Source organism: Sinohyriopsis cumingii, chromosome 5, assembly GCF_028554795.1.
Source record: "Sinohyriopsis cumingii isolate HCF-2022 chromosome 5, ASM2855479v2, whole genome shotgun sequence".
Classification (NCBI taxonomy): domain Eukaryota; kingdom Metazoa; phylum Mollusca; class Bivalvia; order Unionida; family Unionidae; genus Sinohyriopsis; species Sinohyriopsis cumingii.
In genome coordinates, this window is record NC_142965.1 from 21,479,193 (window position 1) to 21,551,281 (window position 72,089).

The 72,089-nt window shown below is 35.9% G+C and overlaps 1 protein-coding gene across 1 annotated transcript; it reads left to right on the top strand.

Moving 5' to 3' along the window:
* The first annotated feature begins 1,092 nt into the window (after positions 1–1,092).
* On the top strand, positions 1,093–50,486 carry LOC149798760 (uncharacterized). Its single transcript, XM_089957635.1, has 6 exons — positions 1,093–1,252; positions 3,653–3,682; positions 6,571–6,709; positions 14,612–14,769; positions 34,391–34,493; positions 45,132–50,486. Exons 3-6 carry the CDS (start codon positions 6,696–6,698, stop codon positions 45,337–45,339), a joined length of 483 nt encoding a protein of 160 aa, XP_089813761.1. The 5' UTR covers positions 1,093–1,252; positions 3,653–3,682; positions 6,571–6,695; the 3' UTR covers positions 45,340–50,486.
* Positions 50,487–72,089: the final 21,603 nt, after the last annotated feature.

The following is a 72,089-nucleotide window of genomic DNA, read 5'->3' on the forward strand; positions in this document are numbered from 1 at the left end:
TCTTTCTGATTGAATTTTGTACAAAGCACGATTTTATAATGCGAATACATTCATTATGTTCCTTTAATTATTTTTTTAAAAAAAATGTTTCAATCAAATCATTTAAACGGAAAAAGTAAGCAATTATGTGTGTCGGTTTATAGTAATAAGTTATATACTGTCCCATTCCTAGGGCTGGAAGACTTTCCCCATACAGACATACTTATACAATGATATGTGCTGTTGCAGACATTGATTAAGTTAGGATAGCACTAACATAAAATCTCTTGGACATGCTATTTGATAAAAATAAAATTAATCTACGATTTGTGCAACGTTTAAAAAAAAGAAGACAAGAAGGTCAATGTACATGTTCAGCAGTTATTTTTAGGGTTAGTGTCAATTGTTTGGTGATAGAGGTTTGCTCTGTTTAGAGTTACAGATTGCTGGTTTTATTTGTGTTTCTTCTTTCAATAGTACGGACAGACTGGAAAGGAAAACAAATACATGTATGTGGTAGAAACATGACACTTTGTCTAATATTATGCAAGAAGTATTATGCTTTCATCAAAGTGTTGTGATGTAGGTATTTGTTTAATGACGTTTTTATATTTACTTGGATGACACTTCACGTGATATATGATATTTATTCATGGGGCATGATCATTCTGCATGCCATATATTTATATATTAATACTAAGCTCTTTGTGTTATGCAGTTGAAATGACATTTGTTCAGTTCTAGAGAATGATATTTCTTTTAAATAAAAATGTATTTCGTATCCTTAACACTCGTAACAATCCCAGTATAGACCGTTGTTTTGACAGATACGAAGTTTGATGAAGCAATATACCAATTGAATTACACTATGGTAAGCCTCGACCAAAATGATGTTACTGATTCGAAATGATGTATTACACTTCAAGTAAGTTTTATAATTTTTATTAACTAAAGATCACTTTTTTAAGTTTTGGATTCCATTTGAATAAATGCCAGTGTATATAATTCTGAGCCATGCAATTGATAACGACATATAATTACTGTTTAATTGATTTTACTCTTTGAACTTGCAAAGATCATCTAAAATATGCTAATTAATTTCTTTGTAGCACGAGTTACACTAAGGCATTCGGAGAAACCCGCTTTCCTACGAGGAATGCCTTGTTATTCAATGTAACTTGTTCTGGTACTGAGCAATCAATCGATAGATGCATACACAGCGGCTGGGGATCACGGCAATGTTACTCGAGTCATGAACTTTGGGTCAAGTGTGGTAAGGCACTTCAGAAGAGACCTTCGGCACGTGACTTCAGTCTAAATAGATTGCATTTAATAAGCTTTTATAGTTGAATTTAGTGCATATAGATTTCAGATCCTTTTGCAGCATAAAACAGTTTTAGTGTTTTGATTCTCATATCAACACAAATTGAAATTTTATTATGTTTTTAGCTAATCTGCTAATTTGTCTTATAGCTTTCTCTTTGTCAAATGTAAAGCAAAATAACTGAAATAAAGCAAGACTAAGTTCTGAATACATAATTACTGCATTTCGTCACTTGCCATGTTTGTATGACACTGCTTTATCATATAAGAAGCCACCATTAACAATGTTGTGTGGGGGCTTTTTTGTGGGGGTGGGGAGGGAGAAAGAAAAGAAAGTACACAGGTAAATCTAGGGTCGAATTCTTAGTCCCAACCCAATGCAAGACATCTCCCAACAGGTCTCATGAGATTTATTTACTGGCAACGAATGCTACATTCCTGCCAAGCAAATCAAGAGGGACGTGCAAGAAAATAATTGATTTTGAAAATGGCAGATAATAAAAATGAATAAAGTAATTTATGATGTACATAAAAAACGAATTATGTGATTCGGTTTCCGAAATTGTCACTCAGATAGTACAATACAGAACCAGAGTTTAAATGAGAATTGGAACAAGAAATTAAAAGAAAATGGTATAAGTTTTGAAGATATGCTACATTCACAAATTCTTAACAAATGAATAATTAAAAACAACTCTAGACATAACACAAAACTGAACATGTGATTTTAAAATCAGGACTCAAAACCACCAGAATAATGGACAAATAACACAGCGACTCTAGACAAAACTCTATGATCCAAATTTGCTCAGTGAAGGATGTTATAGAAAAAACACGGATCAGAGATACATTTGCCTTCAACATAATTGCCAGTCTCACTGGTGTAAAAAAGCCAGTAATTATTGGAACTTTACAATTCCTACTGACATACAATTGTTTTGAGAAATCAGACAAAAACTTAGTGTACTCAACCTGCTGTTCTTTACTTACGGGAAACAGTAAACGCTAAGGTGATAATTAGTACTTATGATTTTAGTTATTCTTTCTGATGTCACTCTTTAACTGAATAATACGAGAACACTGCTGAGTATTTAACTGCTATGTTTCCTGTGATACTATTTATCCTACTCAGATATGGATGGTTTAATAGTTATAAAGTTAAATCACTTTAATCCACCTGAGAATATTGCAGCTATAGTTAATAACTATAAATTACAGTGGGCAGCTATTCAGACAATGATTTGATTTGAGAGAAGCCTTGCTCAATGTATAATGTATAAATCTGTAATCTATCACTAATTAACTATGCGTTGGCTCTTACAGACAGAAAATAGAGATGGTCATAGTGATGGTGTCGATGGTGGCAGTAATAAGAACTAATAATTTTGGCTATTTTTGCTATTATGATTATTGTGATCATTATTATTTATAGAGTAATATTGAAAACTGTCTTCCTTTTATTTTCTCTCTTTATTACCAGAGAGTGATGACTAGCCAAAAGTATATAAATTCTAGGAAGAATAATCAAATCTGGTTCCCAAATTTTTTCTTTCTCAGCTGTACTGTGTGCTTCTTGTAAATATTAAATGCATGTATCTATTCTTTACTTTATTTTACCGACTAGATGTTATTTTTCCTTTATAAACTTGCATTGTGCAGTCCGCTTGTGTTCATTGATAAAGTCTTAATCTGATCTTTCATAATTTAACATTTTAGCCGTATTTTCAAGACAATTGTAATGTGAAATTTCAAAACCTTTTAACTGCACGTGAATCAGCGAGGCACATGATATAAGCGTGCATATTCAAAACACACACATTCACACACGCACACATATATACTCACTCAATGTAGAAAAATGATTCCATGCGAAGCAAATGCAAATAACTGCACATACATATATTAAACGGTGGAAGATTATCCTTCCTGGAATTAATAAGGTGTCCTGGTACATATTAGAGAATACAAAAGAAGAGACAAAATAAAACAATTTGTAGTTATTTTATAATACTGAATTTGAGAGAATCATAAATATATTCGCTGAAACTATCACTGTTTGTATTACAGCTTAATACAGGGGTTCAAACGGCAATGTTGTCTTTGTGTCTTGAATGATACTGTCTATCTTATTACTGAGATACAATGAATATTATCATTTACGTTTCTATGTATGATTACATATATCATATAGACTTATAAACATGTCAAGCATATGTAATTTCGCAATATATAACTACTAAGGTGAAGTCTTACAAAATCTGTATGAACATCAATATCACGATTTGTTAGCATCATGGCAATTTGCATCAATTAATCTTATTTTATTTTCCCTCCAAATGATCTCTTACAGGATGGAACATTACAAATACGAGTTCATCAGGTAATTTGAAACTTTATTATTTTCTGATTGACCTTACAATAGCAGAAGACGTTGCTTACTATACCTCTTTATATCAAAACGTCGGTGACTGTGAACCATCTTAAACTTGACCGGAATGTGTAAGCGAAATTCATGTGTATTGTGTCTCTTTTATATTCATCCTCTCAAAAAGAAACGCTTGAACTGCAGTGCTCTTAATGACACTTGTTTCGAGTGTATTAACTTATTTGATGTAACTGTTGAAAAGGAATAGATCAGTGAAAAATGACTCGTCTCTTTGACCCTTAATGAATACCTTCCATATATTTGTACTTATATCTATTGATATCTCCTTAGCATATATTCAAAATGCAATCTTTCGGTATCTGGATCAATTCTACATTGTTAGTTGGTGACATACTAAAACGAAAGCCGCAAGTCGTCAGATTCAATAAATAAAAGCGAATGCTCATTTCTAAATTATTCAAACAGAAGTAACTACAAACAAACTGAATGCCAATGTTTGTTAGCAGCCAATGGTAAGTCATTCTGGCCTCACTTTTAAATATGTTACTTTGCCCTTTTCAACACTGTACACAGATAATTTTGTAATTTAAGTTCGCTTTGATTAAGCTGTGCTTCCTGTTAAGTCAGCACAGTGTAATAGACTTGGGTTTTGATAAAATGCACTTATGTTTCATTTGTTTTCGGATAAGGTCAATACATATCAAATGGGCAGATTAATCGGTTATGTATCGTTCCATGGTAACATTGGATACGTGTTGTTGTAGAGGACAGCTGACATTATCATACGAATATCTAGAAGTGTAATGTTATCACTCTTCACTCTGTGTTTTTTTTAGATGGTACTTACAAAAGAGCTTGCAACTCGAAGGACTGTTTGTGAAGCGTTCTGGCAGTGTTGTGACAAATACATTATTGTGTCTATTAAAATTCGATAGAAACTTCTTCCCAGCAGTTGCTAAAAGGCAAATTCATATGCCTATCAATTTTGGACCTTTTCTGTGACTACTCGTTTTCGGAATCATTACTTTATGTTTTAAAAAGCACGTGAGCTGAGAAATAGATGTATAGCATCAATAAATAAGTACTAAACAAGGAGGCACAGGCTACGAAATTCTCATATGATAAATCTTTATGGATTTGCTGATTATTGTCCAGACCATATGTATGCTGGACATAAGTTATAAACGAATTTTCATTGCTTTAGCGCGATATATAGAATATTAGTTTATATTCATTTATGTCTGAGTCAACTTTACATGGTCAGAATTGTGCAGCATTTTACGATCTTGAACACTTTGATATGGCACGCACGTGCACGACACGTGTTGCTAAAATTAGCATTGTGTATTAGGAACTACTTTGTAAACAAAGCATGTACATTCCTGTAGCAACCGTTTTAGGTTTTGGTTGATTAGATTTGTGTGAACGAACTAAACCAACTCGTTAGTCCATTTGAAAGAGTAGATGATAAAATTAACGACGTGGATGAGTTCAACGACTCAGAAAACGACATTTGAAACAAGCAAACGAATGCACGTGACATTCTCAATGTCAACGATAAACGTGAGAGGCGTAGTAATTGAAAATACTATTCTTAGCATTGAAACAGTTATTTAGGAGAACATTCGTATCTTTAGAACATAAAATGGTTCAGACTATGATCAGTGTTCACTAGGATCTAAAAATTTGTCACTGAAAAGCTTTTTGAGGCCAAAGGCTGTTGCATACATATATCAGAGACGTACCATTTTACTAGTCTGTCAAAATACTAGATTCGAGAACATGCAATTGAAGGTTTTGATATGAAACTTAAAGCCTCAGAGCAAATAGGTCAAGACGACGAAAAGGTATTATTTCCGCAGGCTCAATGAGCTGTCACACAACAGCTGCATTGCAAGTTTCCTCTATTTTGTTACAGTGTTAGGCTAGCGATAGAAGACACATACTGTATGATACAGGTCATAGCTGGGAGCGAGATGCAAGTAATAGGGGATACATATGTATTCTTTAGCTGGTAATATGAATAGTAATAAATATACTTACATTCATACATCTTAATTTCCTCAAAATGAACTTTCTTGGTTAGTTCTGCAAATCTGAATGACGTGTCCTGTGAAACGTGATACATACCTAAACTGTACTGGAATTTCGAGTACATTTTCAGCTGAAATTCATTCTCCTTACTGTACTGAATTCATTCAATAATACACTTCATCAACACCAGAAAAGCAAAATTAATTTGAATCAACACAGACATAAAATACAATCGCATTCATTCAAAATACAACTCTAAATTTCAATTTGATGCAGACCAAACGATAAATCTTTTTGAACCTATGTTGAGCGCGCGGCTAATTTCAAAGGTAGCCTTGCGGTTGTATGTGCACATTAATATTGATTTTGTGTGTTGATGAATCTGCGGTTGTGAATTTATTTTTTTAATACTGCATAAATTCGATTACTTTGTTTCTTATAGTGTATTCTTTTATAATTATGCTGTAGGCAGAATAAGCAAATAAGTAAATAATACAATGTTTACTGCATTTATATGGGAAATGTCAACTCGTTTTCTCGGAAAAATAATGCACTCTTAAAGGTCGTGCAGCATTAATCCGGAAAAACGAGTGAATATTTCCCATACAAATACCGTAATCTATAATTCCCGGATAAATATGTGTGTGTGTGTCTGTGTGTCTCTGTGTCTGTGTGTGTCTGTGTGTCTCTGTGTCTGTGTGTGTCTTTGTGTGTCCGTCTCTCGCTGTCATGTGTCTACCAAACAAGTTGGATTCATATGATAACAAAGAAATATATTTGCAGCCTGTTTGGGAGGAGTCTATCCATTCCTGTTCAAAATAATCGCATATTTTTGTTGTTATTGGAAGGTATTGCGGTACGTCTGGTTGGAGGTTCAATACGCACTGAAGGAAGGGTTGAAGTTCTTTATAATGGCACTTGGGGAACAATATGTAACTCCAGGAGTATTGGTGTAGCTGAAGTAGTATGCAGAATGCTTGGATATGGGTAAATATTGCAATTCAATTTAATTGTGAAGTATAGAAAAGTATGTGATGAAAAATATGTATCAACATTAGAATATTAATTTCCCATCAAGGCATGAGACGCTTGATTGCATGTGCCCACATTTAGTTTTTCCTTACCCAAAAATATCGAGCACTTTATTAGATAAATCAAGCAGTAGGAACCTTTTTTACGTTTCAGACATGGACCTTATTCTTTTTTCGAACGTTTCTTTTTACTTTCTAACATTTACGTCTCTGTAAAGTTATGTCCCTTGTACTTAGCTGAGCACCATTTCAGAAATACTGCTTCTCTCAATAGGACATGCTTGGTGGTAGTGCAGGGTAAAAAAGTTTTCCAAAATGAGTTCTATACGATATTTAATTAGAGTCTCATTCATCCGTATGACATGCGCGAATGAATTATTGCAACAAAGTGGGATAATGATTTGGTCATGAGAGGTTGTGGGAAGAGAGCAACACCTCTCATGCGGATGTGCACACAAAGTGGGCTAATTAGTTAACAGTTGATTCGACAAAAGCCCCATCTGATTCGCTTGTTTGCAAAATGAATGTAAATAGAACCAGCACACACACATTATTATTTTATATATTGCGTTGCAAAATAAGACGCTTGGTGTGTTTGGATACTACCAAAATTGTGCCACCCCGGTTCCGTGAACACACACACACACACACACACACACATGCTCATCGGTTCAACTGTTTACTAGACAAGTGGTAATCGGCCTACACACTCGTCTTTGATTGTCCGAGAGTTCAAAGGTGTAAACGTGCTCGGCTGGAGGCCCCAAAACCTCAGCTGGTACGTTCTTGAAGCGCCTAGGTGTACTGGAGATCAAATTCTGCCCAGTTAAGAATTGTGACTTGTTTCCGAACGTCAATTTTGTGTTTGTTACCATTATAATTAGAGTCCGACATTATAGTTGCAAAGTTTCATACTTACACAACTAATAATTTAGAATTTCGATTGCAAAGTGTATATCTAGGTTCTAATAATCTTTCCAAATAAGAGGTCTAAGTGATCGATCGATCATGTCGGCAACTATTGCATTCATTTGGTCGCCGAAATGCCAGTAGTCCTTGAGGCCTTCAAAGCCGTTAGCCCGTACCAATCTGAAGCATATTAGTGATGCCAGCGTAACCAGACATTCTGCATAGCCCTCTCCTAATTGTCTAACATTGCTGACTGCGTTACGCCAAATTTGGTTTGCTGCTTTGCCTTCCCTTGTTTCATCGTTGAAGATCCCTGCCATCATCTACGAAATTCTTCGCAGAATGTTCGTTGGATGATGTTCATTTCAGTCTCAACCTGCATCCGTCGTCTATAAGATATTGAAAGGCTACTTGGCATAATGCAGCTGATGGTTTGTTTGACTGCTCAGCCTCTGATTCTTTCTCCCTTTTATTGGGGTTTATGGTGATGGGGTGGTGGCTTGGCAGCTCTGATTCTTTGCCCAGATAGTGTTGTCTATTGTTTTCCTTAACCCGTTTCCTTGCTGCCAGACAACTTGCAATCATGTATTGATCTCCCTGCTTAGATAAAAGTGGAGGGATAGGAGCTGGGATCAATGGAGTTGTTGCTGATGTCATTTCCGAAGGTGGTGTAGTAGACGGCGTCCCTTCCTATATGATAGGTCTGCTAGTAGGGATTTTTGCGTCTCAGGTTCGCTCAATGTCGATGTGGTTTGTGTTGAGCTAACTCAGCGATCTTCTCCCTTTCTTTCCCTGTCTTTATGTTCAAGTCTCTTTAGTTGTTGTTTTCTCCCAGATCAGGTGAAGGTAGTTCCCTTCTCCTGATCTCGTAAAATTCAGCTCGAAGCTATTAAAAGCCCATTACATTTCAGGGCGCTAAGGACTAGATTGGGCATTAATTCCGTCACGGTCTAGTTAGCTACCTCTTTATTGCTACTATGTTCGCAATGAACACTCATGGCCGTAGGAACACAACTTTCCGGCCATACGACAGGTCAGTATATATCTCATATAATGTCTGGAAAATCATTCATGAAGGCTTAAGGGATTTATCAAAACTGTTATATCCAGAGTGTGTTTCAGAATAATTGTACGGCTAGACAATGAAAGCTTGATTTTATTTGCACTGACCGAGTGAAAGCAAGGGGCCTCGCTGGAATGGATTTGAGTGTCTTAGTAGTAGACAATGAATGGAAGCCTACTTGTGCAAACATGGTTCACGACTTTTAAATTCCTTCTCTGAGGACGGCGACGGAGTCCCGTGAAAAACGTCTGAACGCTGCTATGCAAATAACACCGTCATCATTCACATATAGGCCAGTCAGCCCAATCGTTTCAGAGCCCTAACAATGGTTGACTCTAGTTTGAGATTTCATGCAACACAGAAGGCCTTTGACCCTGGTTCTTATAAATTAACCTAATGGCGTTCTCAAAATCAGTAACTAATGGTTTGATGCACCTGCCCTGCCACTCTCTCATTCCCACCTGATTTTTAAAACTGTCTCAAAGGTGGGCACCAATCTTCTATTTCTTGTTTACGATATATTAACCAATGTTGAACGAATATTATTGCTTATGAAAAAAGCAAGGAGAGGCCATAATATTTGACAAAGAAACCGTTGATGCTCAACCATTGGCAGGTTTATTCTGGGTCAAACACAGATATAAAGAGACAGATCCTCCACCGCCCCTTCCCCCAACAACCGCCCTTGGCCTGAGGACTTTCCCGCTGAGGTGAACTTTATATTGCTCGACAGCCGCAAAAAGTAAAATAATGGTCATTTTGTGGCAATGATTATAAAGCGGTCAGAGCAGTAAAAGCCCGTGCATATAAGCAAGAAAATATACTTAAATATTATTTGAGATAAAATCTCCACTGTACCCTGGGCCAATCATCGCACGAATACACAGAGAAGGCAAGCGGTAAAGTTATTTAAATGCGTCGACAATGACCAGCCCCTCCCTATCTCAAATGAAAGTCCACATGTGCTGTTTTGGGAATACATCGAGCACCATGCAGCGGTGACAACATAATATTGTCATAAAGATGTTCTTCTGAAAGACCCTACGAAGAGCGCGCGGTAACAGTCTTAACAACATTCCCTTGCAGCAGCTGAAAAACTCTATACTGTGACTTAAAAATAGATAACATTCTCAGTCCAAATAAAACCCATAACTAAAGAATAAATCGGTGCCCTGCGTGGAACATTGAGATGCCTTGCATATATTCAGAATATAGTTAGCAATGTAGCGCCACACAGGAATGACAGCAGCCACGGGCATCTCAATGGCAACGTGGGCCTTTCCTGTATATAGTGTACTTGAAATTAGTTTATTTATTTATTTATGATGCCCACAATCGATAAAAAAGTATGGCCTCCATATGATCTTGTATATGCTTTCAGTGGAGAGCTTTTGTGCTCGCTTGATTGTAAATGTTATAATAATAGAGAGCATGTTGCCCATAAGTGATATTATATTACTATTCAAGGATAACATAACAATGGGTAGAATGGGTATCTTTAAGAGGGATAGTCCTGCATAAGAAATTCTCATCTCCTGGGCATTCTGTTGGCCAATGAACCACCTCGTCAGGTATGATCTTCACGCCATATATGACCAAGAATTTCAATACAGTGCCACTTCATATGTTCCTTCTTATATATGCGAATCAAGACCTGTGCCTCATTTGAGACTAGAAATTCGGCTTATTTTATAACATCTGGCAGCATTGACCACATTGAGCGCGTACTGATGTATTGTGGCCGAGCTTAACGTGATAGACGTCTTCGGGTGGTGAAACGGCAAATCGTGGCCTTGAGACATGTATTGGGGCGGGAAAGCTAGATTTTCCAGATGGTGTATATTGGAAGCCGTGCCCTGGCAACATTTGAATAGACCTTGATCGCGTCTGAGACGTTTTATGTTAGTACTGAGCCTGTAGCCTTTTCGACTGCAGTAGGTTGAAGATGGGTCACCCGCTAGCTAGTGTCCATCACGCAAATATTCCAGCTAACTGGTTGGACACAAACATCAAAATAATTCATTTACATTTTACCCTTTTGCAAAATGAACTCAGTTTTGGACACGGTCAAGTCAAACATATAATGTAACACTGCATAAGCATAAAACGAAACAAAACATTAAAAGCTAAAAAGTATGCAAATTAAATATACATAGCAGTAAGAGTCAGATATGATGCATTCGGGCTCTCGTGGCTTTATATTTGTACCGGTAACAAAATTTTGATGCCTCATTGTTTCATCGACGTCTTGAAACTTGCGGCACTATGTTGTTGAAGGCAGAGGTCATCACTGACATCCCAGGAGATATATTCTTTTGCGGGACCAAATTCCTGGACAGACTGTAATTTTTAAACATCCTGCATACGCTCTTCCTTGCTTTTCTGCGTTCAAAATAACTTGAACATGGAGAAGGTTTGCCCGTTGACTATTGCTCACCAACCATCATTGCTACAGCTATCAATGGTTAACAAATAGCGCTTCTGTTCTCATCTTCTGCTGCAGTGGCGGAGATATCATCGCTACAACGTATATCACGCCATAGGTCGTACTTGGATATGAGGTTCTTTCGTACAGTAACGTCAGGCTGATTCAGGTGTTTAGCACCATGACAACCTCAGACTTTCAAAGCTTGCCACTGTTGATGTACTCTGAGATTTTGTCTGTACAGTTTGATAGGAATGTCCTCGATAGTAACTTCGACCTTCTGCATAAGTGGATTGTGTAACATTTCCGTGTCCCGCTCAAATTATGTTGCGGATTTTACAAAGATCACCATAATGCATTATATACTCCTAATTGATGGATGTTTAGACTGATGCTCCACATGGTCTGACTTTTGTCAAATATTCCCGTGCTATGGTGGAGCACGCTTTTGTGTTGAATGGCCAGCCTCTTCAAGCATTGCTTCTTGATCGTGCGTGCTAGGTCGGACCGCGTCACCATTCTGTATTCCCATAAAATGTTATAGATCGTATAGCTGGTGTTTGGACTTCGATTTTGCGGAAGTGTTCGTTGAAGGTGAGATCGTACTATAACCTGTAACCCGTGCCTATCTGGTAGTATGTCATGTGCAACTCAAATAGCATGAAGTCCAAATTCACACGTAATCTGTTGTCATAGGCATCTGCTATGGCTTTATCTTCTGCCAGGTCGTCATTGTCGCTCTCAGCACTTACCCTAAGCACAAGTATGTTTTCATGCGGATTCATCTAGAAACATATCCAAACACGTAATTGACTTTGGAGCTGGACTATTGGTGCATATTTTCGCAGTGCCGATACTGCTTGGTGTGCTTGGCATGAATATTGTTCTACTAACAGATTCTTCTGCGCCACAGTTGCTCATGTAAGTCGGTCACTGATGCCTGGGTCTGCAATTGCGAGCCATGAATGTACTAAAGACAAGTTCGCTCAACCCCGTGGTAGATTAACCCTTGTGACATGACAGAGGTAAAAGTCGGAGCTCTTACGTCGGAGGTTTCCCTTGCGTTACGTTCATCAGCCGGTAATTTCCTCCAGTATCAGAGTGTACCTACTTCATAATTATACTGGCTCTTGTCTGTATGTCAGACAACATTAGCGTAGGCGATGCAAACATATGTTGTGCATTTTCATTTTGTCATCGGGAGTCATTATAACAAGTCTCCCCCACAGCCACACTCTTACTGCATTTCTTCCTCTAGTACGATTTGCATAGAAACGTTCAAATGGTTTCTTAATCGGGACAATGACGTATAACACCCTTGATAATAATAGACTGTATATCACGGTAGTCGTTTGCATCAGATTTTAGACCTGTAGTAGCAAAACATTAACACTCTGAATGATTTCAAGACAATCCTGAAATGTCATATGTTACCAAGAGTCATGCTGTCAAGATGTGACGGCATTACAGGTGGACACCTGGCGGAAACAGAGTGTGAAGCATGCTGTATTCCCTGTGGATAATAATGATCCCGCTTTTTGCCATTAAGGTAAAGCGTGTATCTGAAGAAGCGGCTATCCTCGCAACGATTCGTAGACAATTATTAAGTTATACATGCAACTTATTTTGTTGTGAAAAAGGGATAGTTCATGCTTTGTTTGCCTTATTTAATTTGCAGAAATGTATCAAATAACATAAACACCTCAACAACTAGATTCAATTCCATTTCGATATGTTTTATCTCATTCACCAGTTGACATATTTGTTGAAAACCAATGAAACAGCTACAGCTATTACTGCGACTACTAAAAGTAATGAAACTACTACTTCTAATACGATTATTATTATTATTATTATTATTATTATTATTATAGGTTACTGCATTTGTTTTGGAAAATATGAATGAGTTGTTCTGAGCAATACTGCACAACTTTAGGAATACAATAATACTCGAAAAAAAAAGAGTTCATTTTCCCATACTAGTGTAGTAACCATTTAATTATATACTCATATCACGTTTCTACATACTGCTGAGTAATACATAAACAGAACACACTACAAGAAATAAAGTAATTGAATGTATACACAGCTGTAGGTTCAACAACACACAATAACATTATTAATGCGCAAAAGCACCGCCAGAGACTTGTGAACCTGGTATGTTATCACATGCTCAGTCGTTCATTTCAAATATAAATGTCGTCTTGTAAGTCATATTGCAGAGGAAGTTGCTTTGGAATGTAGGATTTTGTCTGACGGTCACACTTAAGTCTGCATTTCCATTTGTGTGGGTCAGAATTTAGTACCTCAATCAATTCCGTACGAAGTAAATGTCAGTGTAGGGACTGGCCTTGATGCAGCTGCACGTGCGTTCATGTTGTGACATCGATAGCATGGAATCATAAGGTGGACAAACATAAAATTACTGTAATTGAAATACTCAGGAAGAATAAGGATTAAATGTTGTTTGTTAGGAAATATTAAATTGATTTCGTTTTCGAGTGTAGTGGTTCTGTGTTTGCCATATTTTATGAATTCCAGACCAATTTCGCGAAGTGTATCATTTTTTTGGAACCAGTGTAATTCTCATTATCAGCACTAACTGATAAAGAACAGTCTGAGAAAATTTAAGATGCAAAAGCATATGTATATTTGTTGCCATTGTTCTTACCAGCAATGTATTACATATTGTTCTGCCCTTTCACATTCATGCTCTTTTGTTGGAGAGATCCCATCTATTTGTAAGACCGGTATGACTTTTATCGCTCCTATAAATCCAAACATTTTATCGAAAATGTAAATGGGGGAAAGTTGCAAACAGCTACGGTGTCCATTTCGCCAGCGGAAATACGTGGTCTTGGCTTACCGGTTCTGAGGCTCTTGCTTTTCTCCCAGAACCCGCCATCTTCAGTTGCTTTTCTTTTCCAATTTAGCGTTTTGACTGACTTGCAACATATAACGCGTCTGAGTGTGACGTGATGTCTTTAATATGCTTTCTATGCTATTTTCATTGAGAGCACGGGTCATAATCTGTACCATTTGATTTGAAACTTAACGGGAAAAAACATTGAACATAATAATAATAATAATAATAATAATAATAATTAATATTATTATTATTATTATTATTATTATTATTATTATTATTTAAAACTATGAGTCATCACCATGATCGTCATCTTCGTCGACGTTATCATCATCAGCAATATCCTTGGCAGATTAAACTACTATTGGCAGAATAGTGAGCCATCAATTCTGATGAATTTATTTGATATTAATAATCTCAGATTATTAGAAAACTATTGGAGAGCCATATCTGAAATCCCTTTCGTGAGGACTTTAATATATGCCTTGAAGATATTTTCAGATCTCTTTATCTACATGCAGTTTGTATACCAATACGTTCATTTACAGTTTATATCATTCTATGAAGTGCATGTAATCCGTTTGCCTATTTTTAGAATTGAAAGTGCAAGCATTCCCTGCTGCTATCCACCACAAACGTTTCTAATGAACGATGTTAATTGTACTGGTTTGGAGACATCCATTGAACAGTGCTCATTTCCAGGATGGCATCGTCACAACTGTAGGGATAATGAAGTTGCCGCTGTAAGATGTGGTGAGCAATTTACTGATTAAATCTGAATCAGAGTAAATTTATACATTTTCAAGATTTGTGCACAGATATTTCCATACAAAATATGCTTTTACGAAGCCGGAAATGCATTTATTTATTCACACTTTGCCTTTTGTCATAGTTACATGATAGCATTGCATGTCCTCTGGCCCATTATTATTATTATTACTATTATATATATATATATATATATATATATATATATATATATATATATATATATATATATATATATATATATATATATATATATATATATATATATAAGCTATTGATATTTAGTTTTATTTCAAACATCATCGTATAACGTTGTTTTACGAGGCTCCGAGTGGCCGAGTGGTCTAAATCGCTCTCCATTACGGATCACTGCCATCTCACCTCTGTCTGCGTGGGTTCAAATCTCGGATTAGGCTAATGTGGGTATGTGAGAAAGCTTGCCAGTAGCTTCTCGTGGATCGGTGGTTCTTTCCGGGGTTTTCCTGGGTTCCGCCCCCACCATTAATACTGGCCGCCATGTATAGCATATCGTGTGCTGAAAAATGGCGTTAAACCCTCTAACAACAACAACGTTTTACATACCAGACAACATTTTCCTAATCAGGAAATTCACGTACAATTTGCACAATATTTTGTTAATTCTGACCACAAACACTTTGAACTATCCAATGCAGCCAGTAAAACCCAACCTCCAGTTATTGGCAACCACATTGTCCGGTCTTAGTCGATGCCAATAATATTTAATGTCAGACTTTAATCGGTCTGTTTTCATTTACCGTTAATTATCAATGTCGAATTTTAAAGAGCAATTTTTAGAACTGTTTAATGGCCTGTATGTGAATACATATTTTTTTTCTGGCAAAGTTAAAGGTCATCATTAGACATGTGTTAAATGTCAGGACAGCACTTGAACATTGAACTGACATACATGTCAAGGATAGGATTTTATACTTCTTAGATTACGAATATGAAGTTTGAATATGAATTTGTCGTCTTTGCATTCCTATAAATGTTATTGACTATCTTATATTAACTTGGGCTTTCTTACGAGAACACAGGCAACCTATTAGCTATTCTTTAAAATTTTGTTCGATGACATAATACTCTCGCGTGATTCAGTAATTCTATATCTGCTCAAGCATTCTAGTTTTACTTTTTAATGTTTTCATATTACCTCATTGTGATGTGAGTAGTGATGGGTATACTTTAGCGACCATGGAAATCCCACTCAAAATTGTCGTGGAAACGTTTGGCGACAAGGGGAATTTAACAGGGCGAAAGTTAACATGGGTGGGACTAGAGATCGACAAAAATATTGGGACAGTATTGCGACAAGGGTATTGGCCTGTTTAGTGACAATTGGAATTGACGTCATGGTACTGGCACTGGCAACAATGTTGCAAGGGCCTGACCTCAATAGGACCAAACAGCGGGACAAAAGCTTGAAAGCTTGGCGGTACTTGACAAAGAACTGGATAGACATAGACATAAACATAGACAAAGAAAGATACAAATATATATGGCAAAGAGAATAAATATATCTTTTCGAGGCAAGGGAGTGGCCCTGAAAAGTGCCGTTGGGTTTCTTCTTCTTCTTCTTCTTCTTCTTCTAATTTGTTCTTTTCTCCACAATCTTCTTAGTTTTGTTATTGCTGTTGTCTTTTGTTATTTTTTCCTCCTGTTTTTCCTTCTATTCTTAATTCTTCCTTTCAATTTCTTCTTCGATTTTATTTTATTATTCTTTCCCCTCATCCTCTTTTTGTCCTCTTCATCTTCCTTCTCCTCCTTTTCTTCTTTTATCATCACCCTCAACATTTCCTCACCTTTCCTCAAGTTGTTGATCGCCATCTTAAATCGATAGGGACTGTAATAATAATCACCGTCCAGTTTTGTTAACACTTTCTCAATCATTCCCAAATTTTCTAGAACGTCTTGTAACTTCAGTATCTTTTCAATGTGGCTAGTTGCCATTTTGGCTTATTCAATTTTGAATTGCGCGAATGACTAATGCACGACTTTCTATATGTTAAGCACGGGCTTGAACGAAAACATCCCTTACAATAACTTCACGTATTATCTACTATCAGCACACGAGAAGGAGAAAGAAACCACAATATATACTATCCACACAAAGTATCCGAAAGCATACAAACCACAAAATATACTATACACACACGGGAAGGGAAGAAAACAATATCTAATATCCACACAAACGTACGCGAAGGCATACAAACCCCAAATCTGCTATCCACTTAACGTACACGCAGGCATACAAACCCCAAATCCACAAACGGGATGGAGAAAAAAAACACAATATCTACTATTCACACGAACGTGCGCGAATGCAAACAAACCCAAAATCTACTATCCACACAGAAGGAAAGGGGGGAAAAGACCAAAATAACTACCATCCACACAAACGTACTCGAACTTATACAAACATACACTCTACTATCCACTCACGGGAAGAGAAAAAAAAAACAAATCTAATATCCACACACGTGAAGGAGAAAATACATACCCCAAATCTACTATCCGCACAACGTACGCTCACGCATACAAACGCAAAATCTAATATCCACACACAGTAAGAGGAAAAAAATCAAAATACACTATCCACACACGGGAAGATGAAAAGACAAACCCAAATCTACTATCCACACACCGGAATGAGCAAACGCAAAGCCCAAATCTACTATCCACACAGCGTACGTGCACGTATACATATCCCAAATCTACTATCCACACACGGGAAGATGAAAGAAAAACGAATCTCAAATCTACTATCCACACACGGGCAGGAGAAAAAAACAAACCCCAAATATATTATCCACACATGGGAAGAGAAACAAAACAAACCCCAAATCTACTATCCACAAACGGGAAGGATAAAAAACAAACCCCAAATATACTATCAACACAGAAGGGAGGGAAAACAAACTCCATCTATACTATCTGCACAGTGAAGAGAAAGAAAAAATCCCATATCTACTATCCACACAGAAGGCAGAAGAAACAACAATCCAATATACACTATCAACACAGAGGGAAGAAGAAAAACACAATATGCTAACCACACAGAGGGATGGAAAAAAACATTATATTATTATATTATTATAATAGCATTAACACAGAGTGAAGAAATAACCCATTATAGACTATCAACGCAGAGTGAGAAAAATAACCCGTTATATACTATCAACACAGAGTGAAGAAAATAAACCCATTATGTAATATCAACACAGAGTGAAGAAAAAAAGTTTTGAAAGCAACTAGGCCATCACCTACAGTGACCAACACTACCAACTGCCCCACACACATCCTAGACACACACTCCAAAACAAATTTAGCCCGTTATTCTATGGCGTCAGTGTGTGATTTTCGAAACAATCAACACACAAAATGATGGATGAATAGACTGACTATATTTTATCCGCTTGCATGCCTAAAGTGCGTACGTGAAGGAAACTATCCCTTCCATTTCAATTCTACCTAAAAAAAATGACTATGATTTCCATTTTCGCTAACGTATCCCCTATCACTACTGATTTTTTAGCTCAAACATTGCAAGTGTTGTTGTTGTGGGGTTTAACGCCATTTTTCAGCACATGATAGGCTATGCATGGCAGACAGTATTAATGGTGGAGGAAAAACCCGGTTAAACCCCGGGAAGAACCATCGACCCACGATAACTACTAGTAAGCTTTCTCACTTACCCACATTGGCCGAATCCTAGACTCGAACCCACGCAGACAGATGTGAGATGGCAGTGACTGTAACTGAGAACGCTTTAGGCCACTCGGCCACTCGAGGCCCCCATTACAAGTGCAACAGAGCGGTTGTTATACCTAAACGGATTAGGAACAGTTTGTTATTGATAGTTATGGAATTTTAACTTATTAGTGGACCATTGCACATATTATCGGTACTAATACTTATTTCGTTCTATCACATTTGTCTTTGAAAATACGGTGTTAATATAGGATATTTTCATTAGCATTATTTTCCTATTCGGTGATACCTCGCGATATTTTTTGTCGCATCATTTTATGTCATTAACATAATGATAAACGGAAAGAATAAAGTATTGAACGAGTATTAAAAGGGACAAAGTTCAGTGTTGCAGGAAATAAGACTTTGCAAACATTCAGTGCATTATGACTACTTTAAGCAAAATTAGTTCAACATATATTATATTCAGAATTATATAGTGGAATATATTTGATATTTATAATCTCGTGAAACATGGAAACCAATACGTAAAGTGAATGTAAAAATATGTTCCAACTGAGGAAGGTTTCAACGCAAACAATCATATCAAATATGACTCAATTTAACAAAAATTGTAATGTGTTGATGTTTCGCTTCCTCTTGACGTTATGTTCATTTCCGGAAAGGTATATATGTTATTCCTTATGTAGCTGTTGAATAAATATTATATTCTTCACCGTTTTGTTTATTCAAAACCACTTTGAATACTATATACTCCAAAATACCTAAACATTATGACAATTACAAAACTAACATTTATATTTTACTGAAATGACCAAAACAGCGAGTAAAGTTAAACAAATGTATGAACTTATGTTCTATAAAAAAATAGTAATGGATGAAGCTATTAGATGGGTTATTAAGCTTGTAATTTGCATTCTAGTGGCTCAGGTTACAAGTGGAATTGGACTTATATTATTGATACCTTATCAGATTATTTTTCTCTACCAATACGGGCTTACATTCCATAAAAGGACATTAACAAGATAATTATTGATAATAGTTTCTAGTTTCATTGACAGGCATACGTTCTGCGATGTAAAACTATATATCTCTATATAGAAAGTGTTCATATGGAACATGTTTGTTCCTTTAACAGGTTATAGTAGGCAACATTTTTGCGCGATCAACGTAAATGTTAAATGAAGGCAACAAAGCTATCATTGCAACTATTAATTAACACTTTAATCGCTAAGAAAGAGACAAAACTCCCTGAAGTTTTAAACAGTTATCCTATGACTGAACTTATGTTTCCTGACCCAGTTTTATGGGCTAATACAAGTAAATCGTTTTCTTAATTTTCACTGTTTAACATTGATAGTTATCTAATTTACCTTCGTTTTGAGTTGTTTCCCCTTCCTGTATTCATCCTGTTGATAGACTTTGCAACTGTGCTTTCTATCATAGCAATTTCAATATCACATTAAGGCCATAAGAGTTGGGAAATCAGTATCACAACATAGGAATTCTGATAACATTGTGAACTGGGTATGCAAAATAGTATTATTATAATATTAAAATTATACGGACTTTGAAAATTTCTGCGAATAAATAATCTGCCAAATACATGAAATCTTGTTTAGCACTACAGGTGATTAATTATCTAATCGAAGAGCCACAAGTATGCGTACAGAAACCTTCCTGGCGGGTAACTATCTTCCCTTTAAGTATCAAGAAGAGTTGCCGACGTAGATAAACTTGTCACCTATCTATGAATAGCATTATGTTCTTCACATATCTTTTAAGTTATTTATCAGATTACTATAGCTCTAGCTTTATAAATTAATAACACTTAAATACCTTAGTGTGAAGCATCAGGATGACGAAGGAGCCCCCGGAGACAAAGATTTTTATGTTCTTCGCCATGGGGTTTGTTACGAGTATGTAGTTCCCACTGGAACTTAGTTGACAGCCGTTACAAATGCTTGTCCACACGAAGTTGGAACCGGTTTAAGACTCCACCAGCAACTGTAAAATCAGCTGCCTTCTTATAAGTAGCCTTATTAATTCTTTTGAGCACAACGGGGCTGGTGTCCTATTTTGCACAAATCACGTTTCATTAAACGTTGCCAGGATGTCATTTTTAAACCAGTCAATCCATTGCATTTCATCCAATTATTGATCTGTAGATATGCTCACTAAAAAGCAATTCATTGACTAAACTAGCAAACCGCCATCCTGTGCCTAACAATTAAGAATTATGTAATAGACCTGTTAGCAATACAGCTCTGGTAAATATCTAAACATTATATTTGCTAAAGTGCCAAAACGCGCACGCAAAACAGCTACCTTGCACTTTATCTTCTGGGATAAATGTAAATATACAGTCTGAATTACTTTTTTAACCTTAGCTTTCGTTTCTCCTTAATACTACCAATGGGGGCTCCGTTCGAACTTGCAATTGTATCCATAGTTTAAATATCTTTCCGCTGTATCAAATCAATATGCGCTGAATTCTGAGATACAGCAACCCACGCAATAAGCCGTAAGAGAAATCGACAAATTCAGTCCATAAGGGTGTATGTGAATTAAACAATAGAGAAGTGACATCTGATTGACAGGTCAGCGCAGTCCGATGACCGCTTTTATTTTAATGTTAATGAAGCAATTTTACATGTTATTGTTTAAAGTTGCCGTCTTGTATCCATTAGCTAAAATTTACCACAGTGACTGGGTTTGCCATGTATGCATCAAATGCAGCACGTCGGAAGAAAAGTGATATAGCGGCACTGGAAGTCAAGGACCTTCTGCTTCAGGCATGAAGTCCATTTCAGCAAGGGCGATAAGGCATGAGGCAATAACGCTGATGTATATGCCATGAGAGTGATATTTTTCATGGTCGTAGATTTATCGGCTTCGCCAAGGATATGCTTGTATCTTCTTTGGATAAAGCGTTGTCGTGGAGCGCTTTACATAAGTCATCAACGATCTTATCAAGCGTGGCTTCGTCCAAAACGCGCATTTCATCATTCTTGTTGGCGCTCATTGTGAGGCCAGGGCAAATAAAATTACCTGCGATTTAAACGGGACCATAGCTTATCATATTTACGTCAAAGACAATCTCAACGGGTGGCACTGGTGATGGACAGAATCTTTTTCCAATGCCATCCAGCATATTTACAGCGTGCCGTTCAGTCGTAGCCTGCAGGGCATTTTCAAGGTGAGAGACTTTGTTTATTTTCAGGTGGAAATTGTCGATGTCATAGAGCTTCGAGTATAGACATGATATTTCCTATACAAGAAGCGTGATATGAAAATCTGATTCATATGGATGAGTGAGAGTTAGCTCCCTTGCAGAAACGCATCTCTAGCGTGTCGTCGTAGTATATTGGTAAGAAGGCGACAAAGTCAAAGAAAATATAATTTTCTTTAGTATCATTAGACCATGAAATGGCGCACTTTTAAATTGGCACGCCAATACTCTCTCGATTCACTGGGATATATATACTGCTCTAACTGCTGGCATGTTTTCCTACGGTTTATATTTTAAATTATTTTGTAATATAACCTTTCTTTTCTTTATGATAAAGCGGGCAATATATGATGATTCATGCCCCATATGAAAGGTTATTTCTGTGGCCGTATCGCTAACTATTACGTCGACATTATTGTAATAGGGCAGTGTTTCTGGCTTTTGTTCCTACAGCGAGATCGCAATTACTCCTAATTTTCAGGATGTCCGTCTACTTTGCATCCTCATTTCATCGCTATTTAAATTGGTACTTGCTAATACAAAATTAGTGCAGATACTATTCCACAAGTAGTTTTTCAATGTGCAGTGCTTATTTTGCGGGTTGTACCAATACTCCGTCGTCGATTTCATCTAAGTATAAGCATATGGCACCAATGATTTGTGTTAGTTATCCGGTTGCTGCCGTATGAATCGCTTTTGATTAAGTTGTAACCTAGTGCTCAAGTTGCAAATACCAAACATGTTTAGAGTGATTTCTGTATATTTATGTTTAGACTTTGGTACTCAATTGTGTCTCCCGTAGCAAACATACGCGGAAAGCGAGTTGTAAGGTTTTCAAGTAAAGCGTTGGCCAAAACGGCAAAACGGCTTTTATGTATCATTAAGACTGCATTTTAACTGATTAAATAAAAACGACACCCTCATTCCATCACCACGACTCTCTTGGAGGTTAGTGAAGTAAAAGCCGCCACACGGTATGGTGATGGCATCGTTGGCGTTGATGAATATAAAACCACTAAAGTTGTGCAAGTAATCCGTTGAATCTCAGCGATAATACCCATACACAATTACTGCCGCATCCACACCAACTGACGAGATTATGTCTGCCATTAATAACAGAGCATTCAAGGGGGCACAGACCATACTAATGGCAAATAACTCGCGTTTGAGAATTTCCGCCTGTATTAACGTGTCGTGTTGTGGTTTATTTTGTGTGCGTGGTCACCTGAGCCATAACGCTAATGGCCTTAGGCCAGGTGCTAACGAGTGTAATGCATCAGTGAATCATACGCAAAAGTTAATAAGACCCATTGCAGAGGTACTGAGTGATGACATTCAGTGGTTACTAGATTGGTTAGCGGTCAAGCAGGAAGGAACAAGGAGGACTTCTATAGCAGCGAAAATATTTATGGGCCTGAGCGTGTTGCTATGCTGTAGCTTGATATGATTGAGTGTGTGTGTGTGTGTGGGGGGGGGGGTGATCTTAACGCAGCTTTAATACTTTGAGTCGCATCGCTACGATGTCTGCAGTGTGGCAGTTTATATTGAGGTCTAGCACGGGGGCATCATGCCGTAGACATGGAGCATCCTGTCCGACACAGCCACGTTATCATAACACAAGCCCTATCAGTCCTAGCACTAACCTCTTAATGCTGAGCAAGAAGAGAGGCAACTGTTAGTACCATTTTTTTATAAGTGTTTTGTATGACTTGGCCTGGGTTTGAACCGTAATAGAGTGACTGTGTTTCTTATGTTGTACCTTAGCCAGTACTCAGTTGAGGTGTTTCCTAACTCGCTCTAGGCTACAGCAGAATAGATCCGACAACAGCTCTAATCGCCCCGAGACACAATAATAACAAATGATGATATACGCGAGTTTTCCAGGTAGGCTCATTGCTGGATCTGTGACGTTACTTTCAGCTCCATGAATGAAAAAGTACGCGATCACTGTCATATCACTAGCACGTACAGAGGAGCTGCAAGGAACGCATACAATCTACACCTGCGAATTTATCCGAACAAATAAGCGTGTTCCGGTAGTGCTTATAACCTGAATATAGTGGCCTTTTGAGTATGAAGGCAGTAATAACAAATGCAAAAATAAATGTCATCCAGTACACAATGGAAAAATACATGACGTTTAGGCTCGACCAGCCACAATACATCTATTCTTTAAAGTTATTAAATTCCTCTCTCTACAAACTTTTGAGGAACTTCGCAACAAATGGTGATGATCGTTTTACAATCACTAGTGGTTACGGTGGTGCTGTTGGTGATGGAAAGTTTACCTTGCTTAATCTCCACCAGCAACTACGTGCATGCAAACTAAGTCTGGTCCGTGTTTTTCTGCAGAAGAAACCATGGCATTTATCATGATTAATATTTTGTGCTACAGTTATGCGTGTGTAAAAGTTCTGCCCGCGCATTCTTTCACCGGAAATGCTGTCTAAATCCAGAGTGGATTTGGAACTGCTCATCATCATTGACCGCATCTCTTAGTGGAACGTGGCATCCGTATTGAGACTGGCATGCCACTGATACGCGCGCTCCAGCAAACCTAACATTGACGATTTTAATCCTGGCCAACCAACCACCTACAGTATGTATGACAGCGCCAATCATCTTTGAGAGTTGGCAATGATGCATCCAAAGTCTCCTGGAGGGTCTGAATGGGTCGATCCCACAACTGTAGATGTACAACAGAGGCATCAAATACTTCTATGAAATTGACCTGGAGTATCCTGGTGATCTTCACCACAAGCTAAACATCTATTCATTAACACAAGAAGCATTGCACCAAGCTTTTTTCGACCCTGAGAACTAAAAGCAGTTACGTAGTGCACGTACGTACTTTGTAGTTATATTTGCAGTTATGTATGCGCATAAAACGATTCCCTTGGATGTTCAGGTTTCGTCAACGTGCGTGGATGGCTCCATATACCAACATGAACACGCGACTGGGTACAGTCGCAACTAATGAGTTTGAAAAGTACTTCTTTAAACTCATGAACAACGCTTTGTTTGGAAATGCAATGGAGAACCTCAACAACTGTACCCGTGTCGTGCTTGTCAGTGAAAGTCATGAAGACAGGTTAATTGCTGCCAACGCCTTGAGTCACGAAAGTTATTGAACAGTTATCTCTCAAATATGATATGCACATAACAATGGAATTGATACTTTAGCATACGGACGCCTCGCAACTGTCAATCAACTTACGATTAATGCGTTAACGTATTTAAATAACTCCTCGTGGTATTTCTATGTCCGCGGAAACAATTTGCAATTTATTTCGGTGTTTGGACAGGGGAGCGCTGATCAGCAGGTGCTAAATTGTCGTGTCATCGCTGCAGCTAAGTATTAGTCTGGTCCGAAATTATAAATACATCAACAGTCCATACCAGGCCAGAAACACGACGTTGTACGCATTCCAACTCCCACGGTGCATACAGCTGCACAAGCATATTACTTCAAAGTGAGTCTAATACCGGCGGTTGTGTTTTAATAATTTTCTTGTATCTTCCGGCTACATTTACAACGGTTAACGCATACTTGCATGTGTGTCCACGCACCTGATCATGTGGGAATGAAAGAAAAGATCAGCCTGATTAACTTCGGTTTACGTTTTCACATGAAACAATCAACGGAAATCCTTACCTCTTTCTGGTTGAGTGTTACACAACGCCTGTTTAGTTAAGTATGCTCGAGTAATCCGTGGTTGAAATTTGCCGTGCTCACTAACCTTCTAACTGCTGCTTCTGCTTTCCACGCAGACTGTGGTAACTGATGAACAAAACCCACTCGCAATCTAGGCTTTTCGTATTTATTTTTGTTTCGTTACTATATCAATATGATTTACCTCGGATAAGTACCCTTGCCTTGTTAGCTACCTTTTAAGATCCATCTGACAATTCGTTATCCTATTTGTAGGACTGATCACGTTCAAATCATGGTTATTAAATATATTAGCACGTTGACATACTCGGTTGATCGGTAAGCGACATCATATCGGTAACATACGACATCAACATGATTTACATATGCTTCTCCAGCCTTTGGTTTATTTTTAGAATCAATTCGTATATTCACTTATGTTCCCGGACCACAGTGATCCTCTCCAAGGATGTGCTTTTCACCAGAATGTTTACTCCCGGGTAGCTTGTTTAGCAGAGCAGAGACATCACTGACGATATTGGTTTAAAATAAACTTGTTTGTTTCGCACCGAATGTATCTCCCGGCAATCGAGCATTACGTCTTTGATATCGAATTATATTTCAGTACGAATTTTCATGCGGCATTGCAAACATGAAGATATGAGTATAGTATAAAACAAGTCAGATTCACACATTCAGCACATCATCACGAAAAAGGAAAAGCTCTACTTTTACCGTCAAATATTTATCCGGGTAAGCAAAGCCCATACCACCTAAGCATGGTGACATGTTTCCAAACTCATTTCGCTCGTAAATCTTTAGTAGGGCTTGATGCGGGAAAGCCTACTATTTAATCTGAGTATGCAATAGTTAAATGGGATCGCTTGTACATGATTGTACTCTCAGTCGGCAGACGAACCGTAGTGCGATTATGTGATTAGATTTTTTTGGAAGTGCTTCAGTCTTTGCACCGTTGACCTTTTAATCAAAGATGATGAAACTCCTACCACTGACGACCTTGATTCGAGTGAGAATGATATAGACGTGTCAGCCGATGTAGTGTTTGAATACCATGACAGCTGGCCGCGCGTGATCAAATGCAACTTCTACTCAAGTACGTGTACAATTTAACACAATTGTATCAATATGCACAGAAAGGCATCACAGAGGGCTTGGAACAAATGTTTGTACCGCTGATCACACCAAGGAAAAAATCGTGTTCAAGACCACGTAAACTGCGGAACAAACAAAATAGGTCACGGCAATAACCACACCTGTGCTGGAACATAAAGAGAACCTCATCCGATCAGGCTTCCCTCAACACAATTAACACACATTCAGAAAATGTTAGAAGACCAACAAGAGGATGTAGGATATATATTGTATTATCTCCCATAATAACAACATCCCTAGTTCAAACTAAGACACGCGCATTTGAAGATCTCATACAGGATTTCTTTAGCCATCCAGCAAGGTTTATTTCTAATATTCCTGATACAAAACAATTAAAAGAGTACTTGCTGGAGTCTGAACTACCCACGTAGATGCGCTCGAGTGCCAACGAACTGGATTGAGACGCATATATATTCAAGGCTTGGACTGGATATAAAATAGAATACGGTAATATTATATTTTAATGGATTTTATTTAAATCCTTGGCTTCTATAAAATTCTTGGTCCAGAAAAAAGTTAAAGACTAAATCGCTTCTATAACATTCGTTGGGAGACTATATAAAAGAATGTGCCTCCCAAAAAGAAAAAGAAGCATATATCTCCCCATTGGAGTAGGAAGATCTTTACCAGAAACCATTTCCACTTTGAAAATGTCTTGGTTGTCGTAAACGCTAGCTTTGGAAAACCATATATTCTATGACAACAAAAAATTTCACAGTAAAGTTCAAATGCGTGTCCATGGAACAACAACAGGTAAATGAACTCTAGTGTCGGTTGGAGTTGCTAGTGGTTTAAATTCGCGCTCGCAACAACGCACCAGGTTGTTAATAAGGCCGCACTGATTTCTCAGCGGCTACCCACGAACGATATTATCGATCTATCGACTTTTCACTTGTTGATGCACAAATTCATTGAAGACGTTGACGGCTAGTCCCAAAGTATATTCCTTTGAAATATTTCATGTCTTACACGAAAGGCAGCGTGTCATTTTAAATACAACCTCGAGAGTTACCTACATCATTACAATCTCATCAACATCATTATTTTATGCGACTTTCTATGCACCAGTCCCACGTACAGTTGATTTTACACTAGCCACAATGTCTAATATCCGAGCAAAATTATTTGGCGGTCGCATCGCATATAACATGAGGAAAAGCACAAAGCACAAATTGCAAGCGAAAGCATTTATCATACTAAAAATTAAACTAGTCAATTATTATATAATTAAGAAACGAGAAATAAATATCAAATTCAATCGATCAACTAGAAACAAATTATTAAATATTCATTACAAAGCCATTTATCTTAAGAAAACCCGAACTGACCAAGAAAGAAAATTCTTGCGTCAGATTTTCTATTCCTATGGTACTGGTGGAAAAGGCGCTAATGATAGACACGGCGTTTAATCTGGGCAACGCAAGACAATATAATATGCAAAAAAGTGCAGCATATACATACTTGTAGCTGTATATACATACATATATATATATATATATATATATATATATATATATATATATATATATATATATATATATATATATATATATATAATGACAGTGTAATGCTAATCTCTTATGTAATCTCTTATGACAGTGGTTTGATTTAAAGATGAATCATGCATCCAAGGTTAAATTGTACTAGAATCACAAGTAAACATCATGTGACCTAATTCCAAGACATGAGATCTGAAAGGCCAAGATGACATAATCTATGATTAGTCGCTGTTAAAACAACTTATCTGTTTACTGATAAGCGATTTCGAAATACCAAGTTGATTCATTCGACGACTCGCATTGCATTCTTTCTATTGCGTATTGGCATTCTATATCAGAGAATGAATACTTAGAATTATGTATTCTTAGTAGTGATGTCTTTCTTGGAAGAGTGATATCAAGATGAGTGATCCCTATATTTAATGTTATTATTCATTAGAATTACAGTTTTCTAACATAAACATAAAGACTATTTGGGTACACAATAGCTGAATGGAATTGTTGTGAATTCATTTAGATGACATTTGGATATATTTTAGCTGTCACCGGATTACTGTGAATTCATTTAATGACAAGTTCTGTAATATAGATTCTTCTATATTGCTGATAAGCCAAGACAATATAGACTACGATCTGAAATACGTTTGGAACTCATTTAGATTTATCGATACAATTCGAATAGAGAGAACATGTAGAACTTTAGACATTCATTCACCATATCAGCTTCGCAAAACACTTGAAAAGCCGTTTATCACGCCCAGAAATATGAAACCTTAATGCTCTGAAGCACTCTGAAAAGAATGGTTTATGTTCAGTGCAGGTGAAAAATGAAGAGGAATGTACCCCCAAAATCCTATGCTTTACAGCCTGCATAAATAAAACATGCCTCTAGTTCGTGAACATTTTAAATATGAAAATGATTTTACTTTGCCAGTTTTAAAATTTAGAAAACTAAATAGAATATAAATAAAGAATCATAGTTCAGAGGCATTATATACATGCAGTTTGCAGTTTATGTCCAATCGGTACCAACCAAACCAAAACAGGTCAAAGTGAATGCATTTTATGTCCAATCGGTACCTACCAAAACATAACAGGTCAAAGTGCTTGCACTTTATGTCCAATCGGTACCTACCAAACCAAAACAGGTCAAAGTGCTTGTAGTTTATGTCCAATTGGTACCTACCAAAACACAACAGGTCAAAGTGCTTGCAGTTTATGTCCAATTGGTACCTACCAAAACATAACAGGTCAAAATGTTTGCAGTGTATTTCCAATCGGTACCTGCCAAAACATAACCGGTCAAAGTGCTTGCACTTTATGTTCAGTCGGTACCTACCAAAACATTACAGGTCAAAGTGCTTGCAGTTTATCTTCAGTCGGTACCTACCATACCAAAACAGGTCAAAGTGCTTGCAGCTTATGTCCAATCGGTACCTACCAAAACATAACTGGTCAAAGTGCTTGCAGTTTATATCCAGTCGGTACCTACCAAACCAGAACAGGTCAAAGTACTTGCAGTTTATGTCCAATCGGTACCTACCAAAACATTTCAGGTCAAAGTGCTTGCAGTTTATGTGCAGTCGGTACCTACCAAACCAAAACAGGTCAAAGTGCTTGCATTTTATGTCCAATCGGTACCTACCAAAACATAACAGGTCAAAGTGCTTGCAGTTTATGTCCAATCGGTACCTACCAGAACATAACAGGTCAAAATGTTTGCAGTGTATGTCCAATCGGTACCTACCAAAACATAACCGGTCAAAGTGCTTCCAGTTTATGTTCAGTCGGTACCTACCAAAACATAACAGGTCAAAGTGCTTGCAGTTTATGTTCAGTCGGTACCTACCAAAACATTACAGGTCAAAGTGCTTGCAGTTTTTGTGCAGTCGGTACCTACCAAACCAAAACAGGTCAAAGTGAATGCAGTCTATGTCCAATAGGTACTTACCAAAACATTACAGGTCAAAGTACTTGTAGTTTATGTGCAGTCGGTACCTACCAGACCAAAACAGGTCAAAGTGCTTGCAGTTTATGTTCAGTCGGTACCTACCAAAACATTACAGGTCAAAGTGCTTGCAGTTTATGTCCAATCGGTACCTACCAAAACATAACAAGTCAAAGTGAATGCAGTCTATGTCCAATCGGTACTTACCAAAACATTACAGGTCAAAGTGCTTGTAGTTTATGTGCAGTCGGTACCTACCAGACCAAAACAGGTCAAAGTGCTTGCAGTTTGTGTCCAATCGGTACCTACCAAAACATAACAGGTCAAAGTGCTTGCACTTTATGTTCAATTGGTACCTACCAAACTAAAACAGGTCAAAGTGCTTGCAGCTTATGTCCAATCGGTACCTACCAAAACATAACTGGTCAAAGTGCTTGCATTTTATGTCCAGTCGGTACCTACCAAAACATAACAGGTCAAAGTGCTTGCACTTTATGTTCAGTCGGTACCTACCAGACCAAAACAGGTCAAAGTGCTTGCAGCTTATGTCCAATCGGTACCTACCAAAACATAACTGGTCAAAGTGCTTGCATTTTATGTCCAGTCGGTACCTACCAAACCAGAACAGGTCAAAGTACTTGTAGTTTATGTCCAATCGGTACCTACCAAAACATTTCAGGTCAAAGTGTTTGCAGTTTATGTCCAATCGGTACCAACCAAACCAAAACAGGTCAAAGTGAATGCATTTTATGTCCAATCGGTACCTACTAAAACATAACAGGTCAAAGTGCTTGCACTTTATGTCCAATCGGTACCTACCAAACCAAAACAGGTCAAAGTGCTTGCAGTTTATGTCCAATTGGTACCTACCAAAACATAACAGGTCTCAGTTATTGTACCTTATGTCCAATCGGTACCTACCAAAACATAACAGGTCAAAGTGCTTGCAGTTTATGTCCAATCGGTACCTACCAAAGCATAACTGGTCAAAGTGCTTGCAGTTTGTTTCCAGTTGGTACCTACCAAAACTTAACAGGTCAAAGCTCTTGCAGTTTCTGTCCCATTGGTGCCTACCAAAACATAACCGGTCAAAGTTCTTGCGGTTTCTGTCCAATCGGTACCTACCAGTTCAGAAGTAGTCAATATATGTGTGAGACATGCAATCCTGGTACTTATCAAAACAGTCCTGGTCAACCTTATTGTCATCATTGCGGACTAGGAACATACCAAAATGCGACTGGTGAATCTTCCTGCGAATTGTGTCCTATTGGCTATTTCCAAAACCTGACTGGTCAGATTTCCTGTACACCTTGCCACAAGGGTAGCTTTAGTAATCAGACAGGTGCCACAATATGCAATCCATGTGAAGTTGGGACGTATCAGGGATTAAGTGGACAAACGGCATGTTTAGTATGCAGGAGAAATAAGACTACAAGCTCTGAAGGATCGGAATCTGAATCTGCGTGTTATACAGGTAACTACCAGCAGTCTAGAGACACATAGGTGTTTGTCGGTGTGTTGGCGTGCATATGGGTGTGACATATAGATAATTATATGAACCATTTCATAGCATACATATTTTACGTATGGCGGTTATGTTAAGTTAATTATACCTTCATTATATCCTAGACCGTCCAAATTCGTACAAGACTGTAACCAAAGTAAATATGAAGAAAGTTTATTATGACATTTACTCGCATAGACATGTAATATTTCACGTTATAAAACACATTTAATTCTTTCATGGTGTATAACGGTTGAGTCTACGAAAATTTATTGACAACATAAAAAATAGAATACAACGTGTATTTAAATGTTTCAGAACACTAAAGTACTTTGATAAAGGAAATCATGGTATTCCTCACTTCCATTTATTGGCACCATCGAGGAATCTATAGTCTGATGATACTTTCTGGAACTGAGAAAGTGCATGAGACATCAGCTTGACCTAGGCATTTATGTAATTTAGAGTTGAACTTGATTTGGCTCATCTGAAATTTCCCGTTGTTAGATATTTTAGAACACTATGATCAAACACTTTGCATTCATTCAGTGGTATTAGTTGGAAATTTAAGATATTCTGTCTGTGAATAAAATTAGTTCTACAGTTTGTAAACTTTACATTAAAAAGTATGAGCAATTTTCAGTATCTCAATCAGTTTACAAACATTATTCCCTCAGCTTGTCTTACCAGTAGTTATGATACATTTTTTGTTTCTTATTAACAGTGATTTATTACATTTAAAGTTGTGCACTAAAACCTTTGATCCAAAGGGTACATCGCGTACAGATAGTGTCAAAAGCACCATCATAAAAATAATGTCACTCACTATATAAAGAGAAAACGCTTTTAATTAAAGGGGATACTATGAATAAAACTCTGTTTTAATTTTTCCATTAATTTAGCTTTTGGCTGTTATGTGCAAGGGCATAAAAGTTACTTTATAGCATATTTGTCAACAAAGTATGATTATATTTGTAGAATATTGTAGTACGATGTTGTAAAGAATTCAAATATAAACTTTGCGAATTAATTTCTATCCCATGTACTGGTCATTTTTGTAGCCTAACAAGTAATGGTACTGCGTAATTCAACCGGCAAAGTATTTTGGAACAGAGCAATGAATATATCACCAGATGACATAATTTTTCATGTTTTCAATTTAAAGATAATACCTCTTGTTTCCAGCAGAAGATTTCCACTATATATACTTGCTTGCAATCAGTAATGTGAACATTTGTAGTGTAGAAGTTATCGGGTTATAGGCCATTTTTCTCCGTATCACAAGAACATTCCACTGAATATCCCATCCAGCGAACAATGCTGAAAACAGTTTTACTGTTTGAGTCGAAAAGCTAAAGGCAATTTTTATTGTTGATTGTCAAAGTTCCACTGCAGAGGCTATCGTTTATGCATTTAATTATAAGTCAGTTTAATGTATATATTTTATTCTTGCTCTCGTTTTAAGATGAAACTGAGAGAAAGACTACATTAATTATTTCATAGTTATATATAATTAACTTGCATTGTTTATTTGTTAGCTGTTTTCATTTTCGCATTTCGTGTTTTGCTGGGATTTATGTAAAGTTGAAATCTGTAATTGACCTTGTCCGAAATCAAGTTGTGTACCTGACCAAGATCATTTATCTTCTTTATTGTTCATTGAAGATCTAATACATAGCTTATATTTTTATATGAGTATAGGTTTAATATTAGGATCATTATCAATAGAAGTTGTTGTTGTTGTTCTAGGGTTTAACGCCATTTTTCAGCACAAGATAGGCTATACATGGCGGCCAGTATATCTGGTGGAGGAAGAACCCTGGAAAACCCAGGGAAGAACCACCGACCCACGAAAAGCTACTGGCAGGCATCAATAGAAGTACACATGTGTTTGGATCTGTGTTTAGGTTATTGGAATTCCCCTATAACTATATCTGGCTTACCTTATGTATTCTTCATTCCACATTAAACTTTTAGTAACAGACCTTCTAATTATAACTAATATTGTAATATTGTAAATATATGGAACCTTCCAGAATAAATGTTTCCATTAGGTAATAGTTTTTACAGAGAAAGCAAATGCTAATTGTAACCTGAGATCAAGCAGAGGACAATATAATCTTGCTTTGCTAGAAATTTTGAATACGTACTGTAAGATCTGAGTAGAACCAGTTGTATTGATTTTGTGTCCAGTATTTCATTGGGCTGGAATATATTTATACAGATTATTTACTCACTTGAAATAAAAAGTGCTCATCATAAGACATTTTTGGACAGATACATTAAGTGGGTATTATGTTAAATTCAAATATGGATATATTATTGCATATTAATTTTGTGATTCAACAAAAGACTGTTGACACATCAGTACAGCATAGGCCATCACAGGCATATCAACACTCACAGCATTGGATTATTTTAGGACCACCACTGTTAGGACGTATGTTAGCAGTTCTGTGAGATAAATACAGTGTAAATCTCCTTAAGGAGACCTGAGTCTCATAATATCCATACAACTTATAAAAGGTATTTTTGCCTGATACAGGTGAAACATATAGTTCAAAATTTACGTCACCTTTGGAATATTTTGTCTTGTTTTGTTCAACCGGAGACGCTTTCCCTATTATGTAAGTTTCCTCGAGGTGCCTTCATAAAGTTTGGGCAGCAAAGCTGGGGGTTTCAGTATATAGCATTATATGTTGTTAGGACACGTGGAGCTGGAAAGCAGAAGTTGTTGCACAGTAGCCAGAATAAAAACGAAAAATAATAATTATATGTGTGTGTGTGTGTGTGTGTGTGTGTGTGTGTGTGTGTGTGTGTGTGTACTTATTTAGTAATCATTAATGTGCTGATTATTATTATACAGCTGATGTGATTCCGCCGATATCCCATTATCTTATTGGAGGTCTAGCTGGGACAGGGTTCATCATCATCGTGGCTGTTTGTCTGACTACATATTTTTGCTCCAGGTACGTGAACAGCATAAACACTGCAAACAATTTATTCTCGGCTGATCTACAGTTAACATCATAACTATATTTAGGATGTAAACATATAGTTTTATATACTTTGTGATCATGAAGTTCCTCATGGGTCAGATTAAAGCAAGTGATAAAAATAAAAATGCAACGGTAAAATGTATAATATTCATACTATTTACAAGTGAACATTTAACTAATATTTACTTTACAATATGGAGGATTATATTGTCCGGATTTCAATATACAAATTTTAAACAGTGAGTGTCACTCCCAATGCACCAACAGTGCTAATCCCAAAATAATCTAATAAATGAGATCTAGTTGGCCAATGCGTTTACATCAATACATAAGACATTCATTTATCAAAATGTTGCACTTAGTTATTTTACTAAATGCATATCACAGAAAAATATTTCTAAATGTCGTAGTCACAAAGCATCAATACAAAATAACATTTTAAATTATTTAGTCTTAATGACAAACCAAACAAAGTCAACTATATACAGATTAGCTTAACTGGAATTTTGTACTCAAAGATCTAGGTACAATTATTTATATCTATTTTTATGATAAATGAATTGATATTCCCGCCAGTAATATTGTTTATACCGACTTATAATGGTAAGGGATGAAACAACAGCAAAAATAAAAATACACAAAATAGACAAATCAGACTGAAGTAAAATTTATAAAATGTCATCTGAAAGGATTATACTGGTAAAATACTCAGCAATAAAGAGACATAAAGGTTCGTTTGAAATTAGTGTATATGAGTACAGATTTTACAGTGGCAACAATATGGTTTGTGGCAGTGGTCGGGTCCATCGGATCCGAACGGGATGGAACAAGACTCTCCATCCCGCAAGAGTCTCCCAACTATGGGGGACAAAATGCAATGATAGCACGGCGTATCTGGGCGGATGTCTTCCTAGGCCAGGGCGAAGGGCTCTAAAATGAGCTCAACGACCATGTGCTCAGGATCAGAGCGTGATTCAGCTGTGGTCATCCGCTCTGGAGAGGGATAGGATTTGCCAGGATCTATCTTGTCCTTCACACAGCACATGAAGATAACTAGAAATTCTTTCATACCGGATTGATCGCATCCAGAGTCAACAATGGCCGCACCTTCCGCTGCTGAACGGACGGAGGTGACAAGAATACTACAGTTGCTCCGACTACCAAGATCCGTGGGAGAGCCAACATCATTATCGGTACAATGAATATAAGAACACTGAGGGCTCTGGAAAAGTTTAAAGGACTCACACAAGAGAGTTGGTGAGATACGACTGGAAAATTATTTTCTCTATGAAGTGCGCCGGAAACTTCTTGTCGAAATAACAATATATAAAGTGCAGGAGCTCTACGTCAGTGGAAAAGGTGACAATCAAAATCATGTGCTTGGGTTTCTTGTCCAGAAGGGGATTGTAAACAGCATTATGGGTTGCTGCCCAATCCCAGGCAGGCTTATTACCATCCGCCTGAGGGCGAACCCTTTCAACATCACAATCATACGGGCCTATGCACTCATATCTAACCAAATTGATAACGAACGCGAGAATATCTATGATCAACTGCAAGATGTCATTGAAACTCACCCGAGAGGGACATTTGCTTTTACAAGAAGACTGGAATGCAAAGTTGGGAGCTGACTCACAGACAAACTGGCAAGGCACTTGCGGACTCATCTGCAATACAGAAACAAATGACTCATGCTTTTGGTGATTGCTGCTAACAAAACTCTTGTGCCAGACATCACGTTCGGCCAGCACAAAACATCTAGAAATTAGACCTGGCACAGTCCAGATGGACAAATCACAACCAGATTGACTATACCTTAGTGAAAAGACGATTCAGCACATGACTGAATATCGCCGAAACACAAAGGTTTCCAAGAGCAGATATTGGAAGTGATTTATTAACGACAACGCTTCGCCTCCACCTGAAAATGATTATAAAGCCGAACCAACCAAAAATTAGATTTGACCCTGAAAACTTGAAAGAGCCAAAAGTCGCAGAAGCCTTCCAAGCAATGATTGGTGTTAACTTTGTGCCTCTCATAACGATGGGCAACCAAGACACCGAACTAGAGTCTTTAATAACCATGTTCAACACAACTGTGACTGGCTCAGCCATCAAGATCATTGTCAAATATCGTCGACTTCTTTGGGTGATATCATATGTCCTTAAGCTATATGAACAAAGAAGAGAACTGAAAAAGGAAATGAAGGAGTTAAAAAAATGCAGATAGATAAGAAAAAAAAATATTTAGAGTCCTAACCACAGTCTGCAACAAGACAAAACAGTGAAGGAGACTTGCCCACCGCATGGACACAATCTTTGGTCATCGTGCTTCCCAAGAAAGAAAATTTAAAGAAAGGAAAAAAAACCACAGAGCCATCAGTCTGATCAACCACTCAAGCAAAGTCATGCTGAAGATTATTCTCAACACACAAAAGTCTCAAGCAGAGAACATTATTGCTAAAGAGCAGGCAGGCTTCCGAGAAGGAAGGAATACCACAGAACAAATCTTCAATATCAGACTCCTTTGCGAAAAATGCCTTTAACATCAACACAATCTCTACCATGTCTTAATAGTTTTCAAGAAAGCCTTTGACAGGGTATAGCATGCCGCATTATGGGCAACTTAAAAAAAAGTACATCAGCAGCTCAAACCTCTTGCAGGTTGTTGAGCACCTCTGTGACAAAGCCACAAATGTTATTCTCATCAATGGCTTCAAAAAACAGATCATAGATCTCTTATATGACCACAACAGAATTGTCAGCGTCAGAGGAAGAACAATCACCAACCTTATCTTCTCAGATGATGTTGATGGTTTAACCGGAGATGTAAAGGAATTTGCTGGCTTGATTGAGCGTCTCTACACAACCTCCACATCATACGGTATGGCGATTAGCACAGAAAAGACCAAACGGATGATCAACAACAACAATGGCATCAGTGCAGAAATAAAGGTCAGTGGACAGAAGCTGGAAATAGTGACAAGCTTCAAGTACTTGGAATCAATTATCCCAGATGTAGCTTCCAAATCAAAACTACTTTGCAGGATTGCCTAGCCAACAACAGCAATAATAAGGTTGATATCAATATGGAAGGATACTAACATTGTTCGTGGTTCAAAAATAAAGCTGATGCTCTCTATTGTCATAACCATTTTTCGTATGCTTGTAAAACGTGGACGCTCACATCAGATGTATAAAGCAGGATACAAACCTTTGAAATGAGATGTTACCTCCTGATCATTGGCATCTCATACCTGGCCATGTAACCAACAAAGAAGTCCACAGTAAGATCCAAAGAGCCATCGGACCTTATGAGGACCTCTTGACCAATGTGCGAAAACACAAACTGAAGTGGTACGATCATGTCTCAAGATCATCTGGACCGGCAAAAACAGTCATGCATGAAACAGCGAAGGGCGCAAAAGAAGAGGCAGACACAACAAGAGGTGGGAAGACAACATTAAACAGTAGACAAGAATGGGGTTTGGAGATTTCCAAAGGGCGGTAGATAATTGACATACATGTTGTGCAGTCATCTTTGGTGCCCCAACGACGTTTGATGAAGTTGATGAATATGGTTATGTATGAGTAGTGCATATATTTCAAGACGTTCAACAGTAACAAATTTCAAAAGTCTGTTTTAGGCTTAACAATCAGACGTATTAAACATCCCAATAAAAATGTTGATGAAGCTGTGAAAATATAGTTTATACCATAAGAACACTGACTGTATATATGCTAATTGGTTCAGCATAGATTCCGTCGTTGAACGTTTATTTCACGTTTTACGTGCCAAATGTGGAGAAGAAAGTACAACATTGGTCTTCGACAGGAGTCAATTTTGCATAGAGATCAGATAGACAGACAAGCAATATGAATATGAGTTACATCAATCCTGAACTGAAATAAATTGCGAAATTTGAAGAATACTTGCCTGGTATAGAGTGTGTATTATACTGATCTGGTTTCCTCTGCAAATATTATGCATTTGTGAAAGTATATAAACAAGATGGGAATAAGGAGATAAAAAGAACCGAAGAATAAAAATCTGAATTCATGTATTCAAAGAAGTCATATAGTTATTTCCAATAAGGAGGTTTTGTTTAAATGATTTCAAGCATATGTTAGAGATATGCAAAAGCAAGCGAATGATAATAACGGCTACAAATGCATTTAGAGAAATCTTTATAAGCGAAAACAGAACAAACCAAAAATGTACAACTGCATGATAAAGGAGTTGTTTGAAAGAGACACTACTCAGTTATGATTAACTTGCTCAGATATAATGTTTTCTGTTGTCGGGAGGTTTAATAGAATCGCAGATAATAGATAGTGATACTATTTAACAGAAATGAAACTGGCATAGAACGTTGCGAATTAAAAGACATTATGTTCATATGGTAATGTACCTAAATTCACAGACAAGTTTTTAAAGTCAGAAAGGATATATTAGGTGACCATGCTGTTTGCAAACCCGAGGACTCATTGGAGTTCGTGCTCTACGGCAAACAAAATGTCGTGTACAGTGTTGTAAGACTTGAGATGGTTCAATGAATAGGGTAAAAATCGTTTTAAATTTGTATGTCCTGGAAACATTGTGTCGTTGAAATAAATAGAGGACATACAACTGATCACTTCAAAAGTTAAGGAATCGTCTCAAAATGAACAAAACTAGTCGTACAACGTGACAAGTTTTCCTTAATTGCATATTGACAAGGAAGAGAAGGAAAAGAAGGAAAAACGTGTTTTTAGCAGACAAGAACACAATAAGTAAATTTCATGAAATTAGGCTCGAGCTATAATGGAAGAAATGTTAAGCTTATTAAAACAAATATGAAAATAATTATTTTGTTGTGAGTGTGAAAACAAACTGTCTCAATGAAGCAATTAAAAATCAATCGAAAAATGAATTTCGTGTCAATTTGTATAAAATAAAGGATTTTGAAGCATCTATTCACGTCAATCGATAATGCAACCCCAAGACAACATCAGATAGGAGCACGATTACAATAGCTTAATCAGTGTTCAAACTACAATGGAATTTAGTATCAACTGAATGATCGTCAGACGACTGCAGAACGTTTTCTAGAGAGTTGTAAACTAATGTAGATTAACAGGAGAAAGAATCAAAATTTGAATGTAGTTTACAATGATGATTTTAACTTATAATAAAAACAAAGGACAGGTCAACTGTTAGATATTTGTATCACTTAACAAGGGCGTTAAATATCATCAACATACATTACATTGAAAGGTTAGATAAGCTGATTAAAACAGCTGCACACTACATTTTACCTTTAAAGACACCACATTCTGAATCTTGTTTTCAAACACGCTAGTAACTGCAAATCTGTTTATATCATTTAGCTTGAATGGTGATGACTATCGTCAGATATATCTTTTAAAAAGTATTGTCCCTAAGGTGTTTACCACTGTCATGTTGACATCACCTTTATCAAATGTTATCAATGTCTATTCATGAACTAAACTAGTCGTAGCCACTTGCACAATTTGGTTCTGTTTAATACAAACTTGGAACATTTGTATACAGTGATATGTAGGACTAAGATATTTAGAACCATCCTTTGTTTGTTTTGTAGATCTGTATTTACCAGATATTAATATAATTTGTCTTTAAGATGAGAACAAACAATAGATAATTTTAAGAAAATTTTAAAGACATTACAAACAAAACATGTAACACACAAAAATACCAACCCTACTTACGACTAATTGCACGCTCATATTTTACAAGCATATCAGACGTCTGGAAAAATGAAAACTACCATGTGTAAGTTGCCTGTGGAATCGACCACTTTTGTAGCTTTAAATTTAAAGGACTATGCGTAATCGTTCTGATGTCAAGCGAGGCAATTTCTTTTCGGGTAGGTTTTGACTTCAGTGGCATCTCCACTTTCCCAAGGTATATTTAAGTTTTTTACCTGTGTTCCACGTCATTTAGCTTTCATCAATTTGACATTTACCTGCTTGGCTAATGATGCATGTCTGGTAGCTCTCTTTTTGGACTTTAGCTATATATAGCAACTGTGGTATGTAATGTGTTCTGTGTGGATGTTGCAGTCCCACATGACACTGTGTTTAGCTGTCGTTTCTGAAATATGATCATATCATGTGCCTGTGCACTTCATACGGGTTTTCTTAGAATGTTCATAATGTACAAAAGGTTCTAATTTGCCGTATGAAACGCATTTTGGGCTATTTTGATGCACTCGCTGGTTAGATTATTAACCGTCTTATATTCAATGTTGTGTAGTATTCACATGTGTTCTTATTGTAAGTCACGAATGACTGGTCTTGCACTACTATCAATAGTGATCCTGTTTCTCTCTTGTACTCTCAAATCTGAAGACATAAACAAGAAGCGTAACCTGCCAGTTATTCCTTTAAAATAGCAATACACTGCAAGTTTCCGTCAGTTTAAAGATTATTTCTCAGTGGGTTTTCATCTGGTTCATATGTCTTTTTACCTTAGACAAGGCTTTCTTCCGTTCAAAGTCTGTACATTCTTTTCTTCATAGTTCTCTCTTTCCGGCTTGGTCTCGATTTTCCATGCCCTGGCATCCTCTGAAATCTTCCAACGAAGTCATTATTTACATTACAAGAAAATGCAGACCACCATAGATGGGCATTAGTTTTTAGACGTTCCGTCCATTATTCTGCAGCTCCCTCTTTAGTCTAATTCATGAAGCTGGTTGTGTGCGTGATATTTGGAACTGCTCTGATAGTAATGACTATGAATGATTATCCCACTTTATATTTGAGACTAGTAGTTTACCGACCTCGTTCGTGATTTGCATGGGTTCTATCCTAAGCCTAATTGTCTTAAATGCTTGCTCCTTCTCAACATATATATAGTGTTTCAAGAATTGAGAATTCTGCATCTTGTGGCATGTTTTGTACTTTCTTGGCATGTTGGACTTTCTTGACATGTTGGACTCTTCTTGGCATGTTGGACTTTCTTGACATGTTGGACTCTTCTTGATTTTTTCTAAACATTGTGCGTTGTATGTTTGTTTGTATTTCGTGTACTTGTTACTTTGCATTCATGTAAACGTCGTCCAAGCTGTCTTCCCACCTGTTATTCTGCATTCATGTCAAACTTGTCCAAGCTGTCTTTGGAACTGAGTTATATGTGGACCTTTAATGTAGTTATTTTATCTGGCTCATTTGAATATGAACAGAAGACATTCGCAAGATGACTTCAGATTTATTTTGAGTTATGAAAACTAATTTCAAATGTGCTATGGTACGTTATAGGAGTATTCGATAACATGTTTAAATTATTAAGAAGAAAAGGATATAATTGAATTTCACAGAGGTTTAATGCAACAACAAATGCATTAAAAACGTTTGTTGAAACGCAAAAGTACAAGACAAAATATCCAAATTTGCATTTGGTTTATATTTATATATGTGTGCATTGTTTAATTGCTACACTGGTTTTCTATAAATCCCAGTTCATATTCAAGTCGGACGTTATCCAGTCACTTTAGTCGTAAGTTACCCATTTCCTACACGAACCAAAACATCATATTAGAGATTTTCTAAATAACATATTGTGAAAGTCCTGCATGGAAGATAATGATGTGATGGGCTAGCAACAAACACAAGTGGATGGTTCTGTAAATCATGCTACTGACTTTGCAGATCAAAGTATATGGCGTTCTGAAGAGGTTCATACAAGCTGAGATGGTAGAACTGTACGTCATACTTTAAATTTGTACCAAGAAGAAAAAAAATGTGAAAGGATCAAGCTTAGAATGCTAAACATAAAACACGTAATGGAAATTTCGCTAGACTCAGCACCCATTACTAAAGCAAGTAAAACAAGTAGGAACTAGTAATTGTAGCTATGCTGAACAGGAAAAAGTGATAGAAGGGTAAAAGGTGTTGACTCTTTATTTCAGAATATGCAACCAGAATTCCATTGCTTCTTTGGAAGAGAATTTCTGCTTAAACCATTGTTGTGCCAAGGCAACAAAATACATTCTTACGACTCAATGGTCGTACATTAGGTAACAGAAAAGAGCGAACAATAAAAAATTTGTAAATTAAAAAATAATTTATTTCCCTTAAATATAAAAAGAAAAGTTAGGAAAGAACTTATAGTACTGTCAATTGTATCCTAAATATTCCAAAACGTTAGAAGTCCAGAAGTATCGAGTTTTCCGAATGAATTCAAGTCGTGCTCCGAATGAATTCCAATTTTGAACCTGCTGATATACCAATATCTTGAAATAGTGTTGATGTTCCGACAGTCTTGATGTATCACAATGATATCATCCAAAATGTCGCTGAATAAATTACAATAATCCCAAAATAGTGATTTATCCCTATAAGTATTAATGAACACGGTGTAATCCCAATGATTCCTTTAAATTAATAAATCATCTCAAATTCTATCTGAACACTAACAGAAACGATTCCTGTAAAGAATGGTGTTAAGAAAGGAATAAAGACTTTTTGTTTACTTCCGCTTATATCAGAAACTAAGTCACGAGGTGAAGAACAGAATGAATCAAATGTCGAAGGTTCATTTTCAAAACATTTTAGGTTGTCAATAATATCAGGCTATTAACTAGAATTTTAGTAATGAACATGGTAAACAGCAGGTACCCGGGGAATTCCCATTGGAATATCAGTGTCCTGAGCTCAGATCCAAGTTATCATGTATACCTTTAAATAATAATAATAATAATAATAATAATAATAATAATAATAATAATAACCACAAAATGCGAAACAAATATGCATAAGAACATCTCTCCGATGAAACAAATATGCAAATACTTGACACATGAGTCGTGAATAGATATGTAAGAAAATCATAGACTATGATTGATGATTGCGTTGAAGACTTCAAAGCAGTCATTTTCCATCTATGTTGTAAAACATTATTAACTTCCGAAGTCGAGCTAGTGTTAAGAGAATGGGTTAATATGGTATAATACGCCAAAATCAAACCAGATTCTGTGAAATCTGATGCCTGAAAATATGCAGAAAAGTTACTAACGGATAGGAACAAATGAACATTACGCAAACAAGTTAATGGCAAAAACAGTAGGACATCACCAAAACTGATAGAGCGGTATTAGTTGGACAACACAGATCGAGATAATATTTGGGGCAAGCATGGAGAATTTAAATTTAAAAGTTTGAGAACAATTTAAAATCAGATGAATCACTAAAAACGAATCTTGAAAGAAGATGGTGTAACAATAGCTATAACTCCAGTGATGGCGATGACTAAATCACGTGCTGGCATCGTTGACAGTATAAGCATCGGCATTATGTACTCTCTTTTCAAAAGTTTTAACCGCTTCGTTTTCCTTAATGTCCATTACAATTTCCTATTGTACTGTAACGGATTAGTTTTCCACCGTTGTAGTGCTTTTCTTTATTGTATCAATACTGAGAGAATAGTTTAAACCAAAATTAAGCTTTGATGATACTGGTAAATTCTTCAAACCTGTAAAAGAAATTATACATTATCTCCCGATATCGGGATTGTTACTTTATTGTTAAACGCTTGAAACAGTTTGTTCCAATATCTGACAACCCTTTTTATAACATAACTTTATACGATGGTTTGTGCTACACCCAGTCAGCGCTTGCTCTTTTCACTTTTCCCAATCAATATTTACTCTATTCAGATTTTCCAATCTGTGTTTGCTCTATTCAGTTTTCTCAATCAGTTTATGCCATGTTCACTTTTCACTGAAGACAATACAGCATTGCTTAGGATCTGGAGTGGATTTATTTGCAGTTACAATCATATGAGTGCTCCTGGGCTGTCGATGGTATATTTAGAAGCTATGTAAATAAACATGCGTGAATCTGCATTTTAATTTCTGGAAATCGTATCGAAGTGTTTGAAGAGGTCTACAGTTGTTCCTGTATTCCTATTTGATAAACAAGAAATTTATAGATGTACAAATGGTCTCGCGGTACTTGTATCCTACACAATATTGTTGTGTTGTGCACATTTACAAAAGTGGACAATATTGTGTTTCCATACACAAGATGGTCATTATTATAACGTAAATTTATTCCCATAGTACTTTTATGTCTGCGATGTAGGTCACGTTCCTCTTCTTGTCCATCAGTAATTTCTCTTCCTTCAGCCACATCGGCAGTCCTCAAAGCTAATCATGCTCCTTCTCTCAGTCACTGGAACAGTACAGCTTTGATTGAACAGCTTTTGAATGCACTGCATCCGAAATAGACCCTTTAGACTTTGCATTTATGTCTCAAACTCATTTGCTTGTTTTCATCAAAAATGTACGTTCTATACCTGAGGTTCACATCTTGACAGCAAATATGTGCCATGTCTTTTTAGGTTTGATTACTACACTTTTCCATTTCTTCTTCTTCTTCTTCTTCTGCTTCTTCTCCTTTACTATAATTTGTTATTTTTAATTTTAATTTTTTTATTTTTTATTTTTAACGTATGTATTGTAATAATAAAAATAATAATAATAATAATAATAATAAGAATAAGAATAATAATAGTAATAATAATAATAATAATAATAATTATTATTATTATTATTATTATTATTATTATTATTATTATTATTTCAGGAGGTATAAAGCCAGGACTCCCTTGCTGAGATCTGTCACTAACGAAGACTCAACATTTCAAGACCTTTACCAGCCTCCATATTCCAACGATACAACAGACGCTCTAAGGGCATGTAAATCTGACCAACCAGTCAAGGGAGGCAACAAATCGAATGTTACGAATCAAGGGAGTGCATGTTTGCATGTTTACCTAATGAGATGGAATTAATAAAGGTCAACACGAGAACGGAAACTGAATCGTGTTCGGATATTTCCAAATGACAAATGTATTGTTCAGAGTAAGAAGAGATACTAGTAAAGTAAACTCAAATATTAAAAAAAACGTATTTTAAAATAATAAAAGAAACTAAAATGAAAGTTGATAAATATGGAAAATATTTGCGGTTTAACTTTCAAAAATAAGCAGGACAGTGTTAATATTCGTGTCTAGCCGCTGTCCTCGCTTTTGGACCTTCAAGTAATAATAATACACATTTATAAATATATGTAAATCGCCATTGAAAACCTAGAACTGATACTTGATTTAATATCTAATGATTATATATGCTAACCATTGTGAATTGATATTGCAATAGGTATACATTCCTTTATGTAACTTAGATTAGCGCATTCCATCTATTCTTTTTTACCAAGTATTATGTATTCTTTGTTATGTTTAGTACATATTAAGTTTGCAAATATTCATCCTAACATGTACCGTAATGGATGTTTCATGGAAATATTTATTTAAAAATACGTTAAGTATGTTTGAAATACTTATTACTTTGCTTCTCATTTCTTTTTCTGAATTGTCTGTAGAAAGTATGTGTCCATCAAAGATAGGTAACTTGTCAACTGTATCGTAATAGACAGCTTGGACTTAGCAACATCACCTTAAACATTATCAGTTATCAGTATAAATACATCTTATATCAATTTATTCATCATTAAGTTTCAACAGTATGAAGTTTGCCAAAAATCTGTCAGTCATAATTACTGATTTTATTGTATTAATCTCTGCAATACTTACAATACTTGCTGTTTGAATTAGTACACATTCAAATCTTGTAAGTTATTCATAAATTAGTAATTTTGTTTTCAATACTGTAAAAGAAATTGTTGTAGTCTACTCGCTGCCTTTATTTAAAGTTATTGAACATTCACACTAAAGAATCAAAACGAGACGTAAACATTCTCACTTATTTATAGACCCAGATATTTGCGTGACGAGTTTAATTACAAAACAAACTGGACTATTGGAAATCATCGATGCATATAGTTAATCATATTATTCTCATATAGAAAGGTGAATCGGAGCTGATGACGAAAAGACAAGGAAAAATTATTCAAATACTAAAAAACAAAATAAACAAAACCTAAAGCTTCTAATTTGGAAAATCTTTCTTTTTTTTTGCTTAATCCGCATAAGAAACGTGCCATAGAAAGTTCACACTCGAGCAACAGTCAGCATTGACAAATAATAACAATGGTATAAAAAGGTGCAATAGAAAGCTCACAACATAGCAATAGCTGAATACCATGACATTAATTTGAAACGGACATGAATACATATATTTTTAAAAAACATTAAAGAACCACTTAGTGAGAACTACTATTATAGATAGAACATATTACAAGGAACGATTACTCGAGCCGCGAATAGGCATTATGTTTCACCGACTCAGAAACAAGTATGTTCCAATCATTGATAGAAGAGATATTCATAAAGGCTTGTTTCGAATACCTTTTGTACCAGTTTTTACTTTGCTTAATTTATATCTCTTTAAATCCTTTTCCTGCTCTTGGATTGTAAAACTCTACTATTATCATATGTTGTTTCTCTAGAAATGCAATTTAAATAGCAGATATTTACACTCACAATTTGTTACACCAATGTTGCATAACTACGTTTATGAAATGTAAGAGATTATATTCGGTTAATTAATTAACCGATGATTAAATAAATGATGACCTCAAACCATTATTTTGGGAAGTAATTTTGGCATTAGTCTTTTTGTACGATCCATTTTAATTTTCTAGCTTATTTATATATTCAGCATTCAAACACCTGTTGTCAATGCCAGGTGTTCGGGCTATTCGGAAGTAAATGCGTATCTGCCATAAATCAAATGTTATTTTTTCTTTGATAGTTCTCACTGGTATTTTTATTAAACTAAAGATGCGCTTACTTCACCTTTTTACTCATCCTCATCGCTAACGGAAACATTAAAGTCATCATTATGATTAATCCCGATTGCAACACTGTCATATTATTACCATACGTGGCACAGGAAAAGTTTAGGATAAACTACTACTACTACTACTGCTGCTGCTGCTGCTGCTACTACTACTTAAAATAGTAATAGTAATAATAATAATAATAATAATAACAAAGATAAACAGCATTCCTTTGACAACTGTCAATGTTCTAAAAGTTTTATTGCATGAATCTAAAGTTAGCGCCTTTCCAATATCATCGCTCATGCAAATGTATATTATGTTATAACGGTGGCAATTTCCATCATAAGCTTTTTGTAAATGTAAGATACGTGGTAAACATGATGAGTGTTATTCCTCATGACAGTGATTCTCGTATATTGTCATCCGATGTAAGTAATTTCATCCATACCGTTATCTACTTTCAAGTTCATTATTTTGGTAATGTTTTAGGGTATGTGTATTCCATAAACACATTTCTACTTTTTCAACACAGGTTTAATGAATATTACAAAATACGGAACGCTTACTTGTTTTGTTATGAATCTATGGTCTTAAACTAAGTAACAGAAAAGGACGAAAACCAAAAAGTTTCGTAAATGCAACAAATAATGTATTTCTCAACAATGCAAACTTAAAATTTAAAAAAGAAGTTAAAGTATTGTGAATTAAATCCCAAATAGTCCTGAACATTCTATCACAAGTGCAAATTTATGAAGTTTAAACTGAACTCCATTGGTTTTTTAAAGTAAATTCCAATACTGAATGTGTTGATGTGCCTATAGTCTCGAACGTGCTAATGTGTAATGGCCGAGAAAATTACCATGTGTTAAGTCTTTTGATGTATCAAAATTCTGTAATCCAAAAATGCCTTGACTGAATACACTATAATTCTAAATTAATGTTTTAGTCCACAAATACTATTGATCACTTGGCAATTACAGTGAATTATAATTTGAATACATCAATCCACATAAATTAAGAAGCAAAACAATACTGATTCCACTTCGTATATTAAGGCAATAATGAGTAAATTTCAAGAAAACGACATTGATAAAGAAAGCTAAGACACAATGTTAGAGCCTCTTTTCTAAAACATTCAAAATTGTAAGCAAGTTTTGGAATTTTCAAGTTAAAAAAACAACAATATCCCACATTCAAAAATGAGAAAATATGCTTCATTAATAATGATCTGAATATTTAATATATAATCATAGAGAAACATTAGATATACATTACGTTGTTTGCAAAAGAAATGTCACTGGTCAGGTGCACCTTTAACTTGATTTTGGACTACGGTCAATTACAATATACAAATAGACATAACATATAATCATTTAGTAAAACTAATATCACCTAATTGTGTATATTTATTGTTTACGTGTATTTGGAATAAAATGTACTTGGGTTTCGTTTCTGAGCGCAACGTTACCTGAGGGCGGTTTATTTATATTGATATCGTACATTATTTCGATATAGTGAGTTCAGTTCAATCCATGCTTCAATATCTCCAGATGTAGAGGTATGTGAATTGTAAAGTTGTGATATTTTCTTAACTGTATTATAGTATAGAGTTGTTTTGTTTTATTGTTCTATCATTTATTGCGCATTTTTGATAGTTCTGAGCTATGTAATGCAACGCTAGATTTAATCAAGTATGTTTTTAAGTTTGCCATTGAATAACTGAACAGAAGAATTGTATCCACACAAATGTTGCATATATTAAGTGACGAGCGAATGTTACTTCAAGTTCTGTTATATTCTAACTGTCTGATGCAGACTGGTATGCGACCTGATTATTCTGATAATCTCGTACAGTAGTCCCGATGAAATAATTTTCTATGAAATCGATATGCCTATGTACGTGCATACGTAACGCATGTCATTGTATTTTATACATTGCCGGGTCGCATGTACTACACGGCCTTAGACATTATAGCTACAGCTGTTGGGACAGCCGTTGTTAGACTGCGAACGGAGACGATGTGTTTGTCAAAGTCATCCTAGTCTGTTTGAACTGTCTGTTTTGGTTAGTGTGACAGCTGTTGTGCTGGCGGTACTGTCCGTCTTGGAGCCGATATTTGTCTGAACTGCGTTGTCTGTGATGTGACGGAGCTTGTGTGAAAGCCATTGTTTGACTGTCAGTGTTAGATGTGCTGGGCAGTGTAGGGTTGTTGGTGCTGTCAGCTGTAGAACACTGTGTTGGAGGAGTGGTCTTTACCGTGGTGCTGGTTTGGTTGTTGAGTAGAAGTTATGTGTGACTTGGTACCTGGTTTCGTGATGTCGGTGGTGACGTTTCCACGGAGGAAGATAGTGATTATCTCGTGTTGAGAGACCAAAGCTCTGGGACCAGCGGGCCTGCAGGGAACAAGGGGTCCTACAGATCCTTTGGCAGGCTGAGAGGGGCGGACCATTTGTGGTGGCCGCTTGACCATCCGAAAGTGGTGGAACATAAGATACAGTGTGGCTGTGATCTGGACGCCACAGGGTATCTCCAACCTTTGGGTTACTTGGCATTATCGCTATTCGAGCAGAAAAACCACCATTATCGCGATAAAGAGCAGACATGCCATCATTATCGCTATTTGAGCTAACATCATTATCGCTATCTGAGCGAAACCTGTCGTTGTTACGTGTGTAAAATTTGTTATCATTATTTACTGGCAAATCTTCAGTATCATTTTTTATTTGAAAATCATCAGTATCATTATTTGAGTAAAGATCGTCATTTTGAGCGAAAACTTGCCATTGTTTATGTGAAACTAGTTATCACTGTTTGATTGAAACTTTATCATTGCTTTGAAATTCGCCTATCATTGTTTTGAGTGATTCATCTTTTCTTTTATTCGTAAATTTTTTGTTAAGTTTCATTTCATTTATTATTGTTGACAATTCGTTTTTAATTACATCTTACAATTTGTTCCAGTTAGGCACCCTGTCGTGTTTCCTTATATCAGTTATTTAACTCGGTGGGAATCATTGTATTAAAATACCAGTGTTGAAATTTTATGCACACGAGTTTCGTCTAGGGTTTCTCTGTCTTTAATCATATATAAATAGATATCTTGTTTTCATTATCATTCTTAGTGTCTAGATTGTAATAATCTGACCCCAACCCATCTTGTTACAGCACACAATACATATTGTATATACATAACAGTATAAAATATTATGAATAATGCTATATTATTATAAATAATAAAAAAAAAGTTTTTTCTAGTATACCATGTTTCAGGATTTGTTTTAGTTGTTTGAAGTTAAGGACAAGATGTGATCAACAATTAACTTTGTTCAGCAATATCGTTTAATTCTCTCTTTCACATGCACACATATACAAATACACATGCACGCACATAAAACCGTGCCGGGGAGGAGGGCTGAGAGATCTACAGCGCTCGCCTTTAGCGATTACCAGCACCTTAACTCTGTTTGTGTGTCGTAGAGTCTCAGGGTCAGTCAACGTAAGTATGTGAGAAAGATTGCCAGTAGCTTCCGTAGGACGGAGATCCTTCCCTGAATTTTTGCGGGCACTCACTCCACCAGATATACTGGTCGCCATGCATCAGATGCTAAATAATGGCGATAAACCCAAAACAACAACAATCAAGCTTGAGTTGGTCATTGTTACGACTCTATGGCCACAAACGAAAGTAACAGAAAAGAAGCAAAATTAACAAGTTTTGTAAAATTTAACAAACGATTTAATTATCAAAGTTATAAATAAAACATGAGAGTATTATAAAGTAAATCCATACTAATGCTTATAAATACATTTGAAAGTCCTAAATAAATGAAACGTTTCTTATAAATTTCAATAACGGAAATGTAATGGTCCTCAAAGAACCGTGACGTTTTCAAGATGGCGTTGTCCATAATTCCTTCGAACAATTTATAACGGTTCCAAAACAATATTATAGTCCAAATAATGAGCACTTTCTAACACCGCTAATCAGCATAAACAAATGTTTATTTTTTCCTCTGGAAAAATATTTAAGTACAACATAAAACACTTCTGCAGACTTATAACAGGAACACAATAAGTGTGAAAGACTCAAAACATCAGAACGAATCTGAATGCTTCATTTTCTCCTTATATGCATCATATATTGCGAAGCACTTCGTAACATACCCCATGTGACAGTATACACTATTGATTTTGATGAACAAAGCATATTCACGTTACCTCGCGCAACCAATGGAAACAACATAATTATTCTCGAACCTTCGATATCCCATCAGTCACTGAGAAACTACGTCACATGCGTCATTTTAAGTCTTTTCATTACGATTATTGTTACTAATTTCAACACGTATGTACACATCTATTTATAGATCCTACGCAGTGTGCGTTCTTAACAGAATCAGGTCACGTATAATTTATATTCTATTAAATTTACAACCATTAATAAAAGTTACAAAAATTTAATAAAATCATGTACCAGGGGTTACAGAAAAAATAGATATACATTACAGCCATGGTTAGTCAATCTGTTTCTGGTATATACTCAGTTATGTTCTAATTAAAAATAATAGAGTGCTGAATGTATAGATGCTTCGTCTAAAACTACTACTGCTGTCACCACTACTATGAGCCTACAGTTGCTGCTGCACATTTATGCGGGAGATTTAAAAGTTTGCAGACAATGTGTAAATATAATACGAACTGTGTTGCATGACTGAAACTTCACCATCTGTCATATCAACCACTTCAAAGGTGTAAAATCCTTTTTAAAGATTCTTTCCAATGTTATACGTTTTACAGTTCATTTATATCATATAGATTGACTCTGCAAAGCTTTAAATGAATGGGTCTAGTTACATCGCTTTTCTTTGCATATATTAAGAAAGTCTCTGCAAAATATTTGTATTGCATTACAGTTAAAACTGCATTTCGAATCTGTCAAATAATAGAACAATACTAAGAGTTGCATATGAGAGAGAACGGTCTTTGCGATCAAGGAATTCTAAAAGTTTCATCATTACATCGACGTTCATCACTTAGATGTCAGCAGCAACAGTTACTACAAAAGCGGCTGGAGTAGGACACGGCCAGGGGAAAGGTTTAAGACACTTACAGCTGATAAAGTCAAGTCCATAAGTTTTTTTTTTACTCAAGAAACTCGACCATATCGGATATGGAAGTTTCCAAAACAATTATGTGGATTCTCACTGGTTGCGCGAGATCATGTAAATATAAGTAATTTGTCGTATATCAGTAGTATATATTGTCACATTGATTCCATTGCGGACTACAGTCGCAATACACGGTGTAAATAAGGAGAAAATGAAGCATTCAGTTTCATTCCGATTGCTTGGGTCGTTTACAATTTGTGTTGTCCTGGCGTAAGTCTGCAGATGTGTTTTATGTTTTACTTACATTTTTCGAGAGGAAAAACGTTTTTTTGGACTGTTCATTCGCGATAGAAAGTGCTCATTATCTGGAATCTAAAATTATTCTGGAACTGCTCTAAATTATTCGAAACAATTCTGTCCAATGCCATCTTCACGACGTCAGCTTTGAGCTTGATTGGTAAGTCCGAATCAGGCTCAATACTGCACGTGTTTGAACTTAAATTAAAATGCAAGAATGAAATGAATTTAACAAAGCTTCAGCTTGAGAAGGAAGAAAGAGAAAATCAATTACAAATTCAAAAGAAGAAAATGAAATGGAATTGAAAATGAAAATGCAGGAAAAAGAAAGAGAGATGCAAATGAAGGAAACAGAAAGAGAAACAGAGATGTAAATGCAGGAAATAGAAAGAGAAATACAACTTCAGAAAGGAGATATGCAAATGAAACTGCAATTTCAAAAAGAACAAAGTGACAATTTCAGAAAGATAAGATGCAATGAAACTGCAACTACAAAAAAGGGAGACAGAAGTAAATGCCTTTAAAATGAAAAGAAATATAAATGGCAAGTAAATAGCACTCAACTCATGAAAGTTCAGCTTTTGATGTTACAAAAAAATATTAGATAGGTACCTCCTTTTGAACAAAAAGATGTAGACCAGTATTTTTCTCCTTTTCTAAATATGGCAGAGAATTCAAAATGGCCAAGTCCGCACTGGACTTTATTTTTACAGACTGGACTTATTGGCAAAACCAGTGATGCATATATTTTCACTATCATTAGAAGCAAGTACTGATTACGATCAGGTCAAGGAATGCATCTTGAAGGCTTATGAGTTGGTACCTGATTGTTAGCGAAAACAGACAGCTAATTTGATCGGTGGTGTGCATCGAAAGAGATTGATAAAGATTATAACAGACTTTGACAACTCATATTAGTCGAAGAGTTCAAGAACTACGTCCATAGTGACATTAAAATTTACCTAGCTGAAGACAAGATAGATGCTTTAAAACGTTGATCATGCAGCTGACGATTATTCCTTGGCTCACAACGTTTTGTTTGTCAATACGTCTTTATCTCAGCAAATGGTTAGCAGGAAACAAATCAATCTCAATTATGCACTTCCTAATTCCAATATGGTACAACTAAGCGGAATCCATTGTCTGATAAGACTGATCAGAAATTCCTATCTCTTCCTACGTGCGCTTATTGCAAGAAAATGGGACATGTTCTTTCTGATTGCTTTAACACAGAATGTAAGCAACAGAATAAAGACAGAACAGTTCCAGATGCTATTGTGTTTCATAGGTCAAGGTAATGGTAATGTATTGGAAACAATACATTGGTGGGCTTAAACAAACCCCAGTCTCAGTCTCATTATAATATGGAGAAGTATGAACCATTCATGTCGAAGGGTTCAATATAACTTAGTGGCGATTCGACCGATTCTATCCCAATTAAAATATTATTTGATAAAGGAGCTTCTCAATGTCTTTAGTTCTCAGGTACTTTGCCTTTGTCAGAGAAGTCTTCTTCTTCTGGAAGTGTTCTTGTTCAATGAGTAGAGTGCGGTTTTTTTCTCAAATTCCTCGCGATAATGTTAATTGAACATCAGACTTAGTTTCAGGACCAGTGACGGTTGGCGCTGTAAATTCTTTACTCACTGAGGGTGTTCATTAATTACTAGACAATGACTTAGCTAGAGATAAGGTTGTGGTTAATCCACATGTAACTGACAAGCCTTGTTTGGTTCACAAGATTGATCCCATTGAAAATGAAATCCCTGATTTAGACCCCGCTTGTGCAGTATCTATAGCTATGGCAAAGCGAGGTCTTGATTATAAAGTTGATCAGGAAGCTATTACTTTGGCTGGTACATGTATTCGTCAGGCTTTTGATGACGCCACTTTCGCTTCTGTTAATGATGAATCAAAATGTATTGTTCATTGTGATTCTCTTTTAACAACTCATTCTCTTGTGTCTTATCGGGATAACAAACGACAATCACTTGTCGTCGAACAGGAAAAAGATCCTACGATCTCCTGTTTGTTTCAGAGGGCTATTAGCAAAGTTGATTTCACAGAGGTACCAACTTGTTAATTTGTGAGACATGGAGTTCTTATGAGAAAATGGAGACCACCTGAGGTACCCTCTAACAATGAGTGGTCAGTTAGCTGTTACTTTGTGGTAACTAAGTCATATAGACAGGAAATTCTAAGTCTAGCCCATGTCACTCCCTTGCCTGGTCGTCTGGGAGTCAGTAAATCCTACCGCAATATCTTATATCATTTTTATTGACATAAAATTAAGAGTGATGTTTCTAACTACTGTAGATCTTGTTACATCTGTCAAATGGTAAGAAAAGCTAACGAAAAGATACCTAAAGATAATTCACAACCAATTCCTGCATTTGACGAACTATTTAGTTCGATAATGGTAGATTGCGAAGGTCCTTTACCCAAGACCAAGTCAGGGAACCAATACGTGTTGGCCATTATGTGTGCGTCAACAAGGTTTCCAGAGGCAATCCCATTTTCGAAATATTAAGAATAAAGCTATAGTCAAAGTCTTAATTAAATTCTTTACACTTTTGGGCCTTCCTAAGTCCGTGAAATCTGATAAAGGTTCTAATTACATGTCAGGAATCATCCAACAACTTATGTGTGAATTAGGTATTCAACAGTTCAAGTCCTCACCATGAAAACGGGGGTGGGGTGGAAAGATTTCATTAGACTTTAAATAATATGATAACGTCATATTGCTTTGATACCAAGAAAGATTGGGATGAACGTATTCACTTATTCACTTACTGTTATTTGCTGTTAGTGAGTGGTGTAATCCTAATGAACTTCTTTTAAGAGAATAATCAGAGATCAATTTACTTGATTATGTCTCTGATCCCAAATGTCAATTATCGAGAGCTTGTGAAATAGCAGGAAATAATCTTCAGTCTGCCGAAACACAAATAAAATTGAGGTATGACAAAAATACAAAAACTAGAACCTTTCAACCCGGTGATAAAGTTCTATCTCTCTTGCCCATACCTCAGAGTCCTATTTAGGCTGGGTATTATCCTTCTATACAGTAAATAAGACCGTAGGTGATTTAAAATATATCATTGATACTCCTGGTAGGTGAAGATGGAAACAACTCTGCCATATCAATATGCTAAAGGAGTACGTTCATCGAGATATCGAGATAGCTCCGTATATCATTCAGTAAATTTAGTTGTTCCTCTCGCACACAATGACAATTTAACTGATGACGTACATCCGGAATATATTGACTTTAGTTCAACCAGTCTTGAAAATTCTGAAATATTTTAAAATCTGGACAATAAAAATTCACACCATAAAGCCAGAGGAGACGAATGAGTTAAAGCTGATAATTTGTAAGTATGAAAAAGTGTTCCCAGATGTTCAAACCTTACAACCACAAAAAAAAAACAGACAACGATGTCAAAATTGAAGATTCAAAACCTGTAAAACAATACTCTTAAGCAGGAATGTTCGAAGAAGGAAATTGAATATTTGTTGGAGAATTACTTTATTGAACCAAGCAAAAGTAACTGGAGTTCGCCGTTTATTCTAGTGCTTAAACCAGATAATTCATTCGGTATGTGCAGACTACAGACAACTGAACATTGTCACCAAAACAGACTCATTTCCAATACCAAGAATTGATGACTGTATAGACGGGATTGGATATGGAAAATATGTCACCAAGTTTGTCCTGTGAAAAGGATTCACTTACAGATAGAGCAAAAAGAATTTCGGCTTTTGCAACTCCTGATGGACTCTGCATTTAAACGTTATGCAATTTTGTATGAAGAATTCTCCATCTGCGTTTCAGCGCTTAATGAAAATGGTAACATCTGGTATAAATGACTGTTATTCATACATTGACGACGTCATTATTTACATCGATTCTTGGAAGGATCACCTGGAAATTATCCAGAAATTCTTTGTTCGCGTGAGTGAGGCAAATCTGAGTTAATCTACGTAAAAGTGCATTTTGCCTAGCTTGTGTCACATTTTAGGAGATATTGTCAAGTTAAGCCTGTAGAAGCTAAGGTTAAATTTATCTCTGAATTCCCTGTCTATCAGCAAGAAGCAGCTGATGCAATATTTAGGTATGGCTGGATATAGTGGGAAATCTTAGCTCAAAGTGTTCCATAATTGCTGAGCCCCTGACCAATTTATTAAGTAAGAAGAGCAAGTTTTATTAGTCGGACAAATGTCAGGCGGCGTTAAATAAATTAAAGGCCATACTTAAGAGTGCGTCAGTTCTTTCAACTCCAGATTTCAATCAACCATTTAAAGTATATGTTGATGCGAGTGATGTAGGGGTTGGTGGCATATTAATTCAGGATGATAAGATGGCGTGGAACATCCAGTGTGCTTTTTCTCAAATAGCACCAGAAAAAAATTATTCCACTGCCGATAAGGAGTGTTTGGCTCTAGTTTTGGATATACAACACTTTCAAGTGTATGTTAATTCTGCTCCTTCTCATTTTATTATATCCAATGACACAATACGTTACTTTCAGCCACAATACGAAAAATAAAAACCAAAGGTTGTTGAGATCGATTTTGATGCTGCAAGAATACAACATCTATATTCGGCATATTAATGGAAAAGAAAATTTAATCGCAGATGCACTTTCACTTGTATGAGAGTTTCATATTGCTATGTCTTGCATATATTTGTGTACATTCATTATACCTCTTCCTTGGAATTTTTGTCATTTGTGTATTTGATTAGTATGGGGCAAAAAGCTTTAATACACCAACCTTTTTATTTATGAGGGAGGTGTTATATATATATATATATATATATATATATATATATATATATATATATATATATATATATATATATATATATATATATATATATGTTCTGTATCTTCTGTTATAAGCTTTTATTTAATTTCGTAATTTTATTCATGGTTGTAAACTGTATAGAACATTTTGTTATAAATTGTGTGCGTTATTTGGCTCTGTTGAAAACACACATTACGTAGGATCTACAAACAGATGTTTACGTACGTGTTGACAATTAGTAATAATAATCGAAATAATAAGACTTAATATTCGACCTTTAGCGCATTATCTGTGATTGATATGGACGTATCGAGAAGAATTATAAGGATTCCCATTGGCTGCGGGAGGATATGTAAAGATACCTAATTTGTCGTAAATCAATAGTGTATGTTGTCACATGGGGTCTATTACAAACTACAATCACAATACACGATGTAAATAAGGAGACAATTAAGTATTCAGTTTCATACCGATTTCTGGAGCCATTTACACTATTTTATGTTCCTGATGTAAGTCTGCCGACGTGTTTTATGTTTTACTTAGACAATGTTCGAGAGGAAACACATTTGTTTGGACCGTTCAGTGGTAATAGAAAGTGCTCATTATTTGGACTCTAAAATTATTCTGGAACTTTTATAAGTTATTTGAAAGATCTCCACGGTTCTTGGAGGTTCAGTTCATTTCCGGTATTGAAAATTTAAAGGGACTTTTCATTCGTTTAGGACATTCAAAGACCTTTATAAGGACAAATTTGGATCACTTCATTATTCTGTAAGTTTCTCTCACATTTTTCACTTATTATTTTAAGAATGAAATAGTTTAAGTTTAGCAAAATTTGTTAGTTTTGCTTCAATTATGTTGCTTAAGTTTGTGACCATAGAGTCGTCATGACACAGGAAAAAGTCTTTCTCTTTTGAATTTTTTCTAAAGGTTGATTTTTATTTTTGTCTTGTCCTGCAGTAATGGGCTTGTGCTCTTCGTTTGGTTCTCGCTCTGAAAGCTCACTGAATGTATAATTTTAGGCTTAGAAGTTCCATTTCTAATTAGAGTGTGTGTCCCCTAGTCAAATCAAATGTTCAATCAAGATGAAACGAGCACATCTTGCTTAGGAGAAACCACAAGAAGCCATGGAACACCTTTTCCAACTTTCGGCATGAACTCTTACGCTGAGCAAAATGTTAGCACAATTTCAAGCGATATTGAAGATGGCATAATTGACCTTAAGCCAACAACAACATGCCTCCGCTACAAGTCCAAGAGAATCAAGATTAGCCAAGAAAGAATATCGTTAGGAAGTTCCTGAAAATTCCTTTTATACTCGAGCAGAGAAAGCAACGATCTTCATTACATATTTTGGGATGCTTCATTAGAAACATTGAAATGTCAGTGCCGAATTAAAGATGACTATCGTTTGAAACTATTACTCATGATAGTTTGTTGTAGTATGTGTCGATAAAACTCAGTATAGAATTTCGTTTGCAGAAAGCAGGCATTTATAAAGAGACTGTGTCGAGTTTCTACCGTGTTGGTACTTCAACGTAAATTGACGTCGTTCGCGGAGCTCTCGTGTCCCGAGGATTGAATTTTCCAAGACAGAAAATATATTCATGTTTATCATCACCGAAATCATTTCGATGCAATTACATCACACGAAGCCTCGGATAGGATGCAATTATTTGTGGGAGACATGTGACAGAGGATTTACCAGAGTCAACAGAGCCGTTGTAGACAGGGCATGGGGTTTAGCTTCCAGACTTTGCGTTCATAAAGGGAGAAAGAATTCTGTACTCTGCTTCCAAGTTAAGACTTATCAATCCCGACTATGACATGCAACATCGCATAAAGCTGTATCAACAACGAAATGTGCTTGCAAATTAATGAGTGTGACCAAACTGTACACTTTTTTCATCAGTGTTCCAAAGATATGACAAAGAACATAAGTAAGTATTCAATGACGATCAGTTCAAAGATAAAATGGAATGTGTAGATTTATTTATTTATTTATTTATTTATTTATTTTCAATGTTCACAAACGACTGGCATATAGCATAACTAATTTTTGTGTAGCTCGTAGTACTTGTGATAAATATATGCAAACAAACTTTTTTTCAACTGTCCAAATTATAGCATGATTCCAGGAGGACGAGAAAAGATATTTCGTGGACCACATTCTCTTCATGATTTTGCCGGATGGAGTTTAATCCCCACCGACGACACTGGTGGCGGAGAAGGAGACTACAGTAACAGAAACTTTCATCGATATTTTATTTGGAGGACAAAACCAGTATAACTAGCTTGTTGTACTAAGAGAGTTCCAAGACAATTTTCATTGGGAATAAACACCTCAACCTAAAATGGTCAGTTCAGCGCAGCAACCGTGCGAGGAATCCAATACTAACTCTAGATTCAGTGAGTTCGTATGCAATGTTGGGCCTTGCAACCATGCTGATGCCGTTGCCTGCTACATCATGATACGTCATGATATGTATCGCTCTATCATCAAAGTGTCCATCTATGAGTCTCGTCCATTTACCACCCACACTTCACGTTCAATATCACGACAAACAACTTCGTCGATAATCACATGGAAATGAAGAATAAACGTTCCCCGTCCCTTTCTCTAGCTGTTGTAATGTTCAATGTCGATACCAGACTTTCAAATAAAAATGGCCTAACTGTCTGGAAGGATCTAGATCTAGATTTTCAGCTAGATCCAGATTTATCTGTTTGGAAGAACGGGATAAAGTACATTGGTTCAGATGTGGTGCGACACTACACAAACCGGAGTATAAAGATACAACTTGCCTGGAAAACTCTGGATTGCCTTAGAGCTATCAGCACCTTTCTTTTGGCATGTCCAAAAAATAATCATCATTCTTTGATAGTTTAGAAGATGAGAGGACTCGTAGTTTATCGCTAGAGTTGCAAAAACGCATTTCCAGAATATTTGTCAAATTTCGAATGAAATGCTATTTTCAACTATATCCAAAATGCAACTGAGTTCTTCACTTCTACCATCCGGGGGGCCCCGACTGGCCGAGTGGTCAAAAGCGCTCTCCATTATGGATCACTGCCATCTCACGTCTGTCTGCGTGGGTTCGACTCTAGGATTCGGCCAGTGTGGGTATGTGAGAAATCTTGCCAGTAGCTTCTCGTGGGTCGATGGTTATTTCCAGAGGTTTCCCGAGTTCTTCCTCCACCATTAATACTGGCCGCCATGTATAGCCTATCGTGTGCTGAAAATGGCTTTAAACCCTACAACAACAACAAAACAAATCTACCACCTGGATGATCTAAATAGGATTATATACAAAAAAGTGTTCGCAATGTCAGGAGTTAAAAATGTGCGGAAAAAAATTTGGAATCTCTGCAATTTGTGACAAACACGACCTGTGTCTTTCGAGATGAAGAAGAGATTTGTTGCATTTTATCAGCCCTTAATACTTAACAAGAAGTGTTTATAGACAGTTAGTTATACGAACAGATTGTGGACTGGAAGGGTGCACATGACTTCAAAAGTTTTGAATCGCACCCTTGGACACAAGAAGTGCCTTCCTCTTATAAAGACAATGTGTGTGACTGATCCTAGAAATGAATTTGATTTCTAGTCCATGAGGGAAACCAAGAATTGATCATGGAATCAGAACATTCTTTAGTGGAGAAAAATGCCATTTTTTAGATCAAATAAATAAAGTGTCATAAGAACCAGAAATAAAGATGCTACAAACCAATGAAAGTAGTATTGCACAGAAAGCAGATAATGAAGAGATAACAGTTTCGTGGAAGTTAGACGAGATTTCCACAAGTGAGATATGATTCATGAAGAGAGACCGTTTACATAGATTGAACGGTATCCGGATAGACAGAAAGTATGTTAACCTTACCTGTTTCTATCCAGCCTCGGTGAATTTCTTTTTTGTCTAATTTGTATTGGGTGCAGCTTATGTCTTGCTTATTTTAGTATTTTAATTTTGTAGACTGGCTCTAACAAAAATATACCTTTCTTTCGTTACATTTATTGCCATATCGTATTTGCAATACGTATATTCCAGACATTTTTCATATCCTTCCTCTCAAAACATGTTTTACTATGACAATCATGTTCATTAAGTGTAACTTACATGTGGAATTGAAATCAAAAAGCAAGTCGGGGTATTACATGTACGCACGGAATGTAATGTTCCGTGTGCTCTAGATAGGTACTTCGCTCAGTTGACAAGAAGTTATCTCGGTAATATTTCAAAGAGATGTATAGCTAGGCACAGATATAACTCAAGCACAAATCCTGGAGAGTCATGCAAAAAAATCAGTACATTTCGTTAGGTTGACACATATTGTTTAGTGGATTTTCGTACTGCGAGGAACAATGAAATCTGTCTTAAATTTAAATAGTTGCTGAATAAAAAAAAAGAAAAGTAATAAATGATGAAATAAGTCTCAAACACTCATAAATGTTCTAATACATTTTCGTGCATTTTTTATTGGAAATCTTCGGAACATTTTCTTGTCATTTTCAAACGGAGTCTGATTGTCACCCTAGTTACGTTTGTGATTTTCTTGGAACGTTTAGGAGTGATGTTCAAGCTACTGAACAGTACCATGATCTGGCCTTAAACTATAAAAACCCATTTCACAATGAATAATCAAATATAATCCAGCTTAATTCAAGAAATCTAATCCAAAGAACAATTCGACAATATAAACAGTTTAATTCAAGAAATATGATTCAAATGACAATTAGATATTAATAACGTATGAATACTGAAAGCGTTCCCATTTTGATAAGGGTGGCGCGCAACAGATATTATGTACTTCGGACAGTGTGTGACAGGTGTAAAATCAAGTACTTTGCAGTTTGAATCATGCACAATGGCAAAAATATTGGCACACTTATTTGCTACCTTCGTATACTTGGCTGATATTTCTTTATATATTGTACTTGTTCTAATCACACATCATCTAAGCTCAAAACTGAACGTATCAGCTCCTCCCATGTGCTCAAAACATCAGCCTGAACAAGTCCAAAATAAAATCACTTTACTAGATATTAAAGTAGCGAAAACAAATTATATCCGAGTGCGCAATGCCACTTTCCGAACGTCAATGAATTAATTGCAAACTATATAATAATTATAATATATTATGGGTTTGGATTTTACCTGTCATATATAGGACGAGCAAATGACTAAGCCAGGTTAGTATTTCCTTCAGGTGCACATCTATCATATTTACGAAACATCGGAGTGAAAGCAACGTCTTTGAATTTACTATTTCAGTCTGTCTAGGTTTCTTTCACTAAGTAGAAAAATGTCATCTTTGTCCTTCGAAGTGTCACGGATGAGTGCAATACTTGTTCCCTAACTTGAGTTTATAGGTTCATTTACCAAACTACATTTTTGATCAACTCGGTTATGCACGAGAGGTTCCGTGGGTGGAAGAAACCTATTCACAAATTGGGGAAAAGACCTAGTTACGTATGACTCATTAATTAATGACGTAAATTGATTGCGGTCAAGATTAAAAGTGATAATCAAAAACCAATTCACCTTTCTGGCTGCGGATTGTCTAATTCCTAGTTTCTATAACTTGTTTTCTGGGGATGGGCGTGTCCTTCCTTTTGAAGCAGGCTTATTTATTAACAGAGACGATCACATCCGGCTAAATCTGGCGTATTTTGGGGTAGCGTTGTCGAAAAAAACGACCAGGATTGATGGGCAGTGCTGTTAAAACAATATAAAAATGCTCTGGTGTAACATTTGACTGAACCTAATGACGTGAGTATTCGTCATCAAAATTGTAGCTGTGCCCTCTTGTGCTACCCTAGCCACGAGGTATTTCTATGAACTGTACATCAGTCATACATAAAAAGAGACAATAAACTGCACGTGCACCACAAGACAAAGTATTGATTAACAATAAGGAAATCAGTTACTAATTCCTTTGATACCTGGGTGGTTAATCAGACAAGCAGTTGAGAGAGAGAGAGAGAGAGAGAGAGAGAGAGAGAGAGAGAGAGAGAGAAATAGAAAGAGAGTTAGAGAGGGAGAGGAAAAGAGAGATAATTTCAGACTTAAAACCCATTTATGTCGTCATCACATTTTGTTTTCATGTCGTATTGAGTGCTAATTTTGCCGAATGCTCTCAATTTCATCTTCGATGCCCTTGTTCGAAATTTATTATCAACTGTAAATGTTTTGAAAATGATTTCTGTCCCTCAGCTTCGTGTCATCATATTTTATCCTATAGTTCGTCGGTGTTGAAACATGAAATGCTACACCTACTGTAAGCCTTATATGAAATTATTATTAGATTCCATGGAAACGTTTCTTCTGTCACCCATCATATGAATAAAATTTTTTAAATATTTCAAAACATTAGGGACAAATTGCTTTTTTCTTGTAGAGAAAACATTTGCATCTACACTGTACACGTACATTGGAAATATGAGAGGCATTACCATCTTTAGAATATTTAAAAATAGCCTCCGTCTCCTCCGCTGTATTATCATGAAAGAAAATAGGTTAACTATTGTTTGCAAGACAAATAAGAATGGCCACGTTCTCCTTTCCTCACATTGCGTTCCTTATCATCGGTGTTGCTCTCATATTCGTCACCAGCTGCTGATACAAAGTTGAAATTTATTTTATAAATCTTTTCAATACTAAACATGTTTTAAAGGCTGCTAAAATTAAATACCACATGTAGGTCACACATATTGAACATGAAATCGCTGTGACCTGTATCTCAAGACAGGAAGCATAGCAACAAGTTTGAAATAGATATATTATAAATGAAAGCTACCAATAAATGTAAGGAAAGAACGGTATGAATCTTGAGCTAAGAAAAGTACGTCGACATACTTTTCGTCTTCAAAGTCTCTATTTCAGAGTGTTGCAGATACGCACGGAATGAAATGTTCCGCATTCTCGAGATTGCTGCCCCGCTCAGAAATGATCCTAATTCTAATTTACATAAAGATATAGCTAGGCATAGACAAAATTCAATTGCGTGTCTTGGAAAGGACATGCAGTTACAGACGGTAGTCTTGGAGGGTTGATAATTGGTCTGGTTTCAATACCGTATATGCAGTACATTCATCAAAGTTTCTGTCGCAGCAATGAAATATATAATTGTTTATTTTACTTTGTTGTAATGTGTGTTGTTCGAGTCTAACACTTATACGTCCTATGCAGACTTACAACTTTACTATGGGCTTCCATCATGAGCAAACATTTCAATTTCTTTTTACAAATTTTCGGAGCGTTTCATTCTGTTGACACACATTGTTTAAGTGATCTTTGTACTACAAGGAACAATGAATGTTGTCTTCCATTCAAATAGTTGCAGAATGAAAAGAAAAATGATCGAAAAGTAATCAACGACGAAACTGATCGCCAACACTCATAGTTGTTCCAATACCTTTTAATGCATTTTTTCACAGGGATTCTTCCGAAAATTTTCTTGCAATTTTCAACAGGAACCTGATTGTCACCCGAGTACAAGTTGTGTTTTTTTTTTCTTCCTGGAAAGTCGAGAAATGATACTAAAGCTATTATCAGGTCTGACGATGAGGCCCTGATTTTTACACACCCATTTTACAATGAATAATTAAATATAATCCAGTTTATTTTAACACATCTAATTCAAATTGCAAATCGACATCAATAGCAACTCAATGGGTTTCCATTTTTGTAAAGATGGCACTCGACAGATATTACGTTCTTCTGACAGAGTGACGGGTGCAATATCAAATAGTTTGCCTCTGAAACATGCACAACGGAGATAATATTGGCATATCTCTATGCTACTTGTATGTACTTGGCTGATATTTCTTTGCATACTGTACGTGTTTAAATAGTAGATCATATCAGCAAACAACTGATACTAATGGCTGCCTCCATCTAATTAAAATAATCAGCCTGATCTACTCAAACGTACACCGACTTTATTAGATACTTAAGTAGGGAAAATGGATTTTACCCGCGTGCGCATTGCTACATTTTGAACGTGCAGTGAGTAAATTACAAACTATATATATATATATATATATATATATATATATATATATATATATATATATATATATATTAAAATATCTTATCGGTTCTTTTTTTATTTAGAATTTACCTTTGTATAACGGAAGAGAAAATGACACACTAGCATTTTCTTTAGGTGCACATCTCAAACATGTTCATAATGTATACTCTATAGCCCATAATACACCCGTCATTTAAACAATAATATATGAATTCTCCGGTGCAACGTTTGACTGAACCTAATGGCGTGCGTTTTCGTCATCAAAATTGTATCAGTGTCCTCTTGCGCTACTCCAAACACAAGGCATGGCTATAAACAGTACATCGGCCATATAAAAATAGAGACAATAAGTTGCACGTGCACAGCGAGACAAAGCCTGTGATTAACAATAATGGATATCAATTGCTAATTCATTTGATAGCTCTGTTGCTTAAACAGACAAGCATTTGAGAGACAGACAAACATACAGAGAAAGAGACAGACAGAGAGACTGAGAGGGAGAGAGCAAAAGAGATATACGTTCGGGCATAAAACCCTTTAATGTCAACCTCAGTTAATTGTTTTAGTATTGTATCAAATACAAATATTGCCAAATGCTCTTGATTTCGTCTGCGATAACCTTTGTCATACAATATTGTCAATCGTTAATTGTTGAAGACGATTTATCTCCCTTCTACTTCGGGTCATCACATTTTACCTTTCAGTTCGTCGACGTTGAAACATCAAAGTTTGCTTCAACAATTAGCCTTAATGAAATTATGAATAGATTCCATGGAAACTTTTCTTGTGTCACACTTCACATGGCAAGAATATCTGAAATATTTACGAACATTACGGACAAAACATTTAATTTCCTTGGATGGAAATGGTTTGTATATACATGGTACACATACATTGCAAATATGAGAGCTATTTGCATTGCCATATTTAGAATACTTAAAAACTAGCCTAATCCTCCACTTTATTATCATGATGGGAAAAAAAAATATTAATTACAAGGCAAATAAATATGGCCACCTCCTCCTTACCTCGCATTGTTTTCCTTATCGTCAGTGTTGCTCTCTTTCTTCGACACCAGCTGCTCATACAGAGGTGCAATTTATTTTATAAATCTTTCCAATCCTAAACATGTTTTTTAGTGTGGCTAGAGTTCAATACCACAGATAGGTCACACCTATTGAACATTAAATCAGGGTGAAACATAAGTGAAGAGAAGAAGCATATCTATAAGTAATTCAATGTAATGTTACAAATATATAATAACAATAAATTTAACAAAAATAAGGTATAATGTTCGAAATAAGAAGGTACGTCGACATACTAATCGTTATGGATAGCTCCATTTCAGAGAACTGGATGTACGTACAGAATGAAATGGTCCCCATTCTCGAGACTGCTACCTGGCTCAGGTAACAAGACGTTATCCGAGTACTATTTCTCAGAGACACATAGCTAGGCATAGACAATATTCAAGTACATGTCTTGGAGAGGTTATGCAGCTGCAGACGATTTTCGTGGAGGCGTGATGGCTTGTCTTCTTTAAATACCGCATATAAAGTGAATCTTTCATTAAAGTTTCTCAGGTACCAAATGAAAAGATAATTATTTATTTTACGTTGTTGTAATGCTAGTCTTTTGATTCTAACACCAATACGTCTGTTTCGGACCCAAAATTTTAATATGGACTGCATCATGAGCAAACATTTAATTCATATTAACACAGTTTTAATATGGACTGCATCATGAGCAAACATTTAATTCATATTAACAAATTTTCAGAGCGTTTCATTCGGTTGACACACATTGTTAAGTGGATCACAGTGCTACGAGGAACGACAAATTTAGAATGAAAAAGAAAAAAGGTAAAGTAATGAACGATGAAAAAAATCCCAACTCTCATCCGTGTTCCAACGAAGTTTCATGCATTTTGCAAAGGAAATCTGAAAATCACTGTGGGTGTCCCATTTTTATAAAGTGTCTCTATATAGAGATTGCATACTTTTGACAGAGTGACATGTGTACGATGAAGTAGTTTGCACTTGAAACATGCTCAATGGAGAGAATTCTGGCATAAATCTCTGCTACTTTCATGTACTTGGCTGATATTTCCTTACATGTTGTATTTGACGATGTTGTAGATGATTTAAGCATACAGCTGATCATAATGGATGTTGCCACGTGCTCGAACAATTACCCTGAACTGGTCCAAACTACACTTTACCAGTAATTAAAGTAGGGAAAGCGAAATGTTACCAGAGTGAGCAACTCTACCTTCTGAAAATGCAATTAATAAATTACGAAATAAATAAAAATTAAAAATGTGATCTGTTTGGGTTTACAATTTACCTTTGATATAAACTGATAAAAATATTACTAATCGATGCTAGCATTTTGCATGAAATGTACGTAAGAAGTAAGGTCATATTGTGTAAACTATAATCCATAATACCCCTGTGAACTAAGACCAAAAGAAAAAAAATTATCTACAAAATCAGTTTTAAATTGCCAGGATAACCAGTAAGGAAATCCTCGCTAATTAGTTTTCTTTCAAAATCAAACAATATACAAATTATGGACCTGAAGGGTGCAACCACTATATTGGGAGTGCACACTTTTCGTGCTCTCTGTTGGTAGTGTTCTTCTACCTTACCGTTTCAGTCAGTCTAGGTTTATTCCACAACGTAGAGAAAAACAATCTTGACTTGTCTGCGACATTTGACACAATAGACCAGTACATACTTCTTCACCGTCTCCTGGACGTCTTTGGTATTGTTACGACTCTGTGGTCTTAAATTAAGTAACAGAAAAGATTGAGATCAAGCAAGATTTATGAAATTCATCATATAATGTACGTCCCTACAATATACAGTGAACGCTCAACTAGTAGTGACAGTATTTTGAATTTAATCCCACATTCTCATAAAAGTTATGTCAATCAACTAGTAGTCACAGTATTGTAAATTTAATCCCAAATTATCCTACAAGTTATATCGAAGGTCCAAATGTACAGAGTTCTAGAATTCCAATGCTTAACGTGCTGATAAGCCAAAAGCCTCGAATGTGCTAACGTGCCAACAGTCTTGCTGTATCACAATGATATAATTAAAAATGTTCTGAACTGAATTCACAATAATTCCAAAATATTGTTATGGGCCAAACATCAGATATCACTTTGCAATTTAAATGAATAGTTTAAGTAAAAAAATCCTCCCAAATTAAAAACTGGACACAACATTTAGCGTGATCCACCTCAAATGGTAAGGTAGGAATTAGTAATTTTCAAGTGAACAACATTTATTTAAAACAACTACGACACAATAATAAAACCAGGATGAAGGTCAGCTTCCTTTCTAAAACATACTGCGTTGTCGACATGACCATGAATTTCCAAGTGAAAAACTTATGTCTTAAACATGTTTATCTCCACTAATAACGATCTGAACATTTAATCTATTAAACATTGGACCAAAATGTTTTTATTTCTTGCTTCAGTAAAGAATCATTTGCTTCAGAATGATCATATTATCTGGAAATCTGGAGCAATTTTTTCATATTCATGGACTGTAAACCTTCCTAGGTATGACTTAAAATAAAAAAATCCACTTTAGATGACATTGTGAAAGTTTGTTGATTTCAGTAAAGATTTCTAATATATGTGAAAATGAAATAACTGGGGCAAATAAAATTCCGAAACAAAGTGAATTTAAGTTTCAAATCAAATCGAAGACTTTTTTATACATATTTTAAAGCAATTCGTATCCCGGACTAGACCCCGAATTTTCTGTTACGACTCTGTAGTCTTAAACTAAATAACAGAAAAGAGCGAAAAGCCACAATTATTCTATTTCTCTAGAATACAAAGTGAAAAATTAAAAAAAACTTCCAGTATTGTTTATTAAATCTCCACAAAATACTAAAAGTTCTATGACAAGTCAAAATGCAGAGTTCTAAATACATTACAGTGTTGAATGTGCTGAACAGCCAATGGCTTCGAATGTGCTATTTTGTAACAATATTTATATATCACAGTGGTATATTTCAAAATGTCCTTGACTAAATTCACAATAATTCCAAAATAATGATTTAATCCGAAAATCAAAGAACAGTTTGTAATTCCAGTGAATAGTTTAAATTTAACAAATGAATCTTTCCAAATTAAAAACTGAACATAACAATAAGACTGGTTCCACTTCGGATGCAAAGGTACGATTGAATACTTTTGAAGCAAATAACTTTAATATATAAAGCTACGACACAATACCAGAACAAGGATGAAGGTCACCTTCCTTTCTAACATGTTCTAAGTTATCAATAAGATCTGGATTTTCCAAGTTAAAAACTAAAGTCCTAATCATAGATACAAGTAACCATTTTTACCTCCACTAATGATGATCTGAACATTTAATATATAATCAGATAGAAATATTAGCTAAGTATTATGTTGTTTACACAATATATTTCCCTATTCATGTGGGACCTTAACTTGATTATTTACCTAGGGCAGTCACACAAAATAGATATACATAACATATAATTATGGCGAAAACCCAGCAAACAATACAAATTAAATAAACTTAACTGCATTCACGACAGAGCCTTAATATGGTTCAAGTCTTACTTAGTCCATAGGACAAAACCGTGTCTACAAGCGGAAAATATTCCAGCCCTGTTGATCTCAGTTTTGGTGTTAGATAAGGCTCTGCTCCGGTCCCGATTTCTTCATTCTTTACACTCAGCTGCTTTCAAGTGTCATAAATTGCCATCCGATCTACTCACCAGTAATATGATGATGCCATTGAACTATACAAATATAGCTGCCCAGCTGAAATTAAGGCTACAACCAAGGCGTAGAGACGTACATTTCCGATGTGAAATCATGGATGACATGTAACAAAAATGATGATAAAAAATGATGCCATCCTGATCCCAACACATCACTGACCTCAAACAGTAAGTATCAGCAATACTAACATTTGTCATGAACATATACAAGACTGCATGTCTGGGGCTGAGATGCATCAGCACCATTTCGGTTAATGCCACTAAAGAGCTTGTTCTTTTTCTTAGTACTTTTAGTACTGGACTATTGTAATCCCTTCTGTCAGGTACGTCTCAGTGTCTACTATAGAAACTTCTAAAAGTTAACCACACAGCTGTTCTGATTATACTTAGAGTACGAAGAAATGAGCACACCTCCCATCTGCTTTCTAACCTCCACTGGCTTACTCGTTTGATCCAGAATGAAATACAAAATATGTTCACTATGCTACATTTCGTTGACTGGCAAATATACCCATAAGACCTTACTTATGTGTATACACAATCTAGAAACTTACGGTCCTCTTTTATTCGCAATTTTCCTACTGTTTAAATGAAGTCATACGGACAACGTTCGTTTGCTTAATGGGGCACAGCTACGTGGAACGAAATGCCCTCCTATTTTAAACACAAAGACATTGTGGTCTGATTCAAGAGTGTTCATAAAACTCACCTGCTTCTAATACAAAAACAGACTGAAGACTTAATAATGTTTACTCCTTTCTTATTGTCAAAGTATTTTTGCTTGTTTGGGTTTTTTTGCAGTTAAATTATGTTTGTTTTGTAATCTTGTCGTTTTATACGTTTTTGTGTTATCTAATATTGTAAAGCTCTTAAAACAAAAACTGAGACACTGTACTACGTCCACATTATTATTATTATTATTATTAGTAGTAGTAGTAGTAGTAGTAGTAGTAGTAGTAGTAGTAGTAGTAGTAGAAATAGTAGCAATAGAAGTGGTGGTGATGGTGGTAGAAGTATTATCATATAAATGGAAAGCTGGATTTGAAACAATACCTCTATGAAAACCTCGCCTAACCTTGTGACGTCCATCCTATTATTTTTTTATTTTTTTATTTATTTATTTATTTATTTATTTATTTATTTTTATTTATTTATTTATTTATTTATTTATTTATTTATTTATTTGCCTACGTTGCTAGAGAGTCCGCCTCGGATGCAGGAGATCGGGGGTTCAAAACCCTGCAGAGTCAAACCATAGACTTATACAAATCCGTACTAGGGGTTGCCAGGCTTGGAGCCCGGCATTAAGATGATAGTGTTAGGACTGGTCGGCCTGGTGTCAGGATAAGGTGACTGGGTGGGACATGATGCTACATGTCTGTGGCATGATATCCCAGTGCTAGACATCACTAAAAATTGCCACACGACAGACATCGTAGCGATATCACTAAAACTGTTAAAGCAATGTTAAAAAAAAATAACACAAGCACACTTATTTATTTATTTATTTATTTATTTATTTATTTATTTATTTATTATTATTATTATTATGAACGAAGGAGGCTTTTCAAATCGGGACTTACTGGTAGCCGAATTAATAAAAATTCTTTTGAAACATTTGTATAGGCTGTCTTTTCATTCTGTGCCTCTTAAACAAAAGGGTAAGAAAGGGAAGTGACTCATAATATTAAATCTGATTAGTAAGGAGGTTTTTAAAACAAAAATGAAAAAAAAAAATTGAAACCAAGAGACGATTTTTCTTCCGTG

Excerpts from the sequence above, each read along its gene's own strand:
- LOC149798760 (XM_089957635.1), top strand. Across the intron at positions 14,770-34,390 it reads AGTTGCCGCTGTAAGATGTG|CTGATGTGATTCCGCCGATA; the intron begins GTGAGCAATTTA and ends ATTATTATACAG. Across the intron at positions 34,494-45,131 it reads ACTACATATTTTTGCTCCAG|GAGGTATAAAGCCAGGACTC; the intron begins GTACGTGAACAG and ends TTATTATTTCAG.